Here is a 61161-nt window from a genome sequence, read left to right on the forward strand (position 1 = left end):
GTGTCCCCATCCAAATCTCATCTTGGATTGTAGTTCTCATAATCCCCATGTGTTGTGGGAGGGACCCAGTGGAAGGTAATTTAATCACCGGGCCAGTTACCCTCATGCTGTTCTTGTGATAGTGAGTGAGTTCTCATGAGAGCTGATGGTTTTATAAGGGGCTTTTTCCCCTTTTGCTCAGCACTTCACCTTCCTGCCACCATGAGAAGAAGGATGTGTTTGCTCCCCCTCCCACCATGATTGTAAGTTTTCTGATTGTAAGTTTCTCAGCCATGCTGAACTTTGAGTCAATTAAACCTCTTTCCTTCATAAATTACCCAGTCTCTGGTATGTCTTTATTAGCAGTGTGAGAACAAACTAACACAAATGATTATGTGACTAGAGTTTTCCAACATGAGTTGGATATTATCAGATCTTAGGAGCCATGATGTCAAGCAAATGCAACAGCCATCTGTCAAATGGTGGAATGACACATTCAGATCATATCTGAGCAGGTCCAGGGGTCACAAGTAATACAAAAAAATGTGACACAGAACTCCACATCACCCATCTCAGTTGTACTATTGCCTGTTCTTCAAATTATATTTGCAGTGTAATAGAAATTCCTCATGACTAACTGAGAGAAGTAGAAACTAAAGGCTTGGTTCACAGATAGGTCAGTTTGATATGTTGGTGCTAACAAAAAATGGACAGTTGCCATGTCACAGTCACACTCATCAGATACCCTGACAACAAATGGTGAAGGGCAATCCTTCCTGCAGGCAGAGCTACAAGCAGTGCAGCTGGTCATTGATTTTTATGGAAGGGGAAATAATCTGAAGTATGGATATAAATAAAACCTTGAGCAGAGGAGACATGGAGGGAGTAAATGTAATATTGGAAACAAGTAAGTCTGGGGAAGAGGCATATGAATGGACCTCTGGAAGTGACTACACACTTTTTGTATCCTTTTGCCTTATGTTATGTGCACCAGAGAGCATCTACTGAAGAGAAGACACTAGATGATCACAGAGAGAAACTCATCACACAGATGTTAACGGCTTCTCTCTTTAGCTACTGCAGTGTCTGCACAATGAACCTTGGAATGGATGACCATGGTAATAGATTTGGAGGTTATTTATGTGACCAATATCAGGGACTCTCTCTCACAAAATTGGCTTATTGGCTCTGCCACTGTCACTGTTAATTGGCCCACCTGCATAGCATAGACCAGAGCTGAGCCTCCATATGACACCATCCTTCAGGGATAATAGCCAGGCACTTAATGGTAGGTTGATTATATCAGACCTCTTCCACCCTGGACTAATTTATCCTTACTAGAACTGACACTCTCTCTGCATATGTGTTTGTCTTCCCTGCCTCGACCACCTCCAGAGCTCATACCACCTGAGTGATTATAGAATGTGTGATTTACTGATATGGCATTCCACACAAAAATGCATCAGATCCATTTCAAGATAAAGAAAGATTTATTATCCTGGAAGTGAAGCAAGATACCTCCCTGATTCCTTTGCTGGTGGGAACTAGAGCACACAGGCACTGTCGAGGGCTAACTCCACTCACTAGCTGCTTCACCCCTTGTGGGAGCGAGAGAGCAGGTGAGCAGGTGCTGGAGCCAGCAAGAGCAAACTCCATACTGGCCCCAAAGCAGCATCTAGGGGAGGGTGTCCAAAACCCCCGAAGCCCCAGAGGAAGTGTTACAATGCCCTTTTAGCTTTGCCACTCATGGATGGCTCAAGTTTTAACAGCTCAGTGGAGAGTCAGTGTGACAGCCTTTTGCATCCACATTTGAGTCCTTGTCCAGCATCCAAGAGGAATGAGGTGACACAAATGACTTGAAGATAGTAAATGCAGGGGATTTTATTGCCAATGAAAGTGGCTTTCAGAGGGAAAGGAAGCTGAAAAGTGGACAGAGCGGGAAGGTAATCTTTCCCTGAAGTCTAACCATCCCCAGTCAGAATCCTCTCTGAAGCTATGCCGTCAAGCTGTCCTTCTGAAGTCAAGCTGCTTCTCTCTGACATCCCATCATAGTTTCTGATGTCCAACTGCAGCTCTTCCACCTGCTGGCTGAGCCTGGGGTTTTTATGGGCACTGGATGGGGGCAGAGCAGGCCATGGGTAGTTTTAGAAAAGGTAACATTTGAGTGGGAAAACAGGAATGCAAGTTCTCACTTTGGGCCACAGTTCCAGGCTTGAGGGTGGGGCCCTTGCTGGGGACTCACCCTCTTCTGCCCAAAATTTCCCTACCTCCTTTCCCTATGAGAAGGACTGGAAAGTCCTGACTCATCAATATAAATCCTAGTCTTGTGATCTTGGCCAAGTCATTTAACCACTCTTTTTCTCAGTTTCTCCATCTACTCAGATGAGGATGACAGGGGTCCTACTAAGATCATATAAGACAAGGCTATGTGTAAAAAAGTCCTTTAGAAACCACCAGGCATAATGTTAGGGATGAATTTGGTATGTAGAGCTGTGGTTTTTAGGCATATCTTGTGAGAGAAGAGGTATTACATGTCACAGGATTTCACATCAGGTAAGGGAGGGGAATACACCTATCACAGCTCCTATAACCCCAAGACCTGTGGTTTACTCTCAGTGTCTGGGAGCAGATTTTAGCTAGAAGAAGCTTTTTGCTTTGATTTATCAGGTAACTAATATATATAGTAATCATTCCAAGTTGGTGTGCCCCTTTTGTTTTCTCTGAGTATCTGGATTGTGTCCAGTTTTCCATAAGATAACTTTCTGGGAAGGATTTCTCTTTCTGTTTTAGATACAAACTTCCTCAGGAAGTCAAAGCATTTTGGAACTTGAAGTTAATTGACTAAGTCAGGAGCCTGTAATAATCCATGTTCATATTGAAGCTCTGCCTCATTCAGGGTACACTGCTCAGTGGGACCCCTGGGAGATCTGACCCATGTGTTCCAAAGAACAGAGTCTGTGAGCACCAGAGGCTCCTGAAGAGCCACACCCCTTAGTTCTTCAGCTCTTTAAATATTAATACTTTGCCTCATTCTTCCTGAACTATCCTGAACATGTTGAGCAGAAAAGTGCTTGGTTAGGCATATATTAAACTTTTTTTCTCATGTGGGCATCTGTGCATATTTTATTTATATGGGCGAGAACAGATATACAGAAATAAATGACTAGAAAATAAAATGATCTGTTTTGTTTTTCTTCCTTGCATCATCCCAGCCAAATCATGATCTGTGGAGCAAAAGAAATCCATGGTCATCATTTTTTCCAGGGCGTATGTTGGGGATCAGTGTGGTTATCAGGACCCAGCAATAAAAATGTATAGCTTACTTTAGCTTCAATATTCAAAGAGGCTTAATTTTCCTGTGCCAGACCTTGAAGGATAGTGCAGACCACTGAGAAATTTGCAATGAAATGGGACCAGGTCAAACCACTTAAAAAGTTACTATGCCCTGGGATCAAGGATGCCTAGGAGCTGGGTGGGAGAAGATAGCAAAAGAGTGAGAGGAAAGAGTCTGAGATACTCAGAAGAGTGAGTGAGGGGCAGTGGGAAGCTTTCTCCCATTTTCTGGGATAATAGAAATGGAACACAGACATGGGGGCTGATAGCCAGGCAGGGATTCGCCCTGGTACCCAATGAATAATGATTTCAACAGTCATGGAAGTGAGTTGGCCAAGAGTTCCACCATGCCAGTACCAAGAGGTGACTTGGTAAACAAGAAATGGTGCGGGGTGATGGGTTTATACTACCCACTGAGAGCAAGTAAGGCATTGCTGTTACACTTCAAGACCATGCTCATCAGGGAGCTTGGAAGGATCGCAAAGGCAAAAGAGAGATTTATCTGTACAGAGACAACAGACCACAAGGTAATCGCTGGACAGCCACAGCACAGTAGGTAGGGATGGCATCAGTCTTTATGTGAAGTAGGGACTCTTCAGGAAGTTGGGAGAACACAGACATCATTCCACAATCAGGAATCAACCAGGAACTGAACCAACACACCAGAGACTCCATCAGTGATGACTTCAGTATCACCACAATGGACATCTGGGAAGCCAGGTAGAGGCAACTGCAAATCTGCCAAATTGGGATCGGTAAACTGGCCAAGAAAGAAAGAGAGATTGAAAAAAAAAAAAAGACAGAGAATCCACTTAAGAGTTCACAAATAAAATTCAAAAACACACAAAGCAACTAAGACCAAAAAGGACAGACAAAATTAACTATCAATTCATTCCAAATAAAAATAAATTTACATTTTAATAAGCATGTTTAGGATTGTCAAATAAATGTAGGGATATTAATAAAAATAGAATAAGAAATTATTTTAAAAAGTTGAAATTAAATAAAGAGAAGAAAAAGTTAATTGAAAATCTTGGAAATTATATATATAAATTGTGTATCTACATTACACCTGTATTATATATAATATATGCATAATGTTGTATATGTACTTTATATATGATATACACATTCATACCTCTTATATGTAGTTTATATGTATGTGTGTATATTCAATAGGTTTGATAAATTCCAGTTATAGTAAAAAAAATTAAAATTTGTGTATTGAAAGATGCTTCTGAGGAATTTACCCAAATGAAGCACAGAGAAAAAAAGAAATAAAAATATGTGAAAGGACAATTAAAATATATGGTGAAGAGTTTGAGAGACTTCAACAAATGTCTGGTTGTTGTTTCAGAAAAAGTGAAGAAGGAAAATAATGGCAAAGTAACATACATTACTTCTGATATTTCCCAGAATTGAAGAGAGACATGAACTTTTAGGCTGGAGATTTTAAAAATTACAAATAAAATAAAAATAAATAAAAAATCCATAGCTGGACATTGCATAATGCAACTGAAAAACATTTAGTATAAAAATGAAAAATTTCAAACTCTCAAAGGAAAAAATTCCCAAATAATCTATGCAAGACTGAGTACAGAACTTTCATCAGAAACAACTGATGAAAAAAGACAATGAAGTAATACATTCAATTTTTTGAGAGAAAATATTCATCAGCCTGGAAACTTAAACTCAGGTAAACCAATCCCAAGGTCAAAATTAAGACATTTCAGACATACACATTTCTTTAGAATTTACCACTAATTGATTTGCAATGAGAACTGATTACTTGATATACTTTAATAGGAAGAGAAGTAGACTTAGAGGGATGACGTATGACTTGAAAAATTGGAGTCACACACAACATTAAGAAAAATAGAGGCACACAAATTGATTAAACAGTTGAATGTGTGTGCTTTGATAAAGGGATATTAAAGCATTATAGTGTTCAAGGAGGACTATAAAGATATGGATTAATTCCAGATTGTAAAATAAAACCATACATGTATTAAGAATATAGGATGCCAACTAAGGGGAGAAAAATATAATCTAGAGTTTCCATGAGAGTAGGAGATAAAAAAAAATGTAGAAAACTTTATTAATCTACCAGAAGGGAGGAACAGAAATAAAAAAGAAATAGGGAAGAAAGATGGTAAACAGAAAACAAGAAGTACGAAGGAAAAAGAATATAAATATATAGTTATCGCAGTGAATGTAAATAAGTTAAATTTACTTATTGAAGTACAGTCTATCATGCTGACTATATGTTGTTTATAAAAGGTATGTTGTTTATAAAAGATCCAACTAAAACAAAAACTACACAGAGATTTGAAAGGAAGTATTGAAAAATATACTAGGCAAATAATAACCAAAGGATATATCAATATTAAAATAAAATAAAATGTAAGATTTAAACTTTGATAGGGATAAAAAACTTCTACCAAGAGAATATAATAATAATGAATTTGTGAGTGTGCAACAACATAGCCTTGAAATATATGAAGTGAAAACTGTATTACATGGTGAAATTGACAAAACAAAATTTAGTTGAATTAAAAACCTAAATATGAAATGAGAAAATTTCAGAAGAAAACATTTAAAACATGAGAATTGAAAAATAATTTTGCCACAAGACACAAAAATACAAATCATAAAGGAAAATACCAACACATTTTTATACATTAAAAACACTTTTTGTATCAGAAGATACCCTATAAGGGAGAAAAAGTAAGTCGCATAATCAACACAGGATTATAAAATCAACAAAGAATTAATAGTCAGCATAGAAAGAGTTCCTACAAATCAATGCAAAATGACAGCCTGATAGAAAAATGGTCAAAATATGTAAAACATCAATTTATAGAGGAGAGAAACTGAATGGCCAATAAATATAAGAAAATATCTCAGCCTCACTAGTAATCAGGGAGATACTTGTCAAAATTACAAAAAGGTAATATTTCACATTCATCATGTAGGAAAAAGTAGGTAAAACAGAACTCTCAGATTCTTGTTGGAAATACAAGTTGTTAAAGTAGAGTAATTAGTATTTAGAGAAATTGATATTCCTGTCTCTAATCTAGATTTTCGGTTTCTATGTTTATGCCATAAAGAAACTGACACAAGTTCATAAAAAAGAATATTTATTGTTCTAATGAAGAAGGAGAAAAAGTTCAAATCCAACAGTTGAAGGAAAGATAAATATGTATGTATATATATACATATAATATGCACATATGTGTAACATAGATATTTTGAATTTAAAAACTTGCGTTACAAAATTAATGAGAGGCCATTAGGCCTTAGGTCCTACATAAGCAAACTGAAACCCAACTCATTGTAAATAGTGAAATGAAACTTTTAGCTTAACCAATCAGAAACTTCCAACTGTATGAGCAAACTGAAACCCAACTCATTGTAAATAGCGAAATGAAACTTTTAGCTTAACTGATCAGATACTGCCAATTAATCCCTTACTAGGGACTTTCCACTTTAATGAATCAAATATTTTCTTTATCTTGCTTCCAAGAGCACCTTATAAAAGTTTTGCCCTGACACCCTCTTTCTAAAGTGTTAAACTGCTTGCAATTCATGAATTGTTAAATGTTCAAAAAACTCATTAAAATTTTAATATGTCTAAGTTTTGGTTACAATTACATAAACATGTGGCATAGAAAGAATTTTAGATGCTAAGTTGTGTGTTTTTAAAAAAATTCTCCTGGTAGTATGGGAGCAGAAAAGAAAATAAATAATAAAATAAAAAAAATAAATTTAACTTCTGCTTTCAGCTCTGACACATAGAGGGCTTGGAAATAGTCGCTCCCATCTTTACAAGAAAAATCTTCAACAAAATGAAAATCAATTGCTTTTCTTGAACCCTTCAGAAAATTAAGGTCAGAAAATAAACTGTCATCCTGAAATCTGGAGACACTGGCAAATACAGAGAATCATAGCTGAGATCAGTTTACCTGGACCAGAAGCCATATGAACAATAAACTGATAATGACACTTAAATGGTAATTTTGACATGCTGACCTAAAGGAAGAAGCTGAGGAACAAAGTACAATTTTAAAGAGTTTACTTAAGCCAAGATGAGGACGGCTGCCCAGAAAACTCAGACCTCAGTAAATTTGGATATAAGCTCCCATTTGGCCTTTGTTACAATTGAGAGAAAAAGTTGGATAAACATGGAGAAGAAAAGAGATGATGAATGGTGTAAAGTTCTTGAAGTAAGTAATGGGGTAAAATCCAGAGCAGAGGTAGAGAGATTATTCTCTCTGGTAGTCAGAGAGATGCAGACCAGGATAGAAGTACAGGGAGGTAAGTATGTTTTATTTCAAAAAGATGAAGGAGTTTCAATCGGGTAACTTCTGTTTTCTCCGCAAAGTAAAGATTTTATATCATTTATCTTGAATGGTGTATATGTAAAATTTAACACTCTCTTCTAGCATATTTGTGAATTATTTGCTAGGCACATAGCTGTTTAGTTTTGTGGGTTATGGATTGTATTTTGGTGTGATGCTGCATGCTGTTGCATTATGGATCTCTTCAGATTTTTGATAGTTTATGAAAGACTTGAAATCTTTCTATAGGGAGAAAAATTACAGAGATTGCAACTGAAGGTGATTTTTTTTTTCTTTTGACACATTTTGAAAAATGGATGCATCATATTCCATCATATAGATGTATTATAATCATTTGCACATTTAGTTTTTTAAACAATACTGTAATTAATATACTTATACGTGTATGTTTCTCCCTTGATATTTCCTAGACATGGAGTCATGGAGTTAAGGAGTTTAAACATTTTTAAATCTCATAATACATATTGCCAAATTGCCTTTCAGAAAGATATCCAGTTCATTTAGTCAAACCCAAAAAGACAAAATATAATTGAGAGATAAATATGCTAATTTTAAACTAGGAGACTTCACATTATCTAGAATTTGTTTTAAACTGACACTTTCTAAATTCAGACCATAGATGGCACTAAAGGATTAAGGATGGTATCCATGTTTGTAATTCTCTGTTGGAAGGGATCGTGAAAGGACATCCCAGCCACCATCTTTCATAGCAGATAAACTATAAACAGTTCTAGAAAAACAGTCCTTTCTGTCTTTAACATATATAAATCATCTTGGTCACCCATTCTAAACTTATACTTTTAGTTTTAATGGACTGTTATACTCATAATTCTGTAACAATGTAAGCTTATTGGAATTTATCTTGTCCTCTATGCCAGTGGTCCCCAACCTTTTTGGCACCAGGGACCAGTTTCATGGAAGACAATTTTTCCACAAACCAGGGAGTGGGATGCGGGGTTGGGCGGGGGTGGGGGTGGGGGTGGGGGAGGGTGGTAATTTCAGAATGATTCAAGCTCATTACATTTATTGTGCATTTTATTTCTATTATTATTATGTTGTAACATATAATGAAATTATTATACAACTCATAATGTAGAATCAGTAGGAGCCCCGAGCTTGCTTTCCTGCAACTACACGGTACCATCTGTGAGTGATGAGAGACAGTGATAGGTCATCAGGCATTAGATTCTCATAAGGCATGTGCAACCTAGATCTCTCACATGTGTAGTTCACAATAGGGTTCCTGCTCCTATGAGAAGCTAATGCTGCCACTGATCTGACAGGAGGCAGAGCTCAGGTGGTAATGCCAGTGATGGGGAGCATCCGCAAATACGGATGAAGCTTTACCCACTGGCCTGCTGCTCACCTCCCGCTGTGCAGCCCAGTTCCTAACACACTGGTCCGTGGCCCAGGGTTTGGGAACCCCTGTTCTAGGCTGTGGAGTATACTTCACCATGTCATTTGCAATTTCCTTACAATACCAGTTGTCTTACACTAAACCTTGCCACCTTTCATTCTTCTGCTTCTAAAACTTTCTCTTTTTAAAGAAGGAAACATATAGGTCATAAGTCAGAAAGGCAAAGAACTCTCATGATCTGATTATCACAAACTTAGCACTGTAAAACTCTGGATATGAATTTATGCGACATACTTAACTTGCTAAGTTGTACAGTGACTTTCTAGCTTTGCAGTGTGAAAATTGCATTTTAAACAAACTATACAGATATCAGGCTGATGTGTCCTGGTAGTGATGGTTTTGACTGTCACCACTGTCCACTGTTTTTACCATCCGTCCTTAGGAGTTGCTTTGGTGACTTCTTACCCAACATTTCTAGATTTCAATAGTCCAATGACTGAGAAGCAAACAGGCTGGCAGGGAGTCAACTTTTCTTGGAAGACCAAATGGCCCCTGCTGGTGTAGATGTAACTTAGATTAAGAACTACCTGTCTTAACTTAGCTTTCCCTCTGTAACCTCCTTCAGAGATGACAGTAGAACATGTGTTCAGTTATTAACTATTTATGGCTGAGAGACAGGAAAGGGAGGGAAGAAATGGGAGCATTCATGTTTGTGCCTTTTCAAAGATAGATTTAAAACGCTAATGTTTACAGCTTGCCACTTACAATAAAAATGCATTCGATGCAGAGGACATGAGAATTGAATCTACCTGTTAAAACTGGTTTACTGGCCGGGCGCGGTGGCTCAAACCTGTAATCCCAGCACTTAGGGAGGCCGAGGTGGGCGGATCACGAGGTCAGGAGATCGAGATCATCCTGGCTAACACGATGAAACCCCGTCTCTACTAAAAGCACAAAAAATCAGCCAGGCGTAGTGGCTGGCGCCTGTAGTCCCAGCTACTCGGGAGGCTGAGGCAGGAGAATGGTGTGAACCCGGGAGGCGGAGCTTGAAGTGAGCCGAGATCGCGCCACAGCACTCCAGCCTGGGCGACAGAGCAAGACTCTGTCTCAAAAAAAAAAAAAAAAAAAAAAGAAACCAAAAAACAAAACAAAACAAAAAATGGTTTACTTTAGTTAAAACAAGTAGCCATTGCTTCAGAAACCTTTCAGAGCCACAACACACACACATACACGTGCACACACACACCCCTCCTTGATCTAGGCCTTTTTGTTTCTGTATAAATAAAGGTCTCACCTCTGTGGAGCAGCATGGTATTAGAGATAGGAAGTGAAATTATAGGTACCCCGTTCTAGAAATGTAAAGAATACCACCTCATCTTTCTCTCTCTGCAGATAAAAGAAGTTTGCAGTCTACCTTACTGCAATGGAAACATTGCCTGATAATACATAAATATGTATGTAGATGTTTCTACATATAAATAAATATATATATGAATATACATTAAATAAGTAAGAGAGACATACTCATTTTGATTCTAGCTTATTAATTCTGAAAAAAATGGAATTGTTTTCCTAGCATTCTTATGCAAAGTGGAAGCCACCTGAACACTGAACAAATGAAATAACTGATTGTCTGCAACGTTTAACTCCAGAGAGCTTGGAAGCTTTAGCTGGGAACTTTATATGTAAACACAAAGCTTCATGAAGCCTCCAGTGTGATTCCACAAAGCAGCCCTTGCTGAAGTTGTCTGGGAGAGAGCACAGAGTGATACAGACATTTACTCATTAGTTGATGACATTGGAGGGGATTCCTAATGTCTCTCAACATCAGTTTCTTCATCTACAAAGTAGGGATAATGCATCATAGCATTATTCTGAAAGCTAAGGTAGAATATATTTTAGGCATCTGGCAGAGTTTGACATATACTGCACACCAAATTGCAACAATAAATTAATTAAGTGAATCCTTGAAAAACCTCTGCCTCAGGTTAGTCTTTTGCTTTCCAATTCAATGTGTTTCAATTCAATTCAATTTCAATTCAATCCAATCACATAGACTTTTAGCCATAAGAAGCAAGACCCGCCAAATACTTCATATCTTTCACCAACCTTTCTGATTAACCTGGCAGTTGCCATGGTAACATTAGCCCAGTCCTCTCTTTGTTATGGAGGCTCCTTTATTCTAGGATTTGCTCTTTTTCCTGCTGGACTGCAGGTGAAATAGCCACAGCATTAAAGCCAAATCGTTATACATTTTCATGAAAAAGTAAATTCTGGAATTTAGTGATAGAATTTTGTTTTAAATCTCTGCAGTCGGTCTCTGAATCTTGATATCCTTCTGTCTTGGCCACAGTTCCTCTCAGGTGGTCAGACCACACAGTTCGGATTCCTGTATTTGGAGAGCCGTGGGCCATGATCAGAGTCACTACCCAACACAAAAATCACCTATTTACACTTCCATATTTTCACCTTTCAGGGATTCAGTTTAGGGGAAAGGAGAAAGGAAATTAAAGGCAGGAAAATATGGAATACAACAAGGAGAAATGAAATCAGAACAAAAAAAGGAAAATCAGGAAGAAAGGGCCAAGAAAAATTGAAAGAAAGAAAAGGAGAGTAAACGAAAGCGAAGAGATAAGTGGTCTATATACTTGAGTAATTACAGAACAATTTTGCACAAATGGAATTTCAATTAAGATGTGTGATTTAGAATGTTAAGTTCTCCTTAAGCAGTTTTTTTGTGCTTTATTATTGTAAAAAAATCTATGAAGCAGTACAAATATCTGTAAAGCAAAAAAGAAAAAAAAATTAAGCCCTGCACCCACTATTCCTTTCTTCTTCTCAGAGATTGCTACTAAATATTTTCTTTATATACACAAATACATAGAATTAGTATTGATTCATATGATTATATCACATGTGAATCATACCAAAAAATGGACTGTGACATATTGTTTTTCAACTAATAAGACATGCAGAACTTTTCTCTGTGTTATTATATTTAGATTTATCTCATTCTTTTTAATGCTACAATGTCCTGTTAGTTTTACTAGTATTTAACTCACCCCCTGCTGATAGGTACTTAGATTTCTTGTTCCTTTTCTTTAAACAGATCATTTGAAAACAAGAAAACCTGAAAACACTACTGGAAAAAGTTTGGACATTTTATTGACATTGTATGTATTTGGCAACTATTACACTATGTGTAATTACTTGATAGTGCCTACACTAAGTGGTGCTGCATAAAAATGATAAGAGTACAAGTGAGATGCCATGCTGAGTCCTCAAATGAGGAAACAAATTTTCTTTTGTGTCTACTTATTAGTTCAGTTTTTTAAGCAAAGGCAACAGCTTGGTGAAAAGATTTGGACTTTATAATATCTGTCTGCCAAGAAGATATAGATATTTATGGTAAATTAATAAAAAAAAAAGCATGGGCCATAAAACTGAAAGGAATCCTAGAGTTTATTTGGTCCTTCTCTCTCACATTACAGATTAGACAACTGGGACTGGGCACAGATAGTGTTTGGTTTTACCTCAACACTACTGCATCAACACAACATACACAGTACTAGTTTGCTAATATCATTTCTATTTGTGTAACCTAGTTATTAAATAGTATCTCATTTATTTTAAATTGTTTGATCTTCCCCATCTAATAGGGGAAAGTAGATGTGTGTCCAGGGCTCCAGCAGGGTTTTGTAGGCAGCATTACAGGATCATGAAAGAATCTTGGGCACTTCTGGGGAGGCTGCACAGTAGATATGACATCAGCACGATTAGCCTTGAAGAGCAAACAAGAATATTCCAGATGGACAAGGAGGCAAATGAGAGCTTTCCATGTGTGGTCCTGATATAATCTATTGGGACACTTTTGAAAGCAGAAGGTTTGAAATAGATGTATTTTAAGTGTATGTGTTGGAACAGTGGGGATTTTCCTTGATGGCATGAGAAACTAGGCCAAGGTCAGAAGTTGTTAGACACAAATGAAATCAACAAATGTATGTATCTATTAGCATCTAATTATGACTGCCTGGCAGGTCAGCCTCTAAGACTAAGGGCTTGTTTGAAAGTAAGAATCAGGATTTGCAGTTGGTAGATTTCTTAATGTGCAAAATCATATAGTTAAAAATTAAATTTCATTGAACTATTTCAATAAATATATGTTAATTAACTTAATAAAATTTCACTAAAATAGAATTGTCTAAGAAAATGGTTTTAGGTGGTCATTGTAGACATGAGAATCTTCCTGATCTGGAACCAGAATATATAGGGTCACCCACCCTTCTTAACAGATATTTATGGACATACAACAATAAAATTCATATTCAACTTTTCTCTTTAAAGTTTATTTCCAAGTTCACCTTTTGCTTCTTTAACTGCTGTTTCTTAACCTTTCCTGGCATCTCCATAATGGTGATGGCATCTCCTGAAGTTGGTGTTTCCAAGGGCATTTCCCCCTTTATTTGCTTTCTATCTCATCTTCTGACATCCACTTCCACCTGTTCCTCATTCCATACAAAATTCAATTTTAATCAGATATTCATTGTTTCTCCAACCACTCACATGCTTCAGAAGGTGTTGTCTTCCCTACCATATCCAGGGAAGTAAATTCTGAGTATTGTTTTAATCAAGGTAATCCCATTCCTCTTGCCAATAATTCCTTTAGGGAAGGGCATGTAACATGTATGGCCAAGGAAACACTACTGGAATTAGTAGAGGCTTCTGGGAAAGTTTTCCTCACACCCAAGGAAGTAGCACACAAAGTGGCTTTTTCCGTTTTCTGGATGGTGCGGCATGTTTATATCACTTCTGGAATTGCTACATCCATCCTGTAACCATGAGAGAAGAGTAGAAGATGAAAAAGAACTTGGATTCTTGATGACATTGTTGAGTCATTAAATTAACCAATCCTGGGAATTTACCTGACCTTTGAACTTCTGTCATTTGAGACAATAAATTATTCATTAAGTCCTTTTAATCTGAGTTTTTTGTTATTCTCTGTCAAAGGCATTGTGATATGTGGTCCAGATTTATTTGTTAAACCCAGACCTCTCCTTGAATGTCCCTCTTGGATATACAACTGTCTATCGGACATTTCTATTTGTAATCCTAAACTAATCCTAACCTTACCTAGTTCTGAACCCATCACTTCCCCCCTTTTAAACATGTTGTTTCACAAGCACTTCCCATCTTGTGTGATGGCATCATCAAGCTCTCAAGACAGAAACACAAGTGTTCTTTATGACTCTTACCTGTATTTTATGTCCCATATCCAATAACTGGGTCCCTACAAGTTTTATCTCTAACACTTCCACCCTATAGTCCATCCAACGCTACATCCTCATCTTGATGATAGTAATATCTTCCCTAATTATTTATCTAGTCTCAGCTTCATCCTACAAAATCCATTTCCAAGTTTATGTAGGGTGATCTATCCGAAGCAGAAATCTGATGTGATTGCTCACCTGCTCTGATGTCTCATTACTTAGAGAATAAATCCAAGTTTCTTAACTGAACACTCAGGTTCATGCATGATCTGACCTTTGTCCATGTACTCTTATTCATTCATTTTTATCCTCAAATATTTCTTGATTGCTGAGATATGATAATCATTGGGAATATAGGCAGATGTTGTTCCTTGCCTTCCCTGACTTTGGGAGCTTACAGTCTAGTGAGGAAGACAGACACTAAGCAAATGATCACCCTCGTGATGAGTGTAATGGGGAAGTACAGTATACTAGCTTCTTCTCTCATCAGTACTTGCCTTGACCATTCCCTGTCTTATTCTCTCATTATTACTGCACTGCTTACAGTTCTTCACATAGACCAGGCTGTTTCTTGCCTCTATGCCTTTGCCCAAGCAGTTATCTCTGCCTGAAATGCTTTCCTCACATTTCTTCACTTGGCTAACTCCTTCTCGTCCTTTGAGATTTAGCTCAGCTTCTTCCAGGAAGCCTTCTTTGAATACCCTAGACTCAATTTGATGCCCTCATCTAAGCTTCCATAGTATGCTTTTTGTTCTTCTTTCTTAATGGTGTACCATGTTGCATTTAGTATGTACTAGTATTACTATTAAATTTATTGTATCTCCTTCTTTGACAAGACTGCAAGCTCTTAGAATATAAAGACTGAGTTATATTTATTTATTCTCTATCTTATGGCCCGTGAAATATAGTTAACAAGAGTTTATTAAACGTAACAGAAATTTCTAATGAGATTTCAATTTCTCAAGGACTGGGCATGTTTTATAATTTTACTAAGTATACCCTCCTGGATCATTCATGTTTTTTGTTTTGCATGACTATACTTGTCATACTCATTCCTCATATATTACAAATCTTACTCAATGTTAGCTCCTGGAATGCCCTTTCCTCTAAAGTTGGTATGTTCCTTTCACCCACCAAAACCTAATATGCTATAAGAATGCTTATTGGATGCTGCCAAAAAGAATTAATCACTCTTTCTTCTGTGGTGTCTCTGCATTTTTACATATTTCTACTATTGCATTTAGAACACAGTATTATAATTAGCTCTTTATATGCTTGGTTCACAGTATAATTATAGTAGCATGGTAAGGGTTTCGATACAGGTGTAATGAGAGAATTGCAGAGGACCTGACCTGCTTGGAGAATGTCACTTTTGGGAAAATCAAAGCAGGGTGGAGGTTGCCTAGTTCAGCCTCTTCATGTTTTGATGGGGAAACCGAGGGCCTGAAAGTCTGAGTCAGTTTCCTCCTCTGTAAAATGTCTAGTTATCTGTGAACTGTGAATCAGAAAATATGAGTTATTTTACACATAATGAGAATCAAATTTTATATATTCTCACTCTGTGACTCTCTGGTTTCTGAAGGACAAAACATTTTGGTAGAGTCTCAGTGAACTGCAAGGAAAAATAGCTCCCAAAGTTAAATTTAAGTGCCTCTAGGGGACAAATTCAAAGAAACATGGTTATTGAAAATACAGTAATGTATTTGCCTCCTATAGATGGTGTCTTTATTAAATACAAAGAGGGCAGGCAATTCAGCTCAGTACAATTAAAAAAACCGTGCATTGTCTGTGTTCTAAAGTGTGTGTGCTGGGATGAATGCGATGAGGCTCATTGATTGATCTCCAAAGACTCAGAGGCTCAGAGAGCTTCTGTCATAAACCTAAGGTGGGATTCTGCTGGGGATTTTCACAAGTGTGAAAACATTCTTCCAGTTTATGCCCTATTGATGGCAAGCAATTGAGCTGTCATCTTCCCTAGGAGCATATACAAATGAGAAAATTCTTGGCCAAGAATCAACAAACAAGTAAATAAACTCTGCTGGGAGCTCAATAATAATTGAAACTAATGAAGTTCCCAAGGTAAGGCTGACAAGACACATTTGTGTTTGCTCCATTCCAGGGTGCCATGCCCAGAGAAATCATTGGTGCATTGGAATAGACCTTGGATATGGAGCCAGAGATGTAGTTCAAAAATCAGCTCTGCCATTCATTCGTTTGGTGACTTTAGGAAAGTTGTTCAACTCCCAGAGTTTTGGTTTCTCCATCTGTAAAGTGGGTATACTGGTTCTAGCTCACAGGGTTCTTGTGAAGATCAAAATAAGTCATGGATGTGAAAGTTGAATAAACTTCAAGCTTAATATGGTAATCACAATAAACAGTGTATCTAGGAGATGAGAAGGAAGGAAAGTAACACTGCTAAATCCAAATGCTGTGTCTGATTTCTGTGTCCATGAGGAAGATAGTTTTGCTTTCCTATTTCTTTGTGAAACTAAAACATCCATATTAATGTATATTTGAACACGAACTTTAGAGGACTATGTAAGAATGATATAGGAATATACATGGCTATATATAGCAAGGAAGAAGCAGAAAATAACTTTTAAAAAATAAATTTTAAGTAAAATGTAGGGAAATAGCCACCTATATGCTACATAATGTGTTATCACTCAATTTTTATTATTTTAAGAACACTTTCTCATGTACATGCTCTAGTGGAACTGAAGGATCATATGGACCTTGATGTCTGAGACTATATTGCAGTTTAACTGAAATTGTCTCATTAACATGGAAGGACACGTCAGAAAACCAAGGAAAACTATATTTTAGTAGTAGGTATTTTAGTTTTTTGTATAAAAATCTATCAGTAGACTATATACTCTTTAAAAATAATAAGCATCAGGAATTTGATTCTATTCCAAGTTAGAAGTGGTAATATAAAGTTAAAAACTAACACTAGCTACGATTCTTTTAGTAATGAGGAAAGAACTTTAGGCTGGCTTTTAAAGATTAATTTGTTAATTAGGTGAACATCTGGGTTTTGGTTCATCACTTCCCTTGGAAACCTTGATTAATTTATGAAACTTTCATCCTCATTTACTAAAAAACCAGTGAGTCATCCGGTGTTACACACCAATGACAGCAAAAGTTAATTGGATTCTAGATCCTTTCACATTTCTGCTTTCAGCAATTCCTTGCCGCTTTGAGTGGAACCATGCGCTAAGGGAGTCCGTGTATTTTTGTGTGTGAGAGAGAGATAGAGAAATGAGAGGAATTACAAGTAATTGAAAAGTGAGTTTGAAAAAATAAGAATATATATTTGTATTTTCCTTGGTTTGTGGAGAGAAACTCTGGAGGTATACACAAAATAGCCAAACCAAACCCCAAAACTAACAAACACAATTACCTCAGTGCACGTTTTTTTTTTTTTAAATAGAGTTTTGATTTGTGAATCGTGTGAATGTATTATTATCTTTTCAGAAAGGGCTGTTGAAGATTGTGGATTAAAGTGTTTCAGAATTGGGTTTAGGAAGGGGAAGACAGAGATATAGCTGCAGTTCATTGTAGTTAGTGTCTGGCCTCCAAATAAGAGATGCATCAGAAAAGAGAACACCCCCAAGGAAGGGGGTGGGTGGGCACAAGACTGAGAAAGAAAGGGAGAGATAGATGGAGCTGCGGTGGATGGCTGACTTACTTTCTTCTGGCCCTGCAATAGGATTGCAACCTTTTTTTGGCTCTGCTACTTACAAATTGCATTCAGCTTAGAAACCCCTCTTTAGATATACACCTGTATATGGCACATGATCTTGGTCATGTGAAACAATACTCACAGATGAAGGGGACCTCATCACATTGGTCCTTAATCTCTTACTGCTTTTGCTTTGCGTCTCGTTGTTCCTTCATCCTGTTTTCCTTATCAACTTTACTTTTTGGGCATATTTTATCTTGTGATTTTATGCATTTATATGAGCTACCATGAATCTCTTCTGGAATTGGAAGGAGCATGAATGAATATGTACATAACTAATCTGGGGGAAATGCTAACAGAGGAGTAAGAATACAAGTGATTTTAATTGTTTTATGGTGAGTCTTCTGCATTTCCAAGTATACATATATTTTTACAAGGGGCATGAATTTCTTTTCTAATCAGATATAGTATTTTTTTTTTTTACTAAATGTAGAAAATAGTTGTGGTAGAACTGATGGACTTTTCCAACAGAACAATATATAAGGGTAGTAGAGAGAGAGGACCAGAAAGGAGTCGTGGGACTAAAGTCTTAATTTTCTTTTCATCATGTGCTTCTATGAAAATGCAGGAGGGGCAATGTACCCACAGTGGCTTGCTTAAAACTTTTAAAAAACAAATTATATTTTTAAGACTTCCTTTCTTCTATTTAAAATAATAGGCCATTAGAGAGCAAGATGTTTATTTTTATAATTCCCTATGATCTAGACTTGATTGCACATTGGGAAGTAAGGATTTAAAAAAGCAATGTTTACAATTCGATTTTTGTGTAATATTTTTACTCTATAAGACAAAGAATTAAGACCACATAAAAGCAAAAACAGAATAATTTATTTGAATGCATCTTTCCGTGAAAAAAATAAAAATAAGACTTTAATAGTCATTTCCTTAAGTGTTTACAAATCTTCTCAAAAATACTACTGGTTATTGAAAAAAAAGAGAAAGCATAGTTTTGTTTTTGTGACAACCATCCTTATTACTTTGTTGTACAAATAACAAGATAGAAATTTAGAAATAAAATTGAAACATATATTTAGGATCCCTAACACTAATAAAAATTTAATAAAACAAAGTCTGCTGAAAAATCTAACAATGTAAAGTTTCCACATTTGTAGGTGAGACAGGATAGTCTCAGTGTTGATGACAGTGGAAGTATAGAGTGGAACTAATTGAGCTTTGCAGAGATATTTCGTACCAAATGAAAGAGGAAACCCCTGTCATTTTCATTCTCCTCATCAGCATGAGAAAGACTGCCCACTGAGGAATATTTCCCCAACATGTTTTTCTGTTGCACAAGACATTGTGTATATGCTGAAAAACCTGTAGTTCAATTTGCATAAATGCCTCTATTCTGCATGTAAAGGAGTAATGAGTAAGATGTGTTGGTCTTGGTTTCTTCACTGATTCCAGATTAATATACTTTTCCACTGTTTTTCCTTAAAATATTTCTTCAGAATTTCACTCTAATGTGCTGTTTAGCCCATGAGAGTTCACCTAGTGAAGAGATATACAAAATATGTAAACAGTTCTATAGATTTTTCAGGTCTGCAGGTAAAAGAACCTTAAATTCTTTTATTCCTTTCCAGGGCTACAAATTAGATCAATATTTTGAGCTAGCCCAAGAAACTTACATTTATCAACAGATAAATATGAGTAAGCAATTATTAAATTTTGTAGGTAATTTACTTTTGAAACTAAAGGTTTACTTAACTTGAATGTCCTGTTTTCAATATACTAACATCAGTCTTGGGTTCAATATAAACCCTACCAAGAGCATTTAATGAGGTCAATAGACAATATTGAAATACATCCGGCCATAAGTTCAATAAATAAATAATTGGGCTGAGTACTAGAATATGAACACAAACCAGTTTACCAATTTGTTAAACAGCAGTCCAATTAGGTAACAGACACATGGAGTAAAGAAAATAACACTGTTAGAACAATCTAAGAGCCAAAGAATAAAATTGTTTGGCTGTCTTTCCTGCTCAGAAGTGACTGCCAAATAAAAGAAAGCAGTGAAGTTAAGATTCTTTCCCCAGAGCTGGCACATTCACATTGGGAATAAGAGATGGGAGAGTTTCACCAACCACCTATAATAATGCATTACTCATGAAGTTGATCTTTGAATTTAATTGGACCTAGAGGAGAATAAAACCATAGGTAATCAGGAAAGAAAAATGCTCCCTGCATCTATAGGTGGCATTTATGCTACTGATAATTATTTATTTTACTAAGAATCACTCATTTTTAGTTAAAATAATTAAACAGCAGCCCACTAAACTATGAAATCTTTAAAAAATTGAGTCTTATTTAATGTCTTGCTCTAGCACATAGTAAACGTCCTGGAAATGTTTGTGAATTGATTATAAGTAAAATAAGTACAAACTAGTTTCTGATAAGGAAAAAGGAAGCATTTTGTTTATTTATTAAAAAATTAGAGTAAGTAACATAAATCTGAATTCGAATAAAATAACACTTTAAAAAATATTGGCTCCCCATTTAGATAAAGTTAGAAGACAGAGGAGGAAAATTTTAAGAAGGATATTACGGATAAGGGAGACAGTTATGGAAAAAGAGAAGAAAAGAGAAGGGTAGACTCAGAAAAGGAGGGATTCAAAGGATGAAGGTAAAGGAAGAGAGAGCCACTGGAAGACAAAGACGTACGCAGATAAACTAACAAACACAAAAAAAGATTGAGAAGACAAGAAGGTGAGACGAGAGAGTCTGTGGGAGGTGGAGATGTCACTCAGATTGGGCTGGTAGCATGAACTGGGGTCTTGAGGGTGACTGCCTTTTGGAGGAGCATGTCCTAATAGCAGTTTTGAATACCTTTTGAATAGCAGTTTTGAATGCCTGAAAAATAACATTTCTGCTTTGTTTTCAATTCTCAAATCTTATTTATGAAATAAACTTTTATGTTCTTAAGAAAGTCAAAAGATTTTGCTAGTGTCTAAAAGTCATCTCGTTTCAAAAGGTGTTCTTTTTTTGAGAATGAGTTTTTTGACATGGAAAACAACCCAATCACTTTATTTTGTGTTCTGAAATTGTAGCTGCCATATTCACAATTTTGACTTCAAATTTATTTCGTTCTTGAGAACCTTAAAAGATAAACCCCAAGTTGTCATTTGGTTTGTTTACATTCTAAAGTGAAAAATTGATAGTTAGAAGAAAGGATATATAGAAAAACAAATGAATTTAAATAGGATACAAATTTTAATTAGATTAAATCTTAGAAAGGAGACATAATCTCAAAATTATTTCAATGCCTTATATTTAACAGCAAACAAACTTCCCCTAGTTTTCTATTATAGATGGTAAAGAGAATTAGGTATCATTTTAGAGTGTTTTTATTCTTAAAATATCATGTAATAATATCCTACTCTTGTGTTCTACTAGATTGATAATGCAATGCTTTACAACATTTTTTTTCAAACTAGAAGTTTCTAGCTCCATCAAAGTCTGTTCCTTATTCATGTGACTCTAGGTAAATTTTCTCTGATGAGGTTCTCTGAAGTATGTTGTCACTTATTTAGACCTTAAATGATGCACAGTTCCCCCAGGACTAGGTTTCCTCCCCATAAGATAATTTCCCATGGATTTGTTCACTCCTAGCTGTTATTTTTGGTATTTACCCAGAAGTGTGCATGAATTACTTTGCTGGAACTGTTTCTTTTGCCAGAGGGGAAGTTTCTGTATGTGGTTATTGATGTTCTTTTCAAAGTCAATAAATGACAAAGAAATGATGGAAGATGGTCTGTGGCAGTTATGCCTGCAGGCCGCTACAGCCCACAAAAAAGAGAAGTTCGTCTTTTTATTTCAAAAGATTGTAGGCTTTATTTCTCCATGGCAGGGAGGAAAGGGAGACTTCTTAGTGACAACCTTGAGCTTAACTGGATAAATAGGTTCCTAGCTTTGTCCTCAGCACAGGTTTTGTCCTCTATGGGTGAGAGGCCAGTCCTCAAGGGGGTTCCACTCACTTGGGAATAGGCTACTTTGAATAGGAGGATGGGCATTGGTGCTCACTGTGCTGTGGATCCTCTGTAAGCTTTTATTTTACTGGTCCTATTTTTAGTGACAAATCATCATGGCTCTAAAACTACCATAGCCACTGGAAAATCATTAAGTAATCATTAAAATGGCTACAGAATTGGCATGAACATTCCTTTCATACCCAGATGTGGATTCCTTGGGGAAATATTGTGAGAAAGAAATGTACACAAGAGAAAGTTGATTCTAGAGTTTTGTATCTAGTCCACTGGCCCAAGTGCATGGCCCCAGAAGATATTTGTGTGCTTGCCTGTTTTGTTTTTCAAAATTATGTTCAGGTGGGGAAGTGTGCTCAAATGTACAGAAGCTGTAATTTCTTGTTTTGGTATTTTTCTTCTGTGCCTTTTAATCAATTCTGGGGAAAGCAAAAGCTAAATGCTTAGCCTCTCCATAGCACCATCAAATGCAGATTCATACTTACTCTGGCTGGTCTTGCTGCTGGGCAGGGATGTGCTGAATAACTTCATATATTGTACTGTGCAAATCTTGTCCCGATACACCATCAGAGACTGGAACAGATCTGCTTGGGATCTAGAAAATGTGGCACATTAAAAATAGAGTATCTCAATACTAGTAAATAGTTTTTCCACTATGCTGCATAGTTGAAAACAACTGGCAGTAGTGATGATTAGAGAATTAGAACTATTTATCTTCCCTAGAAGGCTGACATCCTCCTTGCTACACTTTACTGCACTTACCCTACAGCAGTTTGTGCAGCAGCATAGCTATAAGGTCAGAAGAAGGATAGCTTGACAAAGCTATGGCTTTTTTCTTCATTTAAGAAGAAAGGTGGCAGTGCTGGAAAGGAAATATTATAGAAAGAAAAAAATAGCAAAAGAGAAGATGTCAGGACATCTTAGATAGCACATATTATTATCTTTTCTATACCTCAGTTACCCTTTTGACACTATTTGCCAATTATGTGCACAAGGGTGGCTTAAAAGCAAGAACAATATACAGCCCAAATCCCTCATCCTATTGCAAATAAGTAAAGACGGTACCAAGGAATGTGGAACACTCAAAGGAAAATATTTTGGTTTAAATGTAGTAATGGACTGTAAAAACTAAATGCTTGGGTGAATGTGGAAAGAATAGTGTATTTATGGCTGGTAAAAACCAACAGATATTTTTATTGAAAGTGGTATTTGTGTTTTATTAATTCCCATTCCTTATATTTCATAACTTCCTTCTTCCTGTAAACACTCCCTCCCAATTATTTAGCCAAAGTCTAATTTTCCTCCCCATCCCAAATGCTTCCTATTTTAATCCTACTTCTGTCCACTTTCAGTCTTTCATATTTATACAGCTCCACCTCGAGGGCTCTTTGGTCTTGATAACTCTGAAGAGTTCCCTATCTCATGTTAATTTGACCTGCTAGGTTTTAGCAGAACATCTTACCTTTTTGTTTTTCTAGAAACTACTAATTTCTATTCCACTTGCTATAGCTCTCACATGAAGCCTTAGTATATGTGATTTGTCCTGTCATTTTTGTGTCAAGGAAAGTTTGGTTTACAACCTATCCTTGAGATCAGCTCTTGATATTTTTTGTATGAAGGTATTCAGGGGCTATGGTAAAAGCAATCTATTGATGATCACCAACTTACTCACCTAACCTAATATTAGAACTGTTAAATAATAAACTTGCTCACTTAATGCAGTTGTTTTCTGGCTAACTCCTGAAAGAGGTGCTAAATGGACAGTGAAATGTACAATGGGTAGAGACAGAAGTAATCCATTTGTGTACATACCACACAATATGCCAAGAGATTATTTTGATTATCTTTTTTTGAGTCAGGGTCTCGCTATGTTACTCAGGTTGGTCTTGAACTCCTGGGTTCAACTGATCCTCCTACCTCAGCTTCCTGAACAGCTGGGACTACAGGTGCACACCATGGCACCTAGCTTATTTTGATTTTAAAAAACTCAAGAAGTTAATAATTTATTTCGCTTCTCAACTTCAGTTTTGAGATCTTGGTTCTATTATCACTTTCCTTTTCCTCTAAAGGCCATTGCATTTGGCTGCTAATCTTCCCACACAGCTGCCATTCTGGCTTCTCATGCAGTCTCCTCTCATGTCCCCGTCCTCATCCTCATCCTTTGGTTGTTGGTCTTGATTTCTCACTTCTTCCCCAAAGCACCTGTGATGGCCAATTAAGAACCTCAGCAGATTCCTCAGGAGCTTTCAGCTTTGAAGATGGGCATGGCTTCAAATCAAGTTATTCTGTTTCCGACAGAAATAAGCCGGGCTTCCACTATGTAATTAAAGCCCCTATTTCTCTGCCTCAAGTTCTTCAGGGCTGTAATATTTTGAGCCAATTGAGGTTCTCCCAGTAAAACTCCAAAATTGAGTAGTGATTAATCACATGGTAAGATTTAAAATTTCTTATATAAATCTCACTCCTTTCCAGTGAATTCCTAGGAATAAAAAGCGTGTATTATTTTACATAAAAAAACTGAAACTCCTTATTCAAAAATTCAATTATAAACTTTAGCTGTTCAGTTTCCTGCTCTCCAATTCGAAGCCACACCTCAAAGTGGTGCTTTCTGCCATCGTGAGAAGCTGTTTGAAATAACTGATCCATCAAATATTTGTTTTTGTCTTTCGGTTGTGGAAGTGAAGGTGAGCCAATCCTGCCTGAGATTGAATAGGGTATTGCAAAGCCTTTGCAGGGCAGTTCTTCCCTTCATCTGTGACTGTTACCGACTCACCCTTAGGGAGGATGAAATCCAATCAGTCCCTCTCCATTACTCACATGACATTTCTCAAATAAAGTCTGTGGTCAGGAGGCTTACTGGATGAACCTTATACATTGACAGAATCCTCTGAACAAGAGAAGTCACCATTCCCTAGTGGCAAATAGTCCTTTTAACAAATGGAAATGAGAATGACTGGAAGCAAGTAATCTGTTTTTATGGTGCCCTTCCTTAAATGGACTCTCATAGCAGAATAAGGAAGCAGAGGAAAACTTGGTTCTATACAAATCTGTAAAAGTGTTAATAGTCTGATTTGCTCAGAGAAACATTCTGCATGTCTTAAGCAAAACTGATTGCTTTAAAAAACTTTTTTTTTTTTTTTCCTGGACTGAAATGACTTCAACTATAAGAAAGCTCCCTTGCCATCATGCACTTTTAGGGCAATAATAAAGATGTATACTTGCATACTTTGGGCCTATATGGTAACTTCCTTCTGAAGCATGAGTTATCTTTAAGAGTGTGATCAATTGGCTTTCAAAGTTGTCAAAAGATATGAGGGGGCAATAAAGGGAAAACTGAGGAACAGAGAGAGTTCAGTAAAGTGATGGGTTGCAGTCACCCAAGTGATGCAGAATGACTTAAATCAGGGTCTCCTGATCCTCTGTTTATTCAGTATTTATTTATTTGAGACAGGGTCTCACTCCGTTGCCCAGGCTGGAGTGCGGTAGTGTGATCACAGCTCACTGTAGCCTTGAACTCCTGGGCTCAGTGATCCTCCTGCTTTGGTCTCCCGAGAAGCTGGGACTAGAGGCATGCGCAACCATGCTTGGCTAATTTTAAAATATTTGTTGGGATGGGGTCTCTGCCCAGGCTGATGTCAAACTCCTGGGCTCAAGCTATCCTTCCATCTCGGGCTCCCAAAACCCTAGGATTGCAGATGTGAGCCACCGTGCCCAGCCTATTTATTCAGTTCTCCTGACTTTCAACCTAGTTAGTTCTCTCTTCACTGAGATTACCAGGTAAAGACTATTTATGAATTAGCATAACTTCCTTATTTGTGTTAGCTTTACTTATAAAGGTGAAGTAAGATGCTTTAGCTCCCCAAATCTGGCAATGCCATTCATTATGGAGTAAGTCAACACTGCTTAATGCAGTAATGGGTAACGCAGCCATTTGATCACACTGCCCAGTGCTTAAATGAATGCTGCTTACACCTCTGGTGAAGCAGAATTCTACTTCTTGGTTAATCAGCCACTAGGAAAACCAACCCTGGAAACACCAGAAGTATCTGGAAAAGCAACAAATTCATATATTCCGAAGTCATCCAGAGCATCTTCATGGCCTGAAATGTAAAACAAATACTACTTACAAACCAAATGCCTTGATTTGCTGTTTTTTTTTTAAAACTTTGTAAAACTTATCTTTATTGTCTGCTTTAAATGGTATAGGTACAAAATGAATTTAACATTTCCTAATCCCTATAGTCGTATTGCCATTAAGCAGTGTTGGAAATCACTCTTTCTGAAGCTGAGAATCAAAACTGAATTGGAACAATTATTCTTAAGGCCAGATGTGAGAATAGCCTGTTGTATCTTTAAATACACACAGGTGGGCAAGCTTGGCCTTTGTAACTCTCAGTTACCAGAGACTCATGGTCACCAGGGCTTTAGCCTGAAGGTCACAGCAGCTCTTGATCTACCCATAGTATCTACTGCACCCCGTTAGATCTAACAGAGACCATCAGAACTAAACAGAGCAAATAACTAACTGAAGCTTCCCATACATAAAAGGTAAAATACATTACAATATCAATCCACATAAACTATCGTCTACAGAATGATGGGGGTAGAGGTGGTTAGGAGGAACGAGATAGCCTCTAGGGCCCTTGCCAGCTCTGACATTCTGTCATTTATAAGTCAGGAAGGGCTAGAAAAGAGGAAGAAGGCCCACATTTATTACACATCCAGGCATCATATCAGGCACTCCACCTCATTTTATTTAATTCTCATAGCAACCTTAAGGGGGAAGTTTTTAATCCCTATTATTTAGAAGAGGAAGTTGTGGTCAAGAAAAATAATTTTCCTAAGGTGACATGAGGGGAAAGTGGCACATATAAAACTGCAACTTGGCTCCCTGTGACTCTGTGGCCTGAGCAAAAACTCCATTGTTAACTTATAATAACTCAGTACAGTCAATATTGATGGTAATGAGGGTTACAGTGGGGACAAAGAAGCAACCCTGGCCCCTGCCAAACCTTTTCCTCTTCTCTTTGGGATGGAGCTGCCAGCATGAAACCTACCTTAGGAATGAACAAAGTGATAGAACGCTTTGGCATTTTCAAAATAATGATAATAGAATCAATGAATTAGCAGAACTAATTTCACTGATCCTACTGACTGTGGGCAAGTGACTTAATCCCTTTGATGAGTAGTTCTCTTGACTGTAAAATGGAGTTAAGAGTGCCTTCCAGGCTGATAGTACAGACTTGTGTGACTTATATAAAACCAAAACAGAAGACAGCACTTTGTAAAGTGAAGGCACTAACTCAAAGGTAAGAGACTGTTAATGTTAATTTTAGCTCATATTAATTATATTACATTAATAATATATAATATTAACACAACTAATTAACATACATTAAAACTGATAATAGCCCTTTTCAGCCTGGCCATTACCTGAAAATGTTTGAGCTTTCCTATATTCTGTTTCCGGCCTGAAAAGACAAAATAGGTATTTTTGTCAGGGATAATAATTGAGGAAAAAGCATCTAAGGAAAGAACTATTTTCATAGAAACAGATGCATTACCTGCCTTCTAGTTTCTGTTTTATAACTAAAATCAAGAGAGAAGAAAAATGGTAAGATTATTTTTAGTACACATATACAGCTTCAATTTTTTTTTTGTAATTTTAACCTACCTTTGTAGGGTTGATATTTTTTCCATAGGAAGAGAAGACACATGGATATAATCAAAAATAGTGATATTCCAGTTATACTTGCTAAAGGTGACAATGATTTTCCTTTCTGTGCAAGCTTCTCCAGTCCTAAAAAAAAGATAAATATATTTTTAGCAATAAATTGCTACAGTATATAACTTGACTTTTTAAATGCCTTATTTAAAACGAGACGCTATTGAAGAAAACCATACAAACATGTATATTAGAGACACAGAGAAAGAGAGAGACCAAATGGAAGGAATGCACTTATTTTACAACACACACTAAACTCCTTAGGGATACCTGTGATTGGAAATGTGGTGCACTGCCCAAGTTAAAACTGATTGTGTTGTATTAGATGTAGCAAATATCTCATGTCGTACTTCTCAGTTATGTTTGCCACATTAACTTAGATCTGTTTCATCTCATCATCTCTACATCCCTAAATGCTAAGTTGTTCTCTCATTTTCCTTCCATTTTGCTTTTTTAGCATAATTCAAGTATGTGAATTTTCTAGGGAGATGGCATGTGAATAAAGGTGCGAGAGGGGAGGTGTTCATTTCAAACACACTTCAGTAATTTTTGGCCAATAAAGAAATGTCTCTTACCATAAATGATGAAAAAAATTAAAAAGAAAAAAAGAAACATCAATTCTTAAAATAGGATGTATGTGTGATTTTTAAAAAAATATTTAAAGTCCCACCTTTTGACTAGAATTCACTTTGTTTAATAAGTCATTCCCTTTATTAATATCACTATATAAAATATGGTGCTAATAGCATCTGCTGGGTGCTTACAATATGTCAGGCTCTGTTCTAAGGGTGGATGATACATATTAACTCACTGAATCTTTACAACAATCCTATAAAAGAGAGATTATTTTATCATCCCTTCCAATAGATGAGGAAGCTGAGTCTTGCCCAAAGTCAATTGGGTTATAAGTGGTAGAGTCCAGAAGTTACCCCAGACTCTTAACACTAAATGATGCCTCCCTTTAATATAATTTCAACACATAACTGTGGCTATGTTAACACCAGCTTCAGGCTATAATATGTTTAGTTAATCTATCTATATATATATAATCTATATAATAAGAAGTAGTTTTAACCTCCAACAAATGAAAGTAACAGATGTCTTCCATATTAGCATGTGAGTCAGATATGGGTGTGGAAATAAATCATGGCAGTTGCCTGTCTCTGTCTAGATTAATATGGGAGTGAAAGTCATGTGATGCCATTTCTGTTCAGCAGTGGAGAACAGCCTGGAAAATCTGGGTGTGGTGAAGACCATGGTGGCTACACAGCTCTGCAATAAATATCCAGCCTGCACTGTGTCATCTTTCACCACAAAATCTCTGCTGAGATCTCCAACAGCCAAAATAAGGCAGAAAGCCTTAATCTTTTCTTTCTCTCAGTATAAACCTACATTAATTTTCTTGGCTTTTCCACCTAGAATACTTTCATTTCTTAATTTTACAGGAATCTTTTAATAATGTAGTGTAGATCATATGTGCAAAAATCTAGTAAACACATCATGGAAATCGGTTATCTCTTCTAATTTCCCCATACAACACCATTCCCATATTCCCCTTAAGTCCTAAAGAGTTTGACAAGGTTGTTTTTCATTATCAAAAATCTTCACAATTTCTGATGGGGAGTTTATAAATTTCTGACATGCATTCAGAGAATTGCATTCTTAAAATGTTCTTCTATGGGATTATAATAGCTGTGTCCTACTTATTGCCTTTAAACAGATTTTAAATTAAACTCTTTCAAACCTTAGCAGGAGAAATAAATGAAAGGCAGCTTCAAATGAACTAGAATAACAATTTATTGATTCTAGATAAGAGACTAGGACATCATGAAGCTTATTAGATTACTTTTGCCTCATATTAAGTTGTAGAATAATTTGTATTCTTCCACTGTTAGGTTGACCTTTAGATTGGAACCACTTTGCACTTGGGTAGTCTCTTTGTGAGATCTTAGTTTTTTCTCAGATATTATTCTCTTGTGGGATTGTTCTCTCTGAAGAGCTGTGTAACTTTGGGTGAGCCCCTTGACTCTCAGGGTTTTGATTTTCACATTAGTATAATGAGGAGGCAAGAGTGACTGGCATTTAAGTTCTCTTCTTGCTCTGATACTCTATGACTTGGAGGAGCCAGAGAAGTTTACATAAAGTTATGTAAATAGGACCCTATATCTGTGGCATGCTAGTAACAAAGTCTTCAAAAAAATTGCACATATATATGTTATTTTAACACAACATATAAACACACACAATACACTTTTCACTTTAATTTCCATTATTTTCCCCTCATTTCCTGAAGTGTAGGCAATGTAATTATAGAGCAACATTTTTCTGAGTTTTAAAACATAGTAATTTCATTATCATTAAGTCCAAAATGTTTTTTAATTTTCACTGCAATTTCTTATTTGACCTATGGGTTATTTAGAAGTCTGTTGCTTAATTTTCTTAAGTTTGAGAATTTTCTAGTGTTGTTTCTATTATCAATTTTTAGTTTAATTTCATTATCGTTAGAGGACAGTCTTTTGAAGTTTGTTGATTTTTTTAAATGACTATACAAATAGTCATATGAAGAGGGTGTATTCTGCAGTTGTTGCATGTAGTATTTATATTATTTCAACTAGGTGAGGCAGGCTTTCTCTATTCCTACTGAGTGTTTGTCTGTTTCATTAGTTACTGAAATAAATATGTTAAAATCTCCCACTTTGTGATTTTTTTGGTCAATTTTTGCTATTTATTAGGTATACTTCCTAATGCTTCTTGTCTTAAAGAATTTATCTAATTCATCTAATTTTTATATACTTTATCTTATACCAGTACAATAAGTCCTCACTTAACATCAGCTGATTCTTGGAAACTGTGACTGAGCAAAACAACATATAATGAAACCAATTTTACCGTTGGCTAATTGATATAAACAAGAGCTAAGTCTCTACAACATATTTCTGGTCAGAAAAATATCAGAGGTCTACATAAAGATCCCAAACATTTCTAATATCAAACACTGAAATAAATGTGAGCTATACATACATTTAATAAAGATTAATAAAAACAAGTCAGATCATTATTCACTCCATTTTTGGTGAATCCGTGAATGATGGCAGTGGTAGTGGTAATGGGTTAAATCAAGGAATAAATGTTTACAAAGTGAAAATTGTAAAAAGCACCTCCTAGCATCATGCAGTTCAAAAACTAACATCACAAATCTGGTAGTCTTGTGGAGCACTTTCATATCACATCATTTATTGTCATGCATTTATATGCTTATCCTAGACTTTATAAATTTTTATTTGACAATCATTCATATTCATTCATTCATTCTCCAACCTGCTTATTCTAGTTTAGGCTTGCAGGTGGCTAGAAGCCTATCCCGGAAACCCAGGGCACAAGGCCGGAACCAGCCCCAGACAGGGTACCATCCCATTTCAGGGCACACTCACACACATACCCACACTAACTCAGACAGTGACCATGTAGATATGACAGTTCATTGAATGTGCACATCTTTGGGATGTGGGAGGAAGCTGGAATACCTGGAGAAAACCCGTATAGGTATGGGAAGAATGTGCAAACTGCACACACACAGTGGCCCCAGTGGGAATTGATACTTTTTCACATCAATATTATAAGGAAATGATGTTGAAATGAAATAACATTATTAGAAGACCTGCTATATAGCTACGCTGGCTTTCTTTTTTGTATGATTTATCTGTTCATTTACTTAATTTCAACCTTTCAGTATCTTCATACATAAGGTGTGTATCCAGTTTGACATGTTTTTTAGTTGGAATATTTAGTGCACTAAGACCTAGTATGATTAGTAATATATTTCAGTGTAGATCTACAATCTTATTATTTTTTTCTATATTTCCTACCTTTTTATTTATTTTCTCTCTTCTTTCTTGTACTAATTTAAATTAATCAGAATTTGATTTATCTTTTCTTCTCTATTTCCTTGCTAGTTATACATTTTTATTTGTCTTTTAGACTTTAGGCATTAAAAATTCTAATCGAAATTAATAGTTTTACCACGTACTGCTTCTACGATACAATAATTAGTTTCATATTACAGTTGGGAAATCTAAGACTCCAGTACTCAAATTTGAATTTAGCAAGGTCTAACAATAATTCCATGCTCTTTCCACCACTCTTGCCTAATCATTATGGAAGAAATAGAAATCCTTCCCCCAAATGAAGCCCAAATCTACTCAGTTCTACTATTTGAAGCAACAACAAATAAATCAAATCCTCTCTGTATATGAGGCCATCTTAATTGTTTGATGAAACTCTCACATCTCCCCCTGAGAATCCTCTTCTTCAGATTCAACATCCCCAGATCATTTTGTTGTTCTTTACATAATAGAATTCCAGATTCTCTACCATCCTAGAGGTGCACTTTTGGAAGCCCAACAAAATTTAGTCAATTTCATTTCTAAGATATAAATTTAGAAGGACCCATACTTCACTGTGGTTGTCAATAAGATAAAGGCAAATAGAATGCTTTCTGAGACAGTGACAGTGATAAAAAAGCAAAAAAAAAAAAAAAAAAACCCAGAAAAATTGATAAGCAATAATAAAAAAGAAAGAATTGATAAAAAATACCAAATAATAGAGTGACAAGATTTAACATATATCATATGATTTGGGCACCACTTTTAGCAAGTGAATTCTCTATTTCATCATTTTAGATCTGACAATAAAATCAAAACTAGCTAAGGGAATTTTCAGATAATGCACAATTAAATATATATTAAATATTATATATACATAAAATCAAATGTACATTTGTTTTCCATTTACAAAAGAAAATTCATAACACCATTTACAGTTACAGATAAAGAAAGAGTCTCAGAGAAGCTAAAATATTTGCCATAGTCAGTAAGTCCTAGAGTTGAGAGTAGACAGGTTTTTTTCTGACTTCAAGTTCAACTTTTTCTGTTAATCTGTGGTCAAAGATTGGTTTTTCCAATTAGTAGGTAGGCTCTTATATATCAGTTTTTCCTCTAACTTTTTCTGACATCAGACTTCATGTGCTTCAAATCTTTCACTTCTTAATAGCCAGACTGCCATCACCAAAATTCTATAAGCCCTGAAGACTCCTCAAAAAAGAATTCAATGCTAATTTATTCTATTCAAATTTTTGCAATGTGCTTTACCATGAGCAAAACTGCACAAAAACACTTGAGTAGTCTCGGCTGTTTTTTCCCTCTTAAACTTGAACATATCCTAATAATTACTATTTCCAAGCAGTTCTCATTTTAATAGTGAAGCTTCACTCTGGCTGGCATCCGCTCTCTGCCAGACACTTCTGTGATTCTGCAGTCGGGCAGAAGGCTTAATATACAATGATCGCATGTCTTAGACTAGATAAGATACATATGTTCCCTTCCCCTTCGTTTTTAACTTTTTGTCCCTTTTGATATGTATTTAGTAAAATGACTTAATTTGTACACATTCTCTCCTACAGAGGATCCCACTCTTCCCCTCCTCCATTACTTCCTTATTTCTTTAGGCTCCTTCCTTATTGCCCTCTTGCCTCTTGCCTTGGCCTGTGTTTGCCTTACATCAGAGAGCTTTCCTGTAATGACCAGTGCCTGTCAGTCCAAAACCACGGCTGGGCCAAAGGCCAAGAGTCTTCCCCATGGAGAATGAGGAATAGGGACAATCCTTTTCTCGGAAGAAATGATCTTTCCTGTTAGGCCTCTTCTCTAGAGCATCCTGGCTCTCTGCTCTCAACACTGCTCCTCTATCCAGGAACACACAAGATTTACTAGGTCCAGCATTTGAAATTTGTTCCCTTTCACGCACACAAAAAGTGCCAAATATGTCAAGGATCAAATCAAAGGGCACAGTTGTGTGGTCTCAGCCATAGGCAAGTGTTTTTGCAAAGATGAACTTCCAGAACCTGAACTTGAAAATAAGACAGCAGGAAATTCTGAGCCTATTGCCATAGAGAATGTATAGGGATCGCTTCTGCAGTTCTAGACACTTGCAGGAGCTTCCTTCTTTCTCCTTTCAGAGAGTTTATACTATTCTTTAGCACATAGCATGCCATTCTCCCCATTATTTAAACATGATGGACTCATGTGCCAAAGCCATAGTGCAAATGCTATTTGCCTCCTCCTTAGGCAAACAAATAAAATGGAATAACATGTTAAGTGCAAATATGGGCAAGAGGTGTGGTATCCATGGTATCACAACCCTGCTGTTTGAGACTGCACTCAGTGCAGGACAGCCATATGCTACCAGTCTGTGTATCTATTTCTAGATCAAAATGAAGTCTTGAGATCTCTCTCATTCAATCTGTTCACTGATTATGGTAGCTGACTCGTGTCCCTCCTGAGATGAAGGTGCCACGTTGAGGAGTGTGCCATTTCCACACTCCATCATAAGCCCACCTGACAGACAAAGTTGTTCAATGCTGGGTGCTCATGGAGACATCCCCTTAGGTCTCAGGGTCTGAATGTCAGATTTGTAGTTCCATCTTAATTGTCATTTCCAAAGGCCCAAAGTAAAATACATTTCCTAGAGGCCTTGACTTGAGAAATTTCCAGATAGAAAAAATCAGTCAATTCATTTTCCTGCCTTGAGTCTTTTTCCTGTTCTCTTCTTTAAGAAAAGATGGGGAATATAAATAAATGTAAAAAATGGTAGCTTTCTCAGGATCACATACGAATTGAAAACATTTCCATTATGGCTAAATCTCAAACTACGCCCACATGGCCTTAGGGAATTCTATTTATACAATTGAATGCCTTCATTAACTGTGAACATTTGAATTCTGATCAGATGATTGCATTTCCATAAACATTCTCTATCATCTATCTATCATCTATCAATCTATCTATCTATCTGTCTGTCTATACATTGCATGTCAAAATAGCAATTTAAGCTCAGTTAAAACTTTAAAGTAGAGACATCTGCATTCAAGGAAGTCCTTAATTAAGGTAATAAAATATTGTTTTTCAAAACACAAAGCTAATTATTTTAATAATTATTCTTTTCTTGAAACATATCATAGACATTATTTTCAGTTACATGTATTTCCTAACTTTGCATTAATATGAAATTATACATATTGTAGACAAACCAGAGTATCTCTACATACATAGCATTAAATTAGATAGGTGATGAGAAAGTACACACTATACTCTATGTGTGACCCTATACCTATCTTTTAGAAAGACCATATGGTTTCATCAACATTCTCAGTTATACCAAAGGAGACAGTTTTTATAGTGGTTAAAAACAAGGGCTTTGGGCTGGGTACAGTGGCTCATGCGTGTAATCCCTGCACTTTGGGAGGCCAAGGTGGGTGGATCACCTGAGGCCAGGAGTTTGAGACCAGCCTGGCCAACATGGTGAAATCCCGTCTTTTCTAAAAATACAAAAATTAGCCAGATGTGGTGGCACATGCCTTTAATCCCAGCTACTTGGGGGACTGAGGCAAGAGGATCGCTTGAACCCAGGAGGCAGAGGCTGCAGTGAGCTGAGATCATGCCACTGCACTTTGACCTGAGCAACCAGAGTGAAACTCCATCTCAAAATAAATAAATAAATAAAAAGGCTTTGAATTAGGATATTATTTTATCACTAGCAGTGTGAACTTGCCTATTGTCTCTGTCTCCTTTAGGATAGTTCCATGAAGATATAAAAAGGTCAATTAATATCTCAAATTAGATGTGAATCATAGTCCAAAGAGGTAAAAGTCACTGTTTGCTGCAGTCTTAGAAAGGCAGAAAAACACAGAACTAATTGTTCTCTCTAGCCTTCCTCTCCCCACTGAAAATCCCTAATAAAACTTGATTATTTCCTGACTTTGTTATTTTCTTTCCACATCTGTGATCTTGGAGTCATCTCTGACTCCTTTTTCCTTTGGCTTCCACATTCTATTGCTAAAACCTTTTGGTCAGCCAAATGTTTTGCCTTATTAAGAAGTAAGAGGTTAATTTATTTCTTACAACTTCACTGGCTATACCAAACACCAGTTCGGTTCTGGAAACATCTCAAAAGCAGGTACTTTGACCTTTTAAATGATTTCAAATTCTTCACAGATCTCAAGAGTTTATTCATCAGAGTGGATGGTCAGTAGGCTCAATTGATAGTTGCAAGTGATGGTCATTTACAACCGTAGGTTGGTGTATACTTAATGTATACTGCAGAGGTTCACTGACTTTGAAACTTAGAAAAAACAAATATTTAACAAAACACATCAATACTATTCATTTTCTTTGCCATTTTGTTGCTGTTTGAGTTAAAGCTCTGTGGACATTTGGGGGTTAGAAAATAGCTCTAAAAGCCACAAAGAGGTCACTAATATTGACAGCTCTGAATCCCTCTGAAAAATAAGCACCTGCTCTTCTTATTTACTGTAATAACAAATGCTTGCTCTTTGTACAGGTCAAACAGGTTTTTTAGATTTTGCAAAAGGTAATTATCTGACGTTAAGACTGTAGCTGTCTTTAGACCTTGGTAATAAGATCTTAATCAAATATTGGGGGCTTCTGATATTATGAGAATACCTTGGCTAAATATTAATGTAGAAAGTTTAGGCCGTGGGAAAGCCTTACTGTAGTACACTTTTATATATTACAGCCATGTTTTCACTTGCAGTGAGCATGAGAAACAAGCTGAAGATGACACCTGGATTGCTACTATTTTACATGCTTAATTATGGCTTGCTGTACAATTATGTCTTGGTTTGCTACTGGGGTGAAAAGCTGGTTAAGCCTATAAAAAATTTAGTAAAACAGAAAGCAAAGGATGTACCTCAGCTGTTTATGTGTTTGCCACTCATATTAGATTGTGAGCAGGAATTCTTGTTAGAAGGAATTACCTTTCTCATATGGTATTCTTAGTGCCTACTCTGATATTTGGCCCATAATGGGTGCTAACAAATGAATGAATGAGTGCTTACTTTATAACACCCTAAAACACATACGCTTTTTGGCTCTACCAGAAATATATATTATTATCTATTGCCCAAATGAAGCAACTCAGGTAAACATTCTAGAGCTGCATTGTCTGACATGGTAAACACTAAACACGTAGCTATTTATATGCAAATTAAAATTAATAAAAATGAAATAAAATTAAAAATTCAGTTTCTCAGTTGCATAGCAATGTGTTAAGGGCTCAAAAGTCAAATAAGGTTAGTGGGTATCATAACGAACAGTGCATTGTATTCAGATTTAAAAAACCCCACCATGACAGTATATACATTCCAATATACCTAGGTGATTTTTCCTCCTGGTACCTTAAGGAGTCCCTAGGAGGAACCTATCCACTATACATTTCTTCATCGACCTGTAGGTTTGCAATAGTCTTATAATTCTTCATGGCTCTTCAGGCATTTTTTAATAAATTCAAAACTCTCTGGAGATAAAATGTACTAAACAAGTGGTTGTCACACTTGTGAGTCCTGAATATTCAGATTCTCAGGTGCTACCTGAAAGATCCTGATCCAATAGGTCTGAGGTGTCTTAATGAAGCTACATTTTTAGCAACCTCCCTAGGTGATCTTGATGCAGAGGGCCCAAGGGCAACATACTGAAAAATTGAGCCTATGGATTAAAAGAAATTATATTGTTGCATCACTTATTCAACAAAATATATTGAGTTTCTCTGTGTTATGGGTCTTTTTCTAGGTACTAGTGCTATAAAGGTGAAGAAAGAGAAGGCATCAATAGAAAAGACATTAATGAGTAGTAGCTTTTATAAACTTGTTCTTCCACCAGTCATAGGTACCTTAACCACCATGTCCTGTCCAAACCTGCACCCAGATTTTGCCCAAGTGGCATTTGACGTGTGTGCAAAGGAGAGTCTGAGAAGGACTTAGTAGTATTAGAAGTAGTTATAGAAGAGGAAGAAGAAAAACGAAAAGGAAGAGGAGGAGTAGAGAGGGAAAGGGCAGGAGAGAGGGAGAAGGAGAAGAGAATACAAAGAAATAAGTAAAGAAAGACAAAAGAAGGAAGAAGGAGAGAAGAAAATGTATCTGAGAAATAGGAAGGAAGGAAATGGACACAACTTGGTGACTGAATGTGGGACCAGGCAATAGGCAAGAGGAATGAGTCTGAGATGACATTTAGCTTTCCGTCTTAAGTTGGTAGTTAGTAGGGCCATTCACTTAAATAGGCAATAGAGGTAGAATAGCAATTTATGGGGAAAGAAGATGGTTCAGTTTTGATATGTTGGACCTGTATGGTGCTTCTGGCACTTCCAAGCAGAGACATCCAGAGGAAGCTGGGTGTACAGTTTTAAAGCTTTAAAGATATAGATTTGGGATGTACCAGTGTTACATGAAGCCTTGGAAATGAATGAAATCATACAGAAAATCATACAGGAGAATAAAACCATTATGTACGGAGAGAGAAGAGAAGGTGTAGAAGGATGAAAATTTGGTGGGCATCAATATTTTGGGCAGTAATTCTTAACCTTTGCGGGTTGATGACATTTCTGATAATCAGAGGATTTCTAGAGAAAGCCAAATTTCACAGACTTACAGAATTTTGTAATTTCCAAGGTGTTGAGACTCCCCTTGTGAACTTCCATAGTTTTCAGGTGTTTAAATGGTGAAAGAGGAAGGGGAGCCCATGAAAGACAGTGAGAAGGGGAATCAAATAGAAGTGGGAAAACCAGATTCCCAACTCATGGAGATTTATTCATCTGACCTAATGCAATGGTAGACACAAACCCTCTAAATGAGCAGGCTGTTTCTCTTATATTTTTGTTCATAAAACTAGGAAAGAAAGAGTGCACATTTAGAAGTAATTTATGGAATTCACTTTTTCTTCATAGCCCCTCACAAATGAATTGAATTTCTCCCTTATTTCATTTTGAGTTTTCTTTCTTTGAGTCCTAGAAACCACAGCTTCGTTAACTTTGGAAAGAGAGATTTTTAGAGTATATGAATAATCCCACAATGATTTTCTTTTCCACATAGGTATAAGATAGGGGAAGGGCAAGGCCAGCATGCATTCGTGTTTTATTAGGATCCCTTCCTTGTATGTCACACATACCTACAGAAGTGATGATAACTGTGAAATGAGTTTCATCTTGCCTGCCGGTTATGTTGTTGTAAGCACAGCACACATAGTCAGTTGTCTTCTGCGCTACTTTCTCAGATGCAACTTCTAAGCGAGGCCCATGCTTAATGATATACGTTGTATTGTCAGTCCTCCTAATCCAGGAGTAGGTGTTGGGGGGATAAGAATCAGCAGAACAGTCAAATAGGATGGCCTCTCCAAGGTCAACAGTAAACACTTCCCCTACTTTTAGCCCTTTATCAGAATTCACTTGAAGTCCATAAGGTCCATCTGCATCAACATAAAAAAAGAAATAGATAAGTAGCATAAGTAATCACAACATAGGTCTTGAGTTTGGGAGAGCTTAGTAGCATTTTACTATTTTTGAAAGTCTTTATCTTAGAATTGGACGAGCAGGTCCTTGCTTAGACTCCCAATAAATGATGAGGACCTAAATATATTTTATTTTGATATCCATGAAAGTGAAAATTATTTGAGATTTGATTTGAAATAGTAATTTGAACTAATCTGAAATAGTAAAAGCCTGAAACTTCATATATAATTTTACAAATACTGTCATCATAATTGTGATGCTAAGGTTTTGAGTAATGTATTGATAAATCTACAATCTTGTAGACAAACTCAATCTTTCTGTTCTTGTATGACTAGCTTATTTTTATATGCTGATTTATTTTGTTTTATTATTATTTTTAATTGAGACATGATAATTGTACATATTTATGAGGTACAGTGTGATGTTTTGATTGCATGTTTTGATACACATATACAGTGTGTAATGATTAAATCAGTCTAATTAGTACCTCTATCACCTCAAACATTTATTATTTCCTTTTTTCGGGAACATTCAAAGTCTACTGTTGTTGCTGTTTGAAAATACACCATAAATTGCCATTAATTATAGTCACCCTATAGTGCTATAGAACACAAGAACTTATTCCTCGTATCTAGCTGTCCATTAACTATTTTTGTGTCTATTAACCACCTTTTGGCTACCCCCCACCACTCCACCCTTCCCGATCTCTAGTAACTACTATTCTACTCTCTATGTCTATTAGATTAACTTTTTACTTTCTACACATTAATATTTCTGAAATAGTCATTATACTCGAAATATTTTTACAACAGATTATGGCCACTATTTTCTCTTTAACAACCATATTTTCGGTATTATCTATTTTTCTTCTCAGTGCTAGGGTAGGCCATAAAAATATTTATAGAAGACATTGTTTCACATGGAACACTGTGCAGATAGACATAGGGGTTTTTGGTATTTTTACAACATTTTAACAGCTAAATAATTTTTTAAATCCTCCCACCCACACCCCAGCTAAGCTTAGGATTCCATTTGAAAAAAAAAATTACATCTTCCTTATCATTAACTAATATGCATTGATTATCAATAAACTACTTAATCCCCTTGTGTTTTTTCCACATTGCAGTACTCCTGTAGCATTTTCCCATTTCTATGGTGTTAGGTTGTCAGTAGGTGAAGACACATTTCCCATTGCTTTCTTCAGAGAATAAGGATAATTTAAAAAAGAATCTTCACCTAGATAGGTGTTCTCATTCAGTCTAAATCCTGGCTTATATTCTAAAAATCTTTGAGTTTTAGGTATGCTTATGTACACCTTTCAGCTGCTCATTACCAACATTTATTGGATATCTGCCATGAGAAGACACTTTAAGTGCTTATGCAGATAATAATATTTAATATTTAAAGCAACCACCAGGAGGTAGATGTTATTATTCTAATTTTAAGATGAGGAAATTGATATTTAAACAATTTATTTGCCCATGGTCATATAGCTATTAAATAGCAGAGCTGGGACTCTAAAATATATGCACTTAATCATTCATATTACTTCTCTAAAAAGAAATAAAGTGGTATAACTTTCTATATCATAATAGTTTATTGTTATCTAACTGTAGTACTAGTTCTACAATCAATTACTATCTAATTATATATTAATATTAATTCTGTAATCATCCAATCAAGTAATGAATCAAATATTTATTTGAGAGCTGCTAAGTATGAGATAATATATTTAGAATATGGGAGATGGAAGTATAAGACATTCATATTCTCAGGGAATTTACAAACTGGATATGGCTATGGATAGTTTGCTTAGTGATGACCTCATCTTAAAGGCCCTGATTTTTCTTAAAGTATGAGCTATTTATCTCTCCACATGCAGAATAATAGAATGTAGTAACTAAACATTAGGGTAACTGATTTTTTTCAATCATTAGCTAGGCATTCTTTAGAAGTCATTTGAACTTTTTGGGTCTCATTTTCCTCACCTTTTAATATAAAAAGATGGGTTAGAGGACTGATTGCCAAGATTCTTTCTAACCCCTTTGAAACACCAGGATTCTTGCCATGCCATTAAAAGTATGGCCAAAACTGCAATTACTTTTGCACCAACCTAGTAAAACCATTTTGGATATTGGCAAACCAATCCCAAGTTCACAAATTCCCAGAGTGGTTCTCTATCATGTCAGCATTTTCTGAACAATCTGCCACTGAGGAGACAAATTTTCTAAGCTATAACAGAAAACGAATATACAAAACAATAGATTAGCTAGAAAGCATAGACTAATCTATGTTTTTTCTAGAGAAAAAGGCATATGGAGAAATGTGAAGGAACCCTACGGGTTTTTATTAATATACCTGCATGAGGTAAGCCTGCTTTCAGAAAGCAAACAGAAGTTAGTACATTCAATTTAAAGTAATCAGGAACTGAAGGTACAGGATTAAAATAAGGAGAAATTTCTGCCCCTTTCCTGTTACTGTATAAGAAGCCTGTTTCCTCATTTCAGGCTGTGACACAGTCTCAGGCGAAACCACTGTGATAAAAGCTTTAGAGCAGTGTGCTGTAAAATGGAACTCTTTTATTCTGAATTCCACTAAACAGTAAGTAGTGTAATGGGAACAAAAATTTGTTTTTGCTCACTCAACCAAAATCAATATTGAGATTACTTTGCACATGGTATGATTCTAGGCATAGTGAGGACATCTGAGATATTGATCACATGCTATGTATGGCTATTATCTCAGGCCTTGTGGTTCAGAAGGGATCCTTCATGTTGTCAGCATTGATAGAACATTAGGGAAGGAAAGATCACCAAGCAACGGGCACAGTTATGGTTCACATTGAAGGAAACCAGCAGGAGGAATTTACTATAGTTTGGAAGAGCAAGAGACCTGAGTCTATGTACAAAAACTAAAGTCTGAGGGTCTTTCTAAGAGTAGAGCAAGGCAGACTTGATAAAGAAGAAAAATTTAGGTCTTCATCTTCCCCCTGGTTTTTGGGGTATAGAGAATGGGGCTATGAAAACAAATTGTCTAGTAATTTAATATACATAAAAATGAGTGTTACTCCTTTTCAAGCATGCTGATATTACTCAAAACTTTTTGGGGAACTCCTCATTTGGAGTTGCCTTAGGACCCTGCCGCATAATGGAGTATTCTCACAAGCAGTAATTCTTCAATTTCAGTTTCAGAGGGTGGGTTTAATTTGTAGAGGAAGCCCATACTCATTTAGAGCCAAGGCTGGTAAATAAGGTCAATTACCTAATTTAATAAGATCGTTTAAAATAAAATACCTTTAAAGAAAGTAATCTGATTATCTTAGCTTATCTTCCTTAATCATGTTTATTTTGATTTTGTTACTTCCTCATTTATTGGGTTTCATGATTGGCGTAATTTTTTCTCTTCTGTCTGTTTTATTTATATGCTATATCTGGCTCTTCAGAAGCAGCCTCAAATCCCTCAAACTTCCTTGCCCCCACCTCGACACCTCTTCCAACTCTTGAACCTAACACTTTGAAGCATTTCAGTTCCTTGCTTCTGATATGTTTCTTAAAAGGTAATATAGTTTATCTATTTACTTAAGAAATGCATGTTTTTTTTTTCAGAAAATCCTAAAATTCAGAGAAGCACAAAGATGAAAAGAATGTCATTTGTAATTTTATTGCTCAGAGAACCAATATCCACATTTCATGGATGATTTTCAAGTCCTTCTTTAACGCATCTTTTTCTCTCTCTCTTTATCACACATGCACACAAATCTAACTACATCTCACACTCTATATGTTGCTTACAATCTACTTTCTTCTGACTCTACTATGAAGTTATTTCCTTTATCATTAGAACTCCAGGCTGACTATCCTGCTACTTGGAGGGGCAGCCTAGTACCTTATTCAAGTGAATGGGCCATCCAATTGGAGATATTTGGAGTGATTCAACTAGAGTGACCTCTGATACTGAAGATGAAAGCAGAAGGATAATTCCATTTTGACTTTGGATTATGGTTTACTTTCTTGCCTTTGGCAGAGAACTCCCAATAGAAATGAACCCTTTGCCTTGGGGATGGCTGTTTACTAAATGACTTGTAAAATCACATATCATCTGTTCTCTTTAACAATTTATGACTGTGTGGGAACAGTACCTAAATTTACATCATGATGCTGTTTGTCGCCCTGCTTGGGAACAGATGGTAAGTATTTACTGTGAATGACCTTTTATTTTCCCTTTAATTTTTATCACTTAGAGCTCTCCACTGCAGCATTGCCATATGTTGCACACAAAATGCAGTGGTTACTGGATTATTATTTACAACTGGAGCTTGAAGGCATATCATGAACTGCAAGTAGATACTTGTCTGAGTTATTGGTTTGACATTGTAGTCCACCAAGGCCAATACCAGATTATGACATCACAACCTCATAAGTATGTAGTCAGTCTTAATAGATTTTGTTATACTTTTTCAGCCAAAATAAAAATTAGTTCCTACTTTCATGAAAAAACCCTTCATGGAAATAGTGCCTTTAGAAAACAGAATAGTTGATTTTGCTAAAGGTCACGAAAAAAAGTGCCAAAGCACTGTAATGAAGAAGCTGTCATCTTATAATGGGAATTTAGCCTTTTTACAGCATCATCAAGTAACACTAGAATCTAAAAGGGATATGAAGAAAGATAATCTGTTCCATTTTAGTCCAGTTCAAGAAACTATTGATTTCTTAATCTCTGCCAGCTATTGCCCTATGGATACAAAGATGAAGAATGCAGAACTCTGGTTTGGGTTTGTGGTGTTCATGAGAGTCAGGGAAAACAGAATGCAGACAGGACCAGGAATGAGAGTGCCTAGGATGCTGAAGGAGCACAATGAACCTGTTAGTGACACTGAGGTGGTGAGACAAGTGGAGGCAGGCAAACCTTTCTGGAAAGGATAATGTCATGAAGGAAGAAGAAGGTAACCAGATGAAGAAAGAGAAGTGTGAATAACACCAACCAAGGCACATATTCCCAGCTTGCAGGGAATGATAAAGATTGTAAACATTTGGATGCCACATCAACAGATAGGATATACAACCAATCTTCAGATTACAGTATACATTTTATTTAATTTTTGTTACTCAAAAGCAACAAAACCAACCAACCAAAACAAAAACAGAGCTAAAATAGTGACAGCAAGAAAAATTATTAAATTAATGGGTCTGGGTTGTGTTTGTACGTATTATATGGTAGGTAGTAACTGTTTAGCACAAATAAGACCTGATGTTTGATTTTTAAAATCAAATAATCTATAAAGGAATGAGTCCATAAATGAATAAATAAATGAATGAATATCAATAAGATAAGATGTTGACCAAGTGAAGGATTCTGCATTTGAATGTAAAAATAGTGAAGACAAAAATTAGTAATGCAATGTTCACAATTAGCAATTAACAAGAGTCAAAATCTTTCTTAAGCCATGTAGATAATTCATCTTTACAATGTGTAAATGGAACCCACATTTGTAAATTTTCTGAATGTTCTTCTTTCTATTATCTGTCATTACTCTTTGCATGTGATAGATGTTTCTCTGTGAGATTTTCATACATAATGTTTAAAATAATGTAAAGAAGAAAGTTCAAACTGTCAGCAAATGATAGATTCTGTGAAGTGTGAACTTACTCAAATTGAGGTATTCTTATTCTTTCAAATAATATCGTGAAGGAAAGAAGCCTTAGGAGCCTAAAGCATAATGTTTAACATTCGCAGGTTTGATTATGGTTTTCTTTCCCATTTTTATATTTTCCATACTATGTATCACAGCATATTATGTGATAATAATGAGATTGGTGCATAGACTTGCACATGTTGAAAGAAAGATCTTATTTTCATTTTTCCAGATTAATATGAACTGTATAGTAAAACAAAAGTATATTTCAAAAATGATATTTGCATGTGCCTGTAATTGCTTAAGCAATTTTCCACAGGATTTTTTCATTTAAATCTATGGCTAGAGTTTAAAGATAGGCAGGTAGGGATGGAAAGACATACAGATAAAGAGCTAGAAGAAATAATTGATGTAAAGAAAATATTTTACTAGAGAAAAATAAAGTATGTTAAATTCAGGAATGGTAATATTTGGAGAGGAAAAAAGTTCTTCTCAAGGTATTTTTCAGTTTCTTCATTGCAGCCTCTGCATTGTTCTGGGTTCTTGAAATTGAGATTCTTGCATCCCACTGGGAATGAGGTCACACAATGGACTGAATCACGAAATACGACCTGAATGGCCCCTGGCCAGTATTTCAACTTGATCTTTAAGAAATAGGGTTGTGCTAGTAGACATGTTTCATACGACAGTGCCTAGGAGGTATGATTAGAACTACTGAACTACAATAATGGTAAAAGCCAAATACATCTGGTACTTATATTCTCTGTGACTATCCTGGGAGATACTCTCAGAAAACAGCAACAACAAAAAACTCATGAGTTAAAAAAAAATAAACTTACAATATATGATGGGCATAATGATATCACTTTCCATTTCACTGACAGGGTTCCTCACCAGGCAGCTGTAATTCCCAATGTCTTCCTTGGTCACTGGAGCAATATGAAGGGTATTGTTTTGGGGAGAAAAGGAGTAGGTAGAGCTGGTGTGGGCAGGTCTCCCATTTTTTAGCCACTGGTAAACTAGCCGAGTGCCCCCTTCCACCTGGCATGTCAGGGTCATGTTCCCCACATACTCCACGGACCCAGAGGGAGGATGAATCTGCACCACTGGCTTTGTGACAGGATCTGCAATATTAAGAGAGATAGGAATGATTTTTTCTTCTCATTGAATTATAATAAAACCTTATGAGGTCTTTCCAATATGAAGTCCTGGAGAAATTATTCCAGCATTTTACACTGTAAATGTAGACAGCTCAGGTAATAACTAAAGAAGAGAAGAGAATAAAAAGCCAGGGAAAATGCAAAATGTCAAAATATGAGAATATCCTTTATAGTAAGAGATAATCAAATTCCAGAACTTACTTTTCAAGGATGATCTAATGAAGCCCTTTACTTTATAGGTGGCTGAGAATGGAATGCCAGCTTCCTTATTTCCTGTTCATTGTGCTTTTACCAACACCATAAAGGTACACTTTCCCAGGCAAAATTTATATGGTTATTCCCCTGTGTTGACTTGTCCTAATGTCCCAATAGCAGCTGATTGGGATAGATGTGGTGAACTCAAATTTTTATCATCTGCAAAAAATACGGCTAATATATGCTATACTTTTGGGAAACTGAGGGATAGTTTTAGCGAATCACATATGTACAATTATTCTTTCTATGTATGTCATGAAGCAATTATAAACTTTAATTGCTTTGCATTTGTGTTGTAACATTATGTTAGTCACTTTAACAAACCAGAGCCTGCATTTCAACACTGACTCAGTCTGAAAATAGGATAAAATATATTCTTGGGCTTTTATCAAATTAGAGAAAAAAATACAAATCCAATAGAAATTCCTGTTGGAAAGTCAAGTGGTAGGAAAATAGTCTTAGTTCATCATCTGACACACAGTAGGCTCTTAATATTTGTCAAAGTAAATTTCCAAAAATGAGTAAATATTTTCTCTCTGAATTTTAACTGTAAAGTTGATGGATTATATAATCATGGTAGAATTATGTAAGAATCTGCAACCACTTTTGGCAATTTTCTTTAATCATTGAAGTTCTTGACTTAATTGATAAAAACAGTGGCTTGCCCAGAGTCACACAGCAGTCAGTGGCAAAATGAAGAGGGCTTCACATCTGGTAATGTTTCTCTTCTGCATTTTGGAGAGGGTTGTATTTAGTAATCCCCTTCTATGTATGACTACAGGACACAGAGAGAGTAGGATGATACATAAGTGAGAGATGATTGTGTCCAATGTTTAGACTTCAATTTCCTGTCAAGCTTTTAATTAGGGTCGATGCATCTTCCTCAGGTAGATTTATTTTGACTTGTGCTCACATTTTTGTACACTAGAAAATGTGCATTAGAGAACAAACTGACCAAATTCTCCATCCCAGAGAAGATAGAAGAAAGTGAAAGAGAAAGGAGGTCGAAAGGTAACTTATAGGGGAACCGAGTAGTTCTGAAGCCTCTAGCACTTTTCAAGGAGGGTGTAATCAACTGGCTCATCTATTCAATTTAATCCTTCCTTTTCCCTGACAAGAACAAAAGATTGGGAAAAGCTTTATGTTCATGATATTATGATTTAAAAAGAAAAACAAATTGTGTACATTTAATATGCAGAAAAAGCTTTTATTTCAAATGCACCTGTGTGTGGAACTGTAAGTGGTATGAGATAAATAGGTAACACATCAACAGTCTTGTATGAGAAGAACCAATCATTAGAATAGTCACTGGTATTGTGATCATACCTTTGCTTAAAACAGTATAACTCAGATGAAGAAGTTTTTCTTCTGAGAAGAATTTTGGCACAGGCCCTAAAACTCTATTGAGGCTTTACTAAGTTTTTGGTTGCATTTTCCTAAGCAGATTTAACTTTATTACTAATTAACAAGAAAGGATATTATATTAGGAGGGAGACAGGACACCATACAGGAAATCTTCATGGAAATTCCCTTTAGATCTCTCTTTTGTTTTTCCCCACAATTGCTCTATAGGCATTTGCTTTTACCTTCTGCATCTTCACTCCCCTGAAGTCTCCCCAGTCTCCTCTGTGGCCACTCATTTACTCCACAGATAGTTGCTGAATCTACTAGCGATCAGCAAAGGTTTTAAGCACTGAGGACAAAGCAGCAAATAATAAAAAGTCCCTGCTCCCAGGGACCTCATATTCTAGGTGGGGAAGAGAAACAATAAACAAATAAAAATCTATAATATGCCCGGGTAGTAATAAATGCTATGAAAAAGAGAGAAGCAGAATTGGAGATAGAGAGTGACTCTCTCTCTCTCTCTCTCCTTCTCTCTGTCTCTCTCTCTCTTTTCTCAGAGTGTGTGTGTGTGTGTGTTTGGGGAAGTGAGATTATGTTTTATATAGCGTGGTCAGTAAAGAATTCACAGACAAAGTGACATTTGAGCTGAGACCTAAAGGAAATGAGGGGAGCATGCTAGTAACTTGGAGAAAAGCTGTCTAGGTAGAGCAAACAGCAAGTACAAAGGCCCTGAGGAATAAGTGTGTTTTGGCCTGTTCCAGAAGGAGCATGGAGGCCAGCATGGCCAGAACCAAGTGAGTGAGGGGGATACAGATAGGAAAATGGGGTCAGATAGGCGCTGGGTATGTGGGGCATTGCAAATTGTTAATACTTTGACTTATACTCTGAGTGAGATAGAAGCAATGGGAGGATTTGAAGCTGAAGGAGGCAGGAATAGAAGCAGGGAGAGTAGATGGAAAAGCTATTAGGATAGTTCAGGCCATGGCTGATTATGGTATTGAGTGGGGCAGTACTGGGGGGTGGTAAGTGGTTGGAAATTGTCTATATTTTCAAGGTAAAGCCAATAGGCTTTCCTGTGGACTGGATGTGGGATGTGAGAAAAAGAGGTCAACGGTGACTGCAAGGTTTTGGCTGGAGCAATTGATAGAATGGAATTCGTATTTATTAAAATGGGGAATACTGTCAAATAAACAGGTGTAGAGAGAAAAAATCAGAAGTTGGGCTTTGGGCACAGTATATTTTGCGTATGTCACTTACTTCAACAAGGAAAACAAGTGTCTGAAAGTTAGCTGACCCCACTGCCCCTCAGAGGACATTTTCAGGCATGTCCATTGTCCCTAAGCATCATTCCTGCACAAGTCTCATCCTCTTCCAAACAGTGTACTGAAACAAAAATCTTCATGACAAAAATAGGGTTCTTCCCAGGGTATAGTCTATTGTTGAGAAAATAAGATTTTCTCCATCTCATCAAATTAGCAACATTATACTTGATAGTTCCCAGGCAAACAAACAATAAGTTATATGTAGTGCTTGATTACCTACTGCTAGGCACTAGGTATATCTCTTACATGCATGTCTTATTTAATCTTCAGAAAGCCTTGTGAGGTAGATAATGTCATTAGTGCCACGAGACATTGAGGCTTTGAGGATTAATTGATTTGTGCAAAGTTGTGAAGCCAGGATCTAAAGCCAAGGTATTTTAGTCTCCTGAGCCTTTGCTAACTACCATACTAGATTGTACCCACATACACTCACAGGGGACTCACCATCAACCGTGACTTGTATCTTCTGACTGGAGGATAGAGTTCCATTTCCCTGAATGTTGACCTTCACGATGTAATTGCCTTCATCAGAGAACTGCAGTGGGTTGATAAGCAGAGAGGCATTGGGTGGCATCATGGTGAACTTGTGTTGGTATTCCAAGTCAGGAACCACAGACTTATTCACAGAGCCCAGTAAGTATTTGGGCATCGTGTGGGGTCTCTCAAATAGCCATATGATCTGGATGTCTGATGCTGGAGTGTGGAAGCCATAGTGGACGGGTAGGTAGAGGGCCTGACCTCTGATGCCATGGACAGTGTGTGATGGCACTGTCACCTTCAGCCCTGAGCAAGCACCTGTTGCAAAGGAAAGGAAAGTTGTGAAGAACTTGAGCCACATTTCACACTCTAAAGGGGCAACTGCAGAGAGAACCTGATCAGGTGATAATCCTTTTCAAAGAAGAGTGGCTTCTAGGTACTGACTATTCTAGTACGGGTTACATATAGAGGTAAATATTTGTCTCTGAAACTTTCTGCACTTTAAAAACTCCACCCAAAGACTGTGCTGATTGCACAAGATAAAAAGGAAAAGCAGAAGTTATTTTCTATGATTGCTACAGAATAATGGGAAAAGGAGAACTAAGAAAGTTTACTACTACTAAAGTCCAATGAAACCATTAAAACATTTGGAACTATGACTATATTAATGTCTGCCATAGCATATCATAATCTAACTATGTGATGTGAGAAATACTAGGGGCTATTTCCTCCTAACATTTTCCCTAAAAGCCGTATGAAATGACTGAATATTCCATTATTGGAAGTTCTTCCCTTTAGCCAAATGCTTGCCAAATGCAAATATCCCAAGGAGAGTGGTATTAAACCATTGTCAGTCATGACCAGTTATTTCCACCCAGAACAGGCATCTGGTTGGTGTATTTGAGAAACAGCAAGAGGCAGGTACAGATGGAGCACAGTGGAGGAGGAGGAGCATGATAAGATATGAGGTCAGTGAGGTGGCTGTGACAGACTGGCAGGACCTTAGGATCATGGGAAAAACTCTGGCAATTTTACTCTAAGATGGAGATGCAATAGGAGTTTCATGAACAGAAAAGGGCTATGATTTTTTCTTATGTTTTATTAGACCTAGTCTAGCTGCTGTGAGAATACACCGGAATAGAGCTAGAGCAGGAACAGGGAGAACACACAGGAGATGACTGCAATGTAATAGGCCAGAGACAACTGTGCTGGAGACTAGGGTGTTAATAAAAGACGTTTTGGAAAAAGACTGATCGTGACAAAAGGATTTGCTGATACTTTGATGGTGTCAGAAACAAAGAGGATGCCAAGCTTCTTGACTTGGACCAGCTGGAAGAAAGGAATTGCAGTAAATAAATTAATCATGGGGAAGACTGTTGGGAGAATAGTTTTTTGTGGGGAAGAAAAGGATTCAGTTTTGGGCATGTTCATTTTGAGATGCCCATTAGATACCCAAGAGGCAAAGTTGTGAAATTCTGGTTAATGAGAATTTAAGAGAGAATGAGGGACCTGGAAGGCCCTGGGGCATGGAGCTCTGCCCAGTGGAGAGCTCTGGGCAGTGCTGGGGATTTTGGGGCCTATGCATTCACTGCTGTATCTTCAGGTTTCTTCCCAGTTTCTGGCAACTGGAGATTTCCCCATCTTACCTTAAGCCATGATATATTATTTTATGTTATTTAGCATTTCTATGTATTTGCGGGGGGTAGAGAGTCTTCCTTAGCTCAGGTTACCATGTTGCTGGGAGCTCTTTGCTTCAAAATCCTCATATTAAAAGGGACAATATGATACCTACATCATAGGAACATTTGACATAGTAGAGAGTGAGAGAAATTTAAATGTGGAATATTTTGAATGATGAGAGAAAAAATAGACAACAGAAAAGAAACTATAGACAATGAGTATAGACAACACTTTTTGGGGAGTTTTGCTGTGAAGAGGAGCAGAGAGATGGGGCAGAGGCTGGAGAAAGATCAAAAATGAAATCAAGAGAGTTTTCTGCTACTGGGAATGTTCCACTGGAAAGGAAAATGTTGATGAGGCAGAATAGAGAAGGGTGAAAGTGGAATAAAATCCTTAAGCGGGTGAGAAGAGATGGAAATTAGATATAAGTACTTTACAATTTTAAATTTCTCAAATGCAAAATGTCTATCCTCTTTGATCGCTTCCCCTTTTTCATTTTTTTCTACATTTTTTTCATTTCATTCTACTAGAAAGGGAGTGTTTAAGCTTCATCCAAGTCATGTCATGAAAGGTCATCAATATTAAAAAGGGAAAGGTAGAAATGTCTGTTTGCCTTTTGTGATTTTTTTTTCTTGGAAAAACTCAAAGACGTAGGCCTGCTCCTATGAAGAATCCAGTTCTACCGACAGTAAATTTATCTCCTTCCTTCCCAAAGTGGAGGTAGGAGCAAAGATTCCCACAGTTTGGGCCTTTGGCTAGCTATTAGTAGAGAGTGAAACTCTGGGGTTGGCGAGAAGTTAGAGCAAAGAATCCAAGAGGAGAAAACACCAAAGAGGAAGATAGTTGGTTAGAGGGAGAAGAGACTCCTAGACTCTCAACTGAAACTTACCGTATGGACTGAAAAGCAGATAACTGTAAGAGAAACATAAAGACATGTCTTATTGTCTCCTTTGCCTCTGTGTGTTTTTGTGATTAACGTCTAAGATTTTTTTTTCTTCTGATAATGGACTTACTTGCACACTTTGGTGATTGGTCCATAACAAAGGAATTACAAAGATGAGAATTCCTTTCTGTATTCTTTTCTGCCAAGTGTAAGACTATTAAATCTGGAATTTTTCCTAATCTAAGTGATTAGAAGAAGAGAAAACTGGGTGCTGGGAATTCTAAAGAGGAGATAAAGTGGATTGCAGAAAGGAAGTAGTGGTTTTCACAAGGAAACAGTAGGAGAGAGAAAGAAGGATGGGAGAGTAAATCTATGTCTCAAAATTACTGATGTCTATGATATGTGAAGCAGAGGCTGACAGTGGTGGTGAAACTCTTAAAGTCATAGATTTAGTAAGACATTGGGCATTTGAATGGGAGATCAGCACAGGAAAAGATTCCTCTTTGTCTATCTGTTTTCTGCACAAAACAAAATGCATTTATATGCCTTTCATTGAAGTTGAAGATAGGCGGTTCCTGACAAGTTCCTGGTAAGCAACAATTAAAAAAAATAAGTTTAGTACCTGTTATTACTAACTTAAGATATGTAAATTGGAACTTTCACTGATTAAGTGTGTTCCTCCCTCCTTTTTTAATTTTTTTAATTGGGTAAATATGAAAATATTTACAAGGGTTTCATGGCTCACTACTGTTCTTAGACTCCCATGTTCTATGTCCGCCACTTGCAAATAGCCCTAAAATAATGATTTTCAAGCACCTATTCTCTTAACTTGAAGATTACTGTTTGTTTTTTAATAAAGTTAAAGATCTACTGAAATGTGATGTCCTAGTAAAGGACACATACTTGGGGTAAAATGGTGATTGGTCGGTTATGTGACCTTAAATAAGTCATTTTAATTCTCAGACTCAGTTTTCTTGTATGTGAATAGGAGGTAATACTGAATAAGGTGTAAGGCCTTTCTCAACTCCCTTAATTTTATGTTTTTGACATCCTGAGATGCTTTTCTAAGGGTAACAGCTACCTATATTTGAAGGTGAAGGGCCCAGAGGGTTTTGACAGGATCCAAATTGAGAGAGGGCCTAACTAATTTTGAAGAATTGAGTCTCAGTTTTTGGTCCATTTACTAAGTCATCAATACTTGGAAATCCTTTAATAAAACAGCAATTCTGTGTTTTTTTACAAAGAAATCAAGGGGAATGATGGAAGTCTGTATAATTGCCTTGGGAATGCACTGGAAAAAGCTGCACCACTGCTAATAGGGAGCAGTTTTGTCATGGATGTACTGGTTCACTTAGGACATTTCACAACACAGCCTAGAAACCACCACTAGGCTGAGAAGGTCTGAATGGATTCTGACCAATTTGTACTTGTCATTTGGGAAAGCCATTGCAAAAGTCCTTCGCTGCTTTTTTTGTAATCAACTTCCTTTGTAGTTATATTTGAAAAGATTGACTGAGATTTATTTAATATTCTGGAAATGGTTGGGAGGCACTATATGACTATGGGGTGACAATATCACTGGAATAGAAATGTTGATGACTTTTGGATCTTGACCCAGAATGTTGAATCTTACATATGAAAAGACTGGTTAGAGAGTCCATGACTAAAATTATGGGAGGAAAATTTTATTTAATGAAATATTAAATACAATACAAATATTGAAGCTCTGAGAAAAATAAAACTACATTAGTAGAAGACATTTTATATAGCATTTATGATCATTATTTAGGGGGAAAAATTAGTTTTGGGGGCTATTTTAGACTGCATCATGTAACAATACCTTAAATAATATATTCCCATCAATATCTCTGAATAGGTTCAGTGCTTTCTTATTAAATGAAAAGTTTTTTGCAAATATGTATGCTTTTTCAAATGTTTGTATGACAGAGAGAAATAGCACAGCTGTTACAGTAACTATTTGCTTAGAGATTGCCTATACAATTTTTTATCGGATAAATTATAGGTAGCAAGTTATAAGAATGTCAGCAGGGAATGAAATTTTCTTTATACAGTATCTTATCTCAGTTACGTAAAATATCTTCATTTTGCAGGAAAGACATGAACCTATCAATATGATACAATCTTTGCTTGTAGTGAAATTTGGGAATAAATAGATAATTGAATGCTTCCTCCACATTCTAGGAGCACATACTCTCTTGCCATCGTTGTGTTACCCGCTACAGATGTGATGAATTCATGCTGTCAAACACAGTAGTTTACTAATGTTAGAAAACTTAGCTTCATTTTGAGAAATTTTCAAGTGCTCTTTTCTAGTTGTATGAGAAAACCCAAAGGACTAAAACTATTGATTTTAGAAAATCAACCTCTGCGTGAACAGGTAAACTTCAAGAAAATAAATAATATAAAAAGGCTGGTTGTGGTGGCTCATGTCTGTAATCCGAGCACTTTGGGAGACTGAGGTGGCAGATTGCTTGAGCCCAGGAGTTTAATACCAGCTTGGGCAACACGGCGAGACCTCTGTCTCTACTTTATTTGAAAAAATACAAAAACAAAAATAATAAATAACACAAAAATTGATGAAATTTAAATTTATTTTTAATATTCCAAATATTTGGACTTAAATGGAAATTTAAAGTCAATTTTATTATTACATTCACTATTACTTTCAGGGTATAAGAAACAAAAACTCTTATAAATTATAGTCCTGTTTAAAAAATCTTGACTTTTTGCATATAAGGCATTACACAAATCTGGAGAAACATTTATAATACTAACCATAATCTGACATAGAAAATTGCAGCAATAATCCCTCCTTTTACAGACCCTCTTACATTGTATAACAATAGCACTATAAAAAAGTATCCAGTGTTAAGGTACACTGGAAGTCCTACTGCAGAATTTATCTATATTCCAGCAACAAAGGACTCCCTAGACCGGTTTCATTGTATTGAATATAAACATCAGATTTCACAAAGTGAACTCTGCTGTAGCTCAAAATAGCTGGCATTTACTTCCCTGTTATCATGCGTGGTATTAACAAGCATAACACAAGTATTGTTGACTGAAAATAAAATCTTGCATCTTTAGAGAAAATAGAAATTATGATGTATTTTGAATAAACTGCACAAACTGTACATTTTAGGCTTCAAATTTTAAAAAATTTTTTAAAAAGAAGAAACAAACAAAAATTCAATATTCTTAAGAGCAAAAAGATTGCCAAATCACCTGTGGTCTGTACAACACACTACCTATGGAGAAAAGCAAATTTGCAGAAGAGAGAAGGTCCTAAGGTATAAAAACTGCTTTAGCTATTTATGAACATGCTATTTTCCTAATGTACATTTGTTTTATTTTAGTTGAATTCCTTAACTAAATTGTCTCTAAGTTCTTCTTAACGCCAGCTTCAAAAACAACTTATAAAATGATAGCAGTCCTACTGTCTTAAAAATAAAAATAACTGGGACGATGACCCAGGATACCTTCAAAGGCAAGAAAAATGCACAAAGATAGAGACAGTTATAGTAATTATTTACTTTTTCAAAAATTTTAGCAAAAAAATCTATTACAGGCTTAAATTTGATATCATAAATACTGTAATAACTGGAACAATCACAACTCTGGGAAACTCAAAGGCTTAAAAAAATTTACAAACTGTACATTTCAAATGTGTGAAATAGGTACAACATTAGGTATGAATTTGAATAATAACATTTACAATGCAAACTTTAACAAAATATAGGAGTGAAAGTAAGGCTCTAAATAACTGAAGAAGCCTAAACGTTAAATTGCTTAGTTTGCTAAGCTGTTCTTAAACTTTTTAAAATGTAGCCTTTTTTGAACTCCTATCTGTTGAATATAAACAAAACAAGAAATTGATTTGATTTTTAAAACTGATAAATAGGAAGAATGGAAAAAAGAACATCTGGTGAAAATAATGTTGACAGACAAGCAGTCAGAATGTTGGAAAGAGACTCCTTTAAACTTTAAGGATAAAGAGGAGAATGAAGGAAAATATTAAGGTACAGAAAAATTTTTTTAATAGGACTAGCCATTGGGCAAAGAGAAAAGCTAAAGGCATTTTGGAGTAACAGTCTTTTCAAACACGTTCTCCCTTTTGTGTAGGAAATTTTCTTGTTAGTTTGGAATCTGACCTTCTTCCATATTTCATAAGATGAAACAGATAACTTAAAATGAAGCAGTAAACAGTTTGCAACAATATCTTTAATTAAAAAGAAAACAATTTTCATAAATTATTTGGAGTTTCACTCTAAGTGGTCACAATTTCATGGCCTATTAGAATATTTGCTGAAACAAATACATCAGACTATTGAACCGATATGTAAACTCTAAAAAGAAAAAATTCATTACATTTTAAAAATATCTTAATTCTCTTAATGGGTGCTATAACAATAGTTGTTGTTCCAAGAAAACAATAACAATCTATTTATTGAAACTCATTTATCTTAAATATTCCTGCTTCTTTGCTGAAACAGTGTATTATTGTCAAAAGGTTCTGACCTGCTCTTCAATTATCTGAATGCATCTACAGCTTAAAGCAAATATTTAACTTATGTCCACACTTAAAAAAAAGAAAAAAACCTAAGAAACAGCTAAAACAATTCACGCAGGGCCTTACCGAAAAGAAGGAGGTATAGTTTGCACTGAAAGACCCCAAGTGTGTCACCGAAGGGCTCCATGAAAGCATCCTGTCCCATGCATGCAGTGACCTGTTCTCGGTGGTAACTTGGACCAGCAGCTGCTGGTTTATTTGCTAGGGAAATTAGCAATGAGGTAACAGACCCTATCTTGCCTCTTGCTTCTGTGATTTGAATACAGAATGAATGTGTATACAAAGGACACAGGGAGTGGGAACACCTGTTATATGCTTTGCAAGAATACAGGCTTATGGCTTTCAGAAGAGTTTCTTAGCAACTACCAGTAATTGTCTATATATTTCATAAATTATACTTAGTTATTAAAAATCACATGAAGGAAAACATCCTTTTAAGTGACTTTACTGAAAAATGGCATGTTTTCATAATGAAAGAATATTGTGAAATTTCCTTAAAAACAAAAGCTGGTTTTCTATCATGCAAAACTATGCCATTATTATTTAAAAATTTTAAAAAATAAGAAAATAGAAGTATCTCATGTATCTGCTAAACAGTTATAAATCTTCGTGGTCACTAACATGTAAAAATTCTACCGACGAATCAAAAGAGCGCTCCAGCATATATTCAAAACATATTTTTTCTATGCAGTGTTTCCTATTACAGTGACTGATTTCATTGAATCTTTGAATTCATCTTAGTTTTAAAAGCAAATCACAGGTGTGTTTCCGAGTAGGGCTGAGGCATGGACCATGCATAATTATAATGAAAAGCCCACGTCAAGAGATAGTGTCTGAGGCAACATTTTCACAGCGGATGCACAGAGGAAGTGAACCAATGATCTAGAAAAGATCTTACCTCTACTGTAATGTCCAGGTTACAGTTTCTCAACCTGGTCTCTTCATTGTAATGGCAGCAGATAGTCTGAGCATGTCTGCTTAATTTACGAAGTTATTAGTTAACCCCTATTTGCAAGAAGACTCTGGTTCTAGCTTTGCTATATAAAATGTTAATTATATATCCAAATCTGCATCAAATCATCAAATTAAGTAAAATTCCTTGCATACATCAGTTTTAACAGTAAAGGCCCACTGAAGAAGTTCAATGACAAGAGGGGAAGGAAGAATATACCTCAAGCATAATCAAAGTAAAAAAGGAATGATAGTAATTTTGGAATGCAAATTTGGAAACCCTCTTTGCATTAAGGCTCTGAACTTTTCTAGAAGGACTTCTATAAGCCAAGAAAATAAGAGACTATTGGGAAAACTAAGTCCTCTTCAGAGACCAGTCACTTTCAGATCCCTCCATGCTTCAGAAAAATGGCAAGAGCTCCTCACACTTCCACCACCTTCCTGCAAAACAATAACAATGCCACAACTTGCTCTGTGCTATCTCTAAATCTGGTACATACATCTATTGCAGCACTTATCTCCTTAATCTTAATTTATTTTATTGGATGTTTATTTTCCTTCTGAGCTCTAGAATACAGAGAATAATCTTATTCATTCATGGATCTTGGGCACGTAGCATAATGCTTAACTAGTATTTTTGTTAAGTTGCTCCTCCAGAAAACAAAACTCTAAATGCTCCTTGGCCCCTGTCTTATGATTCTCAGTTGATGCGTAAGAAATACAAATAAATTTTAATATTGGATTGCACAAAATACAATCTGGAAAGTAATAGGGAAGTTCTACAGATACCATATAGGCTCCCCCAACATCTTTTAGATTGATATTAATCTCCAATTGCCTTTATTAAATTAGCTCTTTCCAGTGTTTTTCAGTCTAGTGCTGGATTATAATAAAATTTGTTGGGTCCTTGGCAAAAAGAGAAATAAAGACAAGGTACTGTGTTTTTTTCCTTAGTGTTAAATATACTCAATATAAAGGAGATTTTTATTCTGAGATTTTCTTTGTTGTATTTGAAAATATTCTCTCTTTCATGACATAAGGTGATAGTAGATGCTACATTAACAAATAAATGCCAATATGAATCTTACTTGTAATCTTTTTATTTCATGGCACACATTGAAATATACGGCACATCTAGGTAAAGGGCTACTGGGATAATCATGACAAGGCGCCCTCTAGTGGTAAACTGTAGATATAAACTCATACCTGCTGGAGTCACTTCTGATTTCAACATGTTTATACAGGAAGTGAGAAAAAGAGTGCTCAAATCAACTGTTAATTTTTACATGAGTCTTAAAAATAGTTTGAAGTGTTTTATAAGATTTTCCTACCATCCATATCTCACATCACACCTGTAACCCACTGGGAAGTTCTGCTGTATCATTCCAGTCAGGAAAAAAGGGCCTGTAGTGTCACTGTTTACCAATCTTAGTTATATTTGCATTTAAAATGAGAAGGCTGATTAACCTAAAACAATCTATATTCATGGTGATTAAACTGCAAGCAATGCAAGGAGCCACTGGGATAGAGTGTGCGTGTGTGTGTTTGTGTGTGCGCGCACACATGCATTTGCAATGGGATATGGACACATATACTCCTGTGCAGGGGTGTGTGTGTGTGTGTGTGTGTTGGAGGCAGGGCTTTTTATTACCTCTCAAATCACACTACACAGTTTACAGTTTAGTTTATTTAAATTGTAGACTGGTAATACTTCATACAGTAAATGTCTGCTGCATAAATTTCAAACATCCACATTTTTAATCACAAGTAGCAAGCATGTGCGTGTTTTGCAGTGGCAGAAACAATTAAGAAGGAGAGGTGGTGAAATGCCAACGTCAATGTAGATGTAGAACAGTGGGGAATAAGAAGAACTGGGGAGAGAAAATGTTTCTTATTGTTGTAATTAGTAGATTCTCTCCAGTTTACAGGGAGAGTTAGCTGCCAGAGGAGGCTATCACATATGCCTATGCCTGTGCTAGTGTTCACTTCTGTAAAGTCCACAAAGCTACCTCGCGGAAGCCTTTATCTATCCTATATGGCTGCTAAATACTATGCAGGACTGTCTTTCTTCCTGGGCACCTATTTAGGTCACTACTTTACCTTCGACAAGTGTTCTGTTTTCTGTTATGGCCTGCTCAAGAAATGTAGTCATATCATCTTGGAGGGGCTGCATCTCTCCACTGCTTTGGTATTTGTGCAGTGGTAAGTAACTTTATCTTTCTAATCAAACCAGGATCTCAGCTTTTATTTAAGCTTCCAGATATTCCTCCTGTTTGGGCCATTAGAAATATGCCCTTATCCTACTTTACTACTAATCCTATTGCCCTGAATCAGATCAATTTACTTAACTCTCGGCTCTGATGTTCCAGTATGCAAAAATGGGGTTAGCATTTCTCTACCAAGGAATTGGTATCCAGCAAACCTTCCCCCAAGATTTGTTGGCAGACCATCTAAACTTTCCATTACTTTGCACTGGGCTATCACTAACAACAGCTCTCAGGTAAATGTGAAAGTCCTGAATAAATCTTACAAATAAATACCTTTATGAAAATTGGAAAGGAAATAGCATGCCAAACCTTTTACAAAGTGTTTTTTAGGATGCCAAGTTTTTTGTTTTTTGAGCGTAGACAGGTAGAAATGAATAACATAAGGTTCAATTATTTCATATAGTGTTAAGGTATGCTGAATTTGGAAATATAGTTTACTCAGTCACCAGTGCTGACTTACTTTACAAGCTTTCAATATTACAGTTACAGCCTTCAAACTTTTAGAAGACTGTAACCATTTTTATCCATTTCTTCAGTTTATAGGAAATAAAATAAAATGTAGAGTTTTGGAGTAAAACAAAGTTTTAATACTTTCTTGCTTTTTCAGTGTCAGATAGGGATAACGCTCATTTTTCTGAATTTGGCCAATAGAGATACACACATTAGATTAAAAAAAAAAACTTGTTTGGGGGATCATCTTTAATTTTGTGTATCTGAGTGTGTGAGGGAGAAAATTCTGGAGTTGAATCTGGGTTCTAGTCCTAGATCAAGCTCTCATGAAATATGTGGCCTCAAACCCTTATATAGATACGTTTTCTCATCTTTACAGCATGGATTTGACATGCTAGAGCTGGACTGCCTTTAAGAACCACAGAAGATTTTAAACACACAAACATCCCCAAAGAAAATAACAATAATAACAGCACACACCTCAGGTGAATCTGAACAGTCAGGTTTGAGAACTACTAAACTCGGATCATCCCTCAGATACGCTTTTAAACTAAATTGTGAACTCCTTGTGACCACAACCATACATTATCAATCTAAAGTGCTTACTATAGTGTTGCCTTGAGCTCAACAATCAAGAAATGTTTATTGACTTGGCTTTTATTTTTATATGCTAATATGGCTGGCAGTTTTTGTTTCTTTTGATGCTTTCAGGGACTTCTAAATATTGAAGATTTTCACATACAAATAACAGTCTGACAACTAAGATTAGAGAAGGCAAAGAATAAACTAAACTAGACTTGCCCTAAATGGGACCAGAATTTCTTTAAGGGGTTAGAAATAACAAAGTCAGAGAAGCATATAGGCAAACATAATTTCAAAGGAATTGCTGAATGCTGTGATACAAGAATGCATAAGGTGTTTCCGCTGGAGTGGAGAATTGGGCAGAATCAAACTATACCTCATAATTGTATAGTGCTTTACAATTTATACATTTCATTCACCTACATCATCTCATTTATCCTTAGAAAGCCCTATATAAAATATTGCAAC

The 61161-nt window shown here is 36.2% G+C and overlaps 1 protein-coding gene and 1 long non-coding RNA gene across 4 annotated transcripts; one reads left to right on the forward strand and one right to left on the reverse strand.

The window, feature by feature from the left end:
* Positions 1–18848: 18848 nt before the first annotated feature.
* On the reverse strand, positions 18849–56810 carry HEPACAM2 (HEPACAM family member 2). Of its 3 annotated transcripts, XM_033194764.1 has the most exons (11): positions 56510–56810; positions 56025–56092; position 54697; positions 49257–49607; positions 45571–45855; positions 38760–39056; positions 27700–27825; positions 27590–27614; positions 27459–27496; positions 26052–26125; positions 22507–22620 (listed from the first exon to the last, which is right to left on the reverse strand). In XM_033194764.1, exons 1-11 carry the CDS (start codon positions 56586–56588, stop codon positions 22507–22509), a joined length of 1458 nt encoding a protein of 485 aa, XP_033050655.1. In that variant the 5' UTR covers positions 56589–56810. The 3 variants fall into 3 exon arrangements, with proteins under 3 accessions (XP_033050654.1, XP_033050656.1, XP_033050655.1); XM_033194763.1 differs by lacking the exons at position 54697; positions 56025–56092 and adding an exon at positions 18849–19533 and having other exon boundaries at positions 22511–22620; positions 56510–56805; XM_033194765.1 differs by lacking the exons at positions 27590–27614; position 54697; positions 56025–56092; positions 56510–56810 and adding an exon at positions 18849–19533 and having other exon boundaries at positions 22511–22620; positions 49257–49759.
* On the forward strand, positions 43956–47158 carry LOC117073633. Its single transcript, XR_004433300.1, has 3 exons — positions 43956–44041; positions 46131–46196; positions 47075–47158. It is a non-coding gene; the product is annotated as an uncharacterized LOC117073633 (long non-coding RNA).
* Positions 56811–61161: the final 4351 nt, after the last annotated feature.

The sequence above is a fragment of the Trachypithecus francoisi genome, unplaced genomic scaffold (assembly GCF_009764315.1).
Source record: "Trachypithecus francoisi isolate TF-2019V2 unplaced genomic scaffold, Tfra_2.0 Lachesis_group4, whole genome shotgun sequence".
Classification (NCBI taxonomy): Eukaryota; Metazoa; Chordata; class Mammalia; order Primates; family Cercopithecidae; genus Trachypithecus; species Trachypithecus francoisi.

Excerpts from the sequence above, each read along its gene's own strand:
- HEPACAM2 (XM_033194764.1), bottom strand. The coding sequence starts at position 56,588 with ATGGGACAGGATGCTTTCATGGAGCCCTTCGGTGACACACTTGGGGTC. Across the intron at positions 45,856-49,256 it reads GATACAAGTCACGGTTGATG|ATCCTGTCACAAAGCCAGTG; the intron begins GTGAGTCCCCTG and ends TTAATATTGCAG. Across the intron at positions 26,126-27,458 it reads GAAAGCTCAAACATTTTCAG|GCCATGAAGATGCTCTGGAT; the intron begins GTAATGGCCAGG and ends TTTACATTTCAG.